Here is a 69,863-nt window from a genome sequence, read left to right on the forward strand (position 1 = left end):
AATGATCCTTGCTTTGAGGCTCCTGGAAAGCAAAATAGGAGATATTTGCCAAAAAGAAACAATGACAAAATTTCTCACTACACAGCGCCTCACCCCGCCCCCGCCCCCCTGCACACACCCTTCTCTCTTCTTACAGTTGAAAGTCAAATTTTCCATCACGCAGAAATTTATTTTCTCTCCTCCTTTTCCTCTCTCCTCCTCCCTCCCATCCTCTCTTGGTCTTTCTCTTACAGGAAGAAATTCTTGAACGTCACACCCTCAAGATCACCCAATACAGATCATCAACTTTGAAGTCAGACAAACCTGGGTTTGAATGCTGATTACAGCACCTCATGCAAGTTGCTTAAACCCTCTGTGCTTCAGTTATCTCATCTGTAAAGAGGGCTTTAAAATAATACATACTGGCTGGGGTCGGTATCGGCATAGGATGAGCTAATGTTCCCAAGGTCCTTAGCTCAGAGCCTGGCACTTAGTCTGTGTCCTCAAATTGTTCCTTGTCATCCACCCTCTTCATGGTAGAGACAAGGAAAGTAGATTCAGAGAAAAGTGATTTATCCAAAGTCATATGGCCAGTTAGTGGCAGAGCCAAGACTAGACCCAGGCATCCCAGCCCATCCCTCTTTCTACTGTACCACGCAAAGCATTGTTGAGTTTCCTTCATTCATCAGCTTCGAGCAGAAATGAGGTTGGGACATTTTCTAGTTGGTCACATTCGTGATGAGCGGGCCATGTTGCCAGAGCCAGGGCCCCGAGCATCGCGGATTCCTGGCTGCCCTGCCATCAGGAGCCAGCCGAGCACGACGGAGAAGCAGCTGCTTGTGTCTTACATGGACACACTCTGTCTCCGGAGCCCTGATAAAGCTGATTTCCACAGAGCGCTGAGTAACCGTCCTCTTACTACTAATTTATCTTCTGAAGCTGAAGCTCCAGAAATGAGAAGTTGATTGGACGGTGTCATACCAAGAGCTTTCAAATGTTCTGGAAACAGACAAAAGCCCTGCATCTGACCAGCCTCCAACCCACATGCCTCAGGATCTCTCTTTCCAAAGACCTTCTCCCAGGGCTGAAGGACAGGATCATTGCCCATACTATGGCCTGTTTTTGCCCACATGGTACCATTTCACCCCAAAGGCTTTTCCCTCTCTCTTCTTAAAGGACATACACACAGACACCACAACAGGCACATATCCAAGGGCTTTTTTTTTTTTTTAAAGTATGCTCCACACCCAGCATGAGCCCAACACACAGCTTGAACCCATGACCCTGACTGAGATCAAGCCCTGAGCCAAGATCAAGAGTCGGATGCTTAACCGACTGAGTCACCCATGCGCCCCCAAGGGCTTTTGTTCCCAAATCATCCGCAGTGATATTTGGTTCCAGCCTGAGAGGCTCCCCTAATCTGCCACCAGGGGAGGCGAGCTTTCTGTCATTTCCAGAGAGAACAGAATCCATTCGTTCTGACAAACGTCTCCATCCTCCTGCCTCGAACCTGCGTCAAATTTTCTGAAACCCAGCCAGACCCTGCGGTCCCACCCGTAGTGGAAAGATCCCCGGACTGGGAAGGAGGAGGCCTGGGTCTCAACCCTAGCCCTGCCACTAAAGAAACCACGAGCTCCTGGGGCTGTCACTCTGCCTCTCTGTGCCTCAGTGTCCTCATCTGTTATGTAAGTGGCCTTGCCCTAAAGGCAAGAAGAAGTCTCCCAGTGCAAGGATTTTATAATGAAGATCTTCAGTCGGGTGACACAGTTCAGTTTTTCAAGTGCTTCCATGTACCATATTTCGTATTTTTAATCCTCCTTAAAACTCAACAATGTATGTAGGCTATTTGGCAGGTAAGAGATCTAAGGGACATAGCGGTTGGGCAATCATGGGCAAACCATGACAGAGTAAAATGTCACAGTGGCTTATCTCAACGTCTAGCCTCTTCTGGCTCAGGCTGCCCTCCTGGAGGTAGGCGTCCGTCCCCAGTGAAGGTCAAAGACAACTGTCAAGTGGGCAAATGTTGCAGAGGCTTTGTGCCTTTGGGGTCAGCACTTCAAGGGTCCAGGCTGTTCCCTAAGTCCCTTTGATATCCTCCTAAACATTTTTGGAGCCCAAGGCAGCACTCTGCTTAGCTGCAAACTCCAAGTCTGTCTGCGCCTGGGGCTGGGGCTGGAAAGCAGAGCCGTGGTGGCAGCTAAAACACTGTGGAGATCGCTGGCTCGTTGGAGCAAAGCTGACCCAGACCCTGGTTCTCTGCCTTTGCTCCGGAGCCTCGACGGCCCGGGTTCAGAGTGTTCCATAAACCTGGATCTGGGTCCTGGTCAGGCGAGGGTGCTCCTCCCTACCATTCTCCATCCTCACTCAAGGCGATAAAGCCCACCCTCTGTTTAGGAAGTGAGATGGCCATAGAGATGGGTTCATAGCAGTAGCTAATCAGGCGGGGATAGCAACAGCTAATCATGCTGAGCCCCCACTGCCCCCTACTCCAGGAACAGACTGAGGCTCCTGCTGTCTCTGGACACTGTTACGCCCTGAATTGTAGCCCCCAAAACTCTTGTATTGCGGTCTTAACCTCCAGTACCTCGGAATGTGAGTGTATGGAGATATCAGGCCTCCAAAGAGTAATTAGGTTGGAATGGGGTCTTTACGGTGGGCCCCAGTCCAACACGACATATAAGGACAGGAGATCAAGACACGGACACACTCAGAGGAAGAGGGAAGGCAGCCATCCCTACAAGTCAAGGAAAGAGGCCTCGGGAGAAACCAAATCCTGTCCGCACCTTCATCTTGGACTTCTAGCTTCCAGAATCCCGAGAAAATAATTTTCTGTTAAGCCACCCAATCTGTGGTAAGCTGTTATGGCAGCCCTAGCAAACTAATACAGGCACCAGCTCCAGAATCATTCCCCCTACCCCCTGTCCCCCGCCCCACCATGTGCTGTACCTCCCCACCCCCACCCCCAGCCCAGGGCTGCCTCTGTGTTCTCCAAACCTCCCTCCACAACGCAGCCCCACATTCATCAAGTCTTCGAGAGGCAAAAAACTAGCTTCACAGCCCAGTCTCCCACGTCAGGGGCTTTGAGGAGCCCTAGTCTCTGCCTCAGAGTGGACGGAGGGAGGGTCAGCCGCCCTTGAGTCTCCCGAGGGAATGTGGAGAGACAAGGGAAAACAACTTGACGGATGGATATTCTGAGTTAGAACCTGTCCCACAGGTGACGACCGGGCTTCCAACCCCACGGGAGTCCTCAGCCAGACCACTCGTGGTGACACGTGAGCGGAGGGGTCCCGGTGTCCGGCGCACAGGGCTCTCTCAAGTCATAATCACAGGGTTTCTGTGGGCCAGGGGAGGACACCCAAACTTCTGGAGAAGTTGAACCTGCACCGCCGTCCTTCTCTTAGAGGGTGCACAGACCCCCAAGCCCCACCCCAGACCCACGAAGCCCGCGCCCCTGCCCCTGCAGGAGGGAAAGGGGGGCTGAGGGGAGGAAGGGAAACGCCCCGTCATGCTCGCTCTGTTTGTTCTGGGCCTGGCCATTGACGCAAGAGGCCTTATCATTGGGTCCTCAGGCTGGGCTGGGCAGGGCAGATCTGAGAGTTCGGGCAATTCGTCCCCGCTGGCTTGCGGGAGAGAGGAAAGGAGAGGGGCTGGGGAAGGCCGCGGCAGAGCAAGGAAGAAGCTGCCGGCAGGGCCCATGATGAAGACACTCGTTCTTTTGCTGCTGGTGCTCTTGGACTTGGGGCTGGCTCAACAGCGGCTCCACAGGTGAGGCCACGTCCCCAGCACCCGGTCCCCAGACCCCATCCAGCGGGCGCCGCTACCTGCCCTCGAGCTTAGGGCTGCCCTGGGAGAGGAAAGCTGACGGGGAAATAAAGAGGAGAGAGAAGGGAAAGTGGCCGTCTGGTGTTGGCCTTGACCTCCAGCCCATGACAAACCATCCCTCTGCCCTGACCTCTGATGGAACTCCCTGGCCAAGCCCCAGGGAGCTTCTCACACTAGTCGAGAACGGGAGCCCGCAGCTGTGGTTGGGGGCTCGGAGGACCGAGCATGTCCCCGAGGGACTGACCGTGGCTGCCCCCAGGAGTCTTTCTCTCCCTTTAAATCAATCCTTTATGAGGTTCACGCACAACTGCGGACCATTTTCCTAGACGACTTCAAAGAGCTCATCTCTGAGAGGGAGGCCCACTTCAAGTCTAAGTTCTAAGACTCTTCAGGAGCAGAGACAAGACTGATAGGCCTGGGGCAGAGAGGGCACGAATTCTGGCCAACCGTGGCCAATTCTGGCAACTCCGCTGCCTTGCAGATCTCCTCCTGTGTAATTTCGCAGTTTACCTCTGGAAGAATGGGGTGGGAAGTGGGGAGGGTCTGAGGCAGAACTGCACCCGTGTCTCACACGGGCTTTGTCCTCAGGGTGCCCCTCAGGAGACGACAGTCCCTCCGGAAGAAGCTGCGCGCACGGGGCCAGCTCTCTGAGTTCTGGAAATCCCAGAATTTGGATATGATCCAGTTCACTGAGTCCTGCACGATGAACCAGGAGGCCAACGAGCCCCTCATCAACTACTTGGATGTGAGGCACTCCTGGGGCAGGGGCTGGGGAGGGGGGAGAGGGGAGGATGGCTTGGCCTCTGGGCATGGCCAGTGTCAGGTCAGCGACACTGAAGGCCAGGGTGGATTTCTCTTCTAGGATAACCCATAGGGACCGATCCCCTGGGTCCCCGTGGATTTGACCGAGCGAGCCCCAATGCGTCCAAATGGGCAGAGCTCTCTGCAGGAGAAAAGGCCTCCCTAACAGAAGGGCCCTGCTCTGTGTCCTCCGCCAAATGATTTAACTTTCAGGAGCTTCCCCTCCCTGATGGTAGAACAAAGGCATTACAAGTCGTCTGTCTTGCTCACAAAGCAATTAAGAGAAATAATGCAAATGAGAGCTAAAGAAGTAGTAGGGGGCGGGAGACTTGATGTCCCCTCTGTCTGCTCCTTCTACTTTCTGTTGCCACTCCCCAGGCTCTGGTCTGTGTTAACCCAGGCTCTGGTCCCAGAGAGCTCTCCCAAGGCCCCCTGGTGAGCACCTCCCCCTTTCCCACCCCCCACCCTCTGCTCCCTTCCCTCCCTCCCCTATAGATGGAATACTTCGGCACCATCTCCGTGGGCTCTCCGCCGCAAAACTTCACAGTCATCTTCGACACTGGCTCCTCCAACCTTTGGGTCCCCTCTGTGTACTGCACCAGCCCAGCCTGCAGTAAGTAGGGCCGGGAGCCCCAGCAGGGAGTGGCAGCTGGGGTCTGGCACTCTGGGGGAGGGGGCCTTGACTTCCAGAAACTGGCATGCATGCCACACCACCTTCCCCTCTCCACCTTGAGTCTGCTCTGGGAGTGCCTATGGTAGAAACAGTGCTGGGCCAGGGAGAGAGCTAAAATTTGACTGCTAGCCAAGCTAGCAACTCTCATACAGATCAGAATTAATAGGAGAAAAAACAGCCACGGAAAATACAAACTCAGTACAAATCTTTGAATACACAATGACTCACTCTCTTTGGAACACCCAAAACAATGTTAGGGGTAGGGAGAGTTCCATTCAAATGGCTGTTTCTGGGCGGGTGGGTGGGCTAGGTTCCAAGGCTGCCTATTCACCTGCTTCAAGAGGGTTTGGTGGCCCATCCCAGGATATCAGAGGTGCGACTGGTGGGGCACAACGTAGGGGTGGGTCCATTGGCCCAGAGGTAACTCAGGCGTCTTTGTTAGCATTGGAAAGGGTAGAGCTAAAGACAGATGCCCGAGTCTGTTCTGGATAAGTTCTAGAGACTTGATGCCTCAGAAAACCTCAGGTTAGGTGTCTACAGGCTAAGCAAGAAATTGAGAATCGTTGCCTGGAATGGGGTTTGTTTACCCCTGGTTTCTTTTGAATGCCAGGCTTTGACCCACACTAGTCGACAGAGACTTCTGCTGGCATCTGATACAGGACGCTTATCTCGGTGTGCCTCATGAGGTCACTGTGGGTGGTCATGTTTGCCCAGAGATGACTAGTGGGTCCCTGATTAGGCCACAACACGTGGCCTACAAGTAACCTACAAGTAACTCACTAAGGTGGGCCATGGCCAACCTTTCTAGAGGCCTCCACTCCATCTTGGGAGTTGAGGGAAGAGAGCTTGCATCTGTGGGGTATCAGGGCAGGAAGAAGGGAGTGAGCTGGCAGCCCAGGCAACAGCAGCATCCTTGCTTTTCCAGAGACACACACCAGGTTCTACCCTTCCCAGTCCAGCACATACAGCACACTGGGGAGTCATTTCTCCATTCAGTATGGGACCGGGAGCTTGTCTGGAATCCTCGGAGCGGACCAAGTCTCTGTGAGTACAATTCCTTCATGTCTTCTCTTTTGGACAGAAGCTTGGGAAACAGAATATTCTTCAGAGCCATTAGGGGAACACATTCAGATCTGCCTCAGGAAGAGGTGGAAACAAGGAACTGGCTTCCAGGGAAAGGGAGAAGCCCGGCCAGGCGGGAGTAGCCCTTCCTGCTTGAGATCATGGCAGCGGGCCAGTCTGCTCAGGGTGCTGGGCTCTAGAGTGGCAGCAAGGACGAATTCCACAGAGAAACGGTGCACAGGGAATGCGTTAAGGCAAGAAGAAGAAAGGAGAAGGAGACGGAGGAAGGAGAGGGAAGAAGGAGAAGAAAAAGAAGAAGAATGAGTCAAAGATGCTCTCAGTGCAATAAGGCAAGAAAAAAGAAAATACAGGCATTAAGATTGTAAAAGAAGAAACTATACTGTCATTATTCAGATATGACAAAATTCTATATGTAAAAAGTCCAAAAATATCTACAAACCATTTGGGTTTAATAATTATTTAGCAAAGTTGCTAAATACTAGATTAACAAAGCACTTCTATTTCTGAATATCAGGAAAAACAAATAGAAAATAGATTTCAGAGACATTTGTGATTACATCAGAAACATCAAATACCTACAAGTAAACTTAACAGCAACCAAAAAAATGTGCAAGATCTCCACTCTAAAAACTGCAAAACATTAGTGAGTGAAATTAAGGAAGACCTACATAAATTGAAAATGACTCAGTATTTCATGACCCAGTATTATAGACAAGTCAAATTTTTTTCAAATCCACCTATATATTTAATGTCACCTCAGTCCAAACAATAGCGATTCTTATTAGAAATTGATGAGCTAATTCTAAAATGTATATGGATACGTAATACACCAAGACAATCTAGATGAAGGGAAACACTACGAATATTAAGGCCTACTTTAAAGCTGTACCAGTGTGGTATTGGCACAAGATAAGCCAATGGACAAATGGAACAAAATGGGAAATTCAGAAACTATTCTGAATTCTGTTGACCATGAAAACTGCAGGGGAGGAAATGAGCGTGTATTTATTAAATACAGTGCGAGGTCCTTTGGATCGCCACATAGTTAAATTAAACTAAAATTAAAGTTAAAAGAAAAAATCTTGACTCTGACCTCACACGTTATCAAACTTCCAATACATTGTAGATGTTTTACCTCTAGGCGTGGATATGTCCAACAGAGGTCTGCATGCGTGTCCACCAGAGGACATGTCCAGGCAGCACTGTTAGCCAGAGTCTAGACAGGACACAACCCAAATTCCCAGCAATGGCAGAATGGATAATGACAGTGTATTCATACCATGGGATACTAATGACAATGAACGAGATTACAACATAGTGCCTGGAAGCCAGCAGACGGGTGTTCTTGAGGAAAGGTACAACCAGTTCGCAGGGTGCCTGAAGCTGCTTCCAGTCTGGGAGCTCGCTGACCAGGGTAGGTTTGTGAAAACTCACCCAATGGCACACTTAGGATTTCTGCATTAAATCTCCATTTTTTTAAAAGATTTTATTTATTTGAGAGAGAGAGAGATCACAAGTAGGCAGAGAGAGGCAGGCGGGGCGGTGGGGGGTGGGGCATCAGACTCCCCGCTGAGCAGAGAGGCCCCATGCGGGGTTCTATCCCAGGACCCTGAGATCATGACCCAAGCTGAAGGCAGAGGCTGAACCCACTGAGGCATCCAGGTGCCCCTAAACTTCAATTTAAAAAAAAAAAGTTTACACAAAGAACATTGAGGGTGTGGGAACGTGGTGAAACCACTGGGCTCCTGTAATCAAGGAAAGCTGGGTGGGGGAAGAATTCGCTTCAGACCAGAGGGAATATCCGGGAATCTGAGACTCTGTGCCAGAGACCTCCCGTGCAGTTTTCTTTCGGGCTCTCTCCCGTCAGGTGGAAGGACTGGTTGTGGTCGGCCAGCAATTTGGAGAGAGCGTCACGGAGCCCGGCCAGACCTTTGTGAACGCAGAGTTTGATGGCATTCTGGGCCTGGGCTACCCCTCCTTGGCTGTGGGAGGGGTGACCCCGGTGTTCGACAACATGATGGCGCAGAACCTGGTGGATATACCCATGTTTTCTGTGTACATGAGCAGGTAGGCCCGTCAAGCCCACCAAGGTGAAGGTCAGTGACAACCACAGGGAGATAACATGGTGCAGCCAAGGGAGCATCAGCCCTCGCAGTCGGACGCCTGGTGTGGGTCCCTTGCTTCACCTATTACCAGCTGCGTGTGACCTTGGGCTTACCCTCTCTGGGCATTGAAGAAAGGGGGCTTGCCTTACTTTGTAAACTGTAGTGCACTGAGCCAATGGGAGGAATCTCTGGGGTTGGCTCTTCGTTGGTGCAGTAAATAAATATTTATCAAGTTCCTATTACGTGCCGACCACGGTGTCAGGCACCGGGAGCACCGGGAGACCAGGAAGCCAGTCCCTGCCCTCGGAAAGCTGGTTTCCCATGGGAGGAGGTGGAAAAAATTCAAAAGGAAGCTGATGATAAAATAATGGGTTTTTAAGGGCATAATAAGATGCAGAATTTATTTAATATAGACTGAAAAAGGAAGGAAATTCTAACTCAGGCTACCAGAGGATGAACTGTGAGGACCTTAAGTGAAACGAGCCAGTCATAAGAGGACAAATACCGCCTGATTTCATTTACGGGAGGCTACCTGGAGTCTCACATTCACAGAGACAATAGAATGGTGGTTGCCAGTGTGGGGGGAGGGGAAACAGGAAGTTGCTGTTTAATGAGAAGTTCGGGACTCCCGAACACGGGACAGGGGCTTACGAGAAGATGGGGTAAGCTGAGTGGCCTGTGGCCACTCTTGCCTGGGATCCTGAAAGGGTCATCTCACCTTCATCCCTACGTAGGACAGAGATTTCTGACCTTTCTGTGTGACCTCCCCTGTGTGATCTGGCCTCAGCTTACCCTGTTTTCTCATAAGCCCCTGTCCCTTGTTCTCCACTTCCACGCGGAGAGTCTTGAATTTCCTTTATTAAGCTGCATGGCTGAGGTTGGGCCCACCCCGGGCAGAGCTGGGAGCAAGAGGGCAGCTTGCCCAGACCCTTCTGCCGCCCCCCTGTAGAGCTTCCTGCTCCCTTCCAGCCCAGAAAGACAGGGGGGAGGATGGGAAAGGGCGAAGCCTTTGCCGTCTGGCTGACCTGGACTGAAGCCCCGAGTCTCAGTTTCCTCAGATGGACGCGAGGTTGATGTATGAAATAAATAGGATGAAGCAGGTAAAATTCTCCACCCAGGGCCCTGCACAAAGGCCGCCAACAAGCGGGAGTCCTTGCCCCCACCTCCCTAAATCCGCTTTCCTAAGATGCCCACAATACCTGGTTCCTTTCCCCTTTACCCCTGTGCCTCGCGGCGCCCTGAGTTTTGTATTTTTCTGATTCTTTTCCTCCTAAAAATGAATCCGTTTCATGTCCTATTTCCCCAGAATCCTGTTAGGTGCCAGATGATAGTCTGAAAAAGCAGCACCAAGGAAAGTAAATAAATTTTCCAGCTCTAGTAAGTCATGTTGCATTCCCGTTAAGGCTTCCTTACCTTGGGACGCCGGGATGAGTCATACGGAAACTCCAGGCACCGTCAAAACAAAAGTGGGAAAGATACTTAGGGGAAAAGGCTTTTGGGGGTGGGACACATAAGTCACATGTGTGTGCACACCCCAGTGGTCCTAGCCTCGGTTCTGCATGAGTTCTGCATGACCGAGCAGCTGTCCCCATCTACTTCCTTCCTTGCCCTTTTATCAAAGAAGCAAGAAGACGTTCACAAACGATCAGGCAGAGCTATTTCTATACTTCCATCCTTTTGCTCAAAAAGGCCCAGATTAATCAACTTGCAGTAATCAGGAGCCCTGATCTCAAAGCCCAGGCTGATATTTCTGCCTGTCTAGATGCTTGAGGTAGGCGACCAGCTTGTTCCTATGGTATCCCAGAGGCCCTTCCCCGATGATCTGCCTTTCTTTCCGTGTAGTGACCCAGAAGGCGGTGCGGGGAGCGAACTCATTTTCGGAGGCTATGACCCCTCCCATTTTTCTGGGAATCTGAACTGGGTCCCTGTCACCAAGCAAGGCTACTGGCAGATTGCCCTGGATGCGTGAGTATTCTCCCCAACGTAGTTATGGTACGAGGCAAGAACTCAAGACGGGCACAAGGCAAATCGGGTTCAGTGAGTTGACCTGAATCAGCGTGCTTGTCGCCCGGAGAGGAGCCAGGGGGCCTCGCCGCGTGAGGCTGGAAATGTGGAGGTGCAGGGGGGGCCGCGGTTGCCAGGGCAGTAGGCACGCGGTACCCCGTCTCAGCTTCCCTCCTGGTCCACATGCTGCCCCCTCAAGTCAACAGACGATAAATACAAACCCTCCGCCAATTACCTGGGGCTCGTTTCACATTAATTCACACACAGGGCCAGGGGTGGGTGACACGGGGTACAGGAGTGAACTGGACTCAGATTTCGCCTCCATGAAACATGTCCAGAGGATCATACACACACACACACACACACACACACACACACACATGTCCCACTACCATCGTGAAATGGACGGTGGTCAGTGGTCTGAAAGATGTGCCACCAAAGTGGCCCAACAGACGGGGCGGGACGGCTCCTATTCTCCTCAAGCAGGGGTTTCCCAGAGGAGGTGACCCGGACTGGGCCTTGACTTACATACATGCAGACATGGGGTGGGGGGCGCATGGGGCAATCAGGGACATGGGACCAGATGCCTGTCACATACCGAGCACTGTGTCAGATAATGCAGGAATTTAAAGAAATGCAATTCACGCTTCAATTCTGCCAAGGACACGTTTCTGTGAGGTGAGAGCCTGTGCTAGCCACGAGGGACAGAACAGCGGAAAGCCTCAGGGCTCACTGTCTGCTGAGAGTTTTTCAAGCCAGCGGGGCTAACCTACTTATGGGTCATGGTATCATTTTAGGGGATCATCACGTACATTTTTAATGAAATGGAATAAAATAGAAGATATCAGAGTGCACTTCACATACTAAGGTTAAGCCCTATTTTGTGAAATTTTTATATTGTGTGTGTGTGTGTGTGTTTGTGTACGGGGTCCAAAAGTAAATGTATTTCCTGCTATGGATCTTGGTCACAGAAAAACTGACAAATATTGATGGGTGAGACCGTCAGACTGGGTATCATTACGGTATGTTTGAGAGCCCGGCAGAGGGTGACAGCCGCTGGGGAGCCTGGGGAACTCCAGGGCCGAGGGGAAGGGGGACTGATGGGGTGGAGACAGGGGTGAGGGGTTGGCTGATGACATTTCTTTTGTCCTCAGAATCCAGGTGGGAGGCGCGGTGATGTTCTGCTCCGAGGGCTGCCAGGCCATCGTGGACACGGGGACTTCCCTCATCACAGGCCCCTCGGACAAAATCAAGCAGCTGCAGAAGGCCATTGGGGCAGAACCCATGGATGGAGAAGTCCGTGCCTGCTGGGTAGGGAAGAGGCGGGAGCAGGAGAGGGGGAAGGTCTCTAAATGGGTCCTCTGTGTTGTGTTTTAGTACGGGGTGGAGTGTGCCAACCTCAACGTCATGCCGGATGTCACCTTCACCATCAATGGTGTCTCCTACACCCTCCAACCAACCGCCTATACCCTGCTGGTAAGAACGGTTTCCTCATTCTGCAAGTCATAGGGCCTCCCCCACCAGCCCACCACTTCCTCTTTTCAGTCGCCTGCACTCAGGCTGCATTTACCCCAAGCCCCCCTCCCATCTTCTCCTGCACCGAAGGGGCGTTCCCTCCAGAAAGGACAGAGCTGTCTGTGGTAGCAAGATGGCCAGGCTGGTTCCCTCTCAGTTCCCGTCCTGCCACAAGGCAGCAGCAAACCTTGGACAAGCCATTTAGTGACGTTTTCTGACAGGATTATAGACTTTTCAACGAACAAAAGTTTAGCCCCTCAAACACCCGGTAAGATTGGATACTATTATCCCATTCTGTGGATGAGGATATCGAGTCCCGGAAAGTTAGGAGGCTCAAGATATGAGCTACTTGGGGAGGAGGGACGGAATGAGGTTGTAATCACGTTCAGATGAACATTCTCCTCAGACAAGAAAGTGTCTTTCATTGCAGTAGATTCCTAAGTTTGTAGGGTGAGGTAGAATTCCCCAGAAAAGGAATCCCTGGGGGAAACCTGTGATCTCTTCACACCACAGTTGGCCCAGATTTTCAATGTCACATGTGGTCCTTTGGTGACACTCAACATACTGACTTTATCGGAGAGTCACCCACAGGCCCAGGGTGATTGCATCAGAATGGAGGTGCTAAGGTGTAGACACTTTAGGGACTTAACTACCCCCCATACCTTGATCTCCATTAACCCCTTCCCCAAGCCGCCAAGCATAAACAGACAGTGCAAGTGAAAACAAATGTTCTTTTAAAGTTTTTATTTAAATTCCAGTTAGTTAACATACAGGGCAATAATAGTTCCAGGCGTACAATATGGCGGCTCTCCACTTCCATACCACCCAGTAGTCAACACAAGTGCCTGCCTTCATCCTCATCACCTGTCTCACCCATCCCCCCACCCAACTCCCCTCTGGTAACCATCAGTTTGTTCTCCGTAGTTAAGAGTCTGTTTCTTAGTTTACCTCTCTTTCTCTATCCTTTCCTCTTTGCTCATTTGTTTTCTTTCTTAAATTCTACAAATGAATGTGATCATATGATAATTGTCTTTCTCTGACTTACCTCGCTTAGCATTATACCCTCTAGCTCCATCCACAACATCGCAAATGTCAAGACTTCATTCTTTTTATGACTGAGTAATAGTCATCTATTTATATATATATCCCACATTTTCTTTATCCATTCATCAGTCTGTGGACACTTGGGCTGTTTCTGCAACTTGCCTATTGTCTATTGTGGAAAATGCTGCTATAAACATCGGGGGGCATGTATCTCTTTGAATTAGTATTTTTGTATGCTTTGGATAAATACTTAGTCGTGCAGTTGCATAAAAATCCTAGAAGAGAACACAGACAATAACCTCTTTAACACTGGCCACAGCAACTTCTTTCTAGATATGTCTCCTGAGGCAAAGGGGGAAAAAAACAAAAATAAACTATTGGAAACTCATCAAAGTAAAAACTTTCTGCATGGCAAAGGAAACAATCAACAAAACTAAAAGGCAGTCTACAGAATGGGAGAAAATATTTGCAAATGCCAATAAAGGGTTAGTATCCAAAATACATAAAGAACTTATAAAACTCAACACCCCAAAAACAAATAATTCAATTAAAAATGGGCAGAAGGCACAAGTAGACATTTCTCCAAAGAAGACATCCAGTTGGCCAACAGACACATGAAAAGGTGTTCAACATCACGGATCATCATGGAAATGCAACTCAAAACTACAATGAGATGTTATCTCACACATACCAGAATGGCTAAAATCAACAAAGCAAGAAACAACAGGTATTGGAGAGGATGTGGAGAAGAGGGAACCCTCTTGCACTGATGATGGGATTACAAACTGGTGCAGCCACTCTAGAAAACAGTATGGAGGGTCCTCAGATAGGACTACCCTATGATCCAGCAATTGCACTACTAAGAAAACAAATTTTTGCTTTAAAACACAGCTTCATGTCAAGCCCCCTAAGCTTCTCCGACAAAGGGATTCTGGAGATGCCACTATGAACACCACAATGGGGACAAGCTAGACACTAGCTGTGCCAAGCTCATCAGCCTGTATACCCACTGGCCCCCTGGAACCCCTGTGCTCTCCCACCTGCACGCTATGTGAGTCCCTGCCCACCCCACCTCCTTCCCATTGCCCAGCGTGGTGCCCTTGTCCTTTCCTGCCGGCAGATTTCAATCAGAGCCCCCTCAGTCAGTCAAGGATGCTGTAACAGCATTGCGTGGTCATCCCCTTCCTCTCCAGAAGGTGCATTAAGCCCTCCATAAACTTCCCAGACACTCCTCAGCAACCTCAAATCTTAAACGGTTGTTGGAAAGACCACACCTGCCTAGTAGACCCCAAGTCTTTGCCAAACTGAAAAGTAAGTTTGGGGGAAGTAACACTCTTTCCACAGGACACTGGATGCCTACCTGCCCTGTTCTTCCCCCAGAATATCAAGAAAACAGCTGTGTAATTTCTCTCCTCAAAAAACGAAGTTGGGCTTCACTAGAAACTAAAGAAACCGGAATTTAAGCCAAGATCTTTTAAAGCCAACCCTTTTGCTCTTGCGGTCATGCAACAAGGTTTCACTTTTTCCAGTTGTAAAATGGGAGGCAGGGGGCATGTATGAGAGATGAACAGTTCTCAGAATTGTAGAACTTAGAAGCCCAGGTCCACAGATACGAGACTGTGCAGACACTTTGCTGAGCAAACAAGTGGAGGGGTGTAGAGCGGGAGGAAGATCCAACGAGCCAACACTGTGACTGTCCAAGGCCATTCGGTATAGTCACCACCACTACCACACAGTACAGCCCTCCTACTTCCCTTTTCTCCCTCTACGCCACTTACACCTTCTTTCCCACCTCAGGACTTTGTGGATGGAATGGAGTTCTGCAGCAGTGGCTTTCAAGGGCTTGACATCCAGCCTCCCGCTGGGCCCCTCTGGATCCTGGGAGATGTCTTCATTCGGCAGTTTTACTCGGTCTTCGATCGTGGGAATAACCGCGTTGGGCTGGCCCCGGCAGTCCCCTAAGTTACAGCCTTGTGCCTTGTGCCTGCCTGCCCGACACCCCTTGGAAATCCAGCTGCGCCCATTAGGTTGGGGCACCCTTCACGGTGGTCAAAAAGTCATTTTCAGGAAGCTACAGTTCTAGAGTTGCAACTTGAATTAGGTCCAAAGAGAGTAAGAACACACACACGCACACACACTGACACACTTCACACACACACCTCACACACACCCGCGTGCACCCACCTCCACCCCCATCATGATGGAAGCATTAAGTTGTAAGACCATATTTTCTATTGTTGCTAACATTGCCTTTTGGAAATCTCCAGACATGTACACAAGCAGAGATTGTACACAGAGATTATCTGCACGTGGCCAGGCCTGTTTTATCAGTACCTGCCACCCCTCCTTTCCCCAGCCCACCTGCCTGCATTATCCTGAAGCAAATTCCTAGCATCACATCATAAATCATCACATCCAAGATTTATCCATAAATCCTTGTAATACTCTTAAATAGGCAATCAGTGTTCAGATATTCCCCATTGTCTGGGAAATGTTGGGTCATTTTTATCGGTGACTTGTGTGTATCAGGATGCAAATAAAATTCAAAGGTGAACTGTCTCTAGTCGATCGCATTCTGAATTTTGCAGGTTGAAAGCCTGAGATATCCGGCGATGTGGCTCTCTGAGTCTGTCTTTCCCACAAAATGGCGGTGGGCTCTAGAGCCTGGTTTTGCGGCAATAATATTTCATCCACAGTGCCGGGCACATTCCCTAGCAGCCCATCAGGAGGCAGATCATGCCTGGAGCCTCTTTACTCACAAGGTTAGGACTGATGAGTGGGTTCGGAAGCTGTTGGGCTCACGCATCCATCCATGACCAATTTCCTTCGACTGATTTCCTTCAGCATTTCACCCAAAGATTTCAGCAACCACTAATTATCATTGCTGAGATCCACGCTATCATTAGGGCTGCAAAACAGAGCTTTTTTTCTAATTCTACCTTTTTTTTCTCCAGGTTTTTTGTTTTGTTTTGTTTTGTTTGCCACAGTTCTGTTTAAAAAAAAAAATGTGTTCATCAACTATTTGCTTACTATTAGGTATCGTTCATACAGGAAAGGCAAGCTTACTTAGCTTTTCCCCCTTATTTACCAGCTTTCAGAAAAGTGAGTGTGCTTCAACTTACTGTAGTCTTTTCAATATTCAAAGCACCCCACACTTAGCCAGAAGGTGCCCCTTCAAGGTAGTTTCTGTGAACTTTTGACTTGACCCCAATAAGAAAAGATATTCTAGGCCCAGTCCCAAGGAATCCTGGTTCCTGATTGTGTGCTCTTAAGTTTATTGTAAATGAAAATATTTCAGAATGTGCAAGGAGAGGGCATGGGGAGAGAAGGATTCTGAATGAACCCTTTTCTCCTATGGGGCCACAGGGCCCATCCTGAGGGAGCTGACATGGTAAATCCAGGTCCAAGTTGCATCCTGGTGGGATGGTGGGATCTATTCTGGTGGGATCTATTGTCACCAGGAACATGACTTTCTTTTCCTTCCTTTTGCTCTTGCTTTTTGCAAAATGCAAGTAAGGATTTTCTTATTAAAAAGTAAGTGAAAGTCCTCAATGATCTTAACCCCCAAAGACAAGCATTATTATTAATTTGAAGTTTTCTTTTTTTTTAAAGATTTTATCCATTCATTTGACAGAGAGAGAGATCACAAGTAGGCAGAGAGGCAGGCAGAGAGAGAGGAGGAAGCAGGCTTCCCACTGAGCAGAGACCCCGATGCGGGGCTCAATCCCAGGACTCCGGGACCATGACCTGAGCCGAAGACAGAGGCTTTAACCCACTGAGCCACCCAGGCGCCCCTAATTTGAAGTTATTTTATGCAGACTTTGTATACACAGAGATAGCCATAGGTAAGGAATTATTTTTTTCCTGCAAAAAAAGGAATCATAGGGGTGCCAGGATGGCGCAGTCAGTTAAGTCTCTGCCTTCAGCTCAGGTCATGATCCCAGGGTCCTCAGATCGAGTCCCGCATCGGGCTCTCTGCTCATTGAGGAATCTGCTGCTCCCTCTCCCTCTGCTGCTTCCCCTGCTCGTGCTCTCACTTTCATGTGCTCTCTCTCCCTCAAATGAATAAACAAAAAATTGGGGGGAAAAAAAGAGGGGGCGATGCTACACACTCTTGTGTCTAAACTGCTCACGTAACAGATTACACACCAGCACCGTCAGCTCTTGGAACATCTTGGAACATCTGCACGGTGTCTGTTTATTGATCAAATGCTCTCTTAATGAACATTAGATTCATTTGGGTTTAATTCAACCCAATCCCATAAATATTTATTTTGTGCCAGGCACTGAGTAACTCTACAATCCGTAGGACAGATCCCAGCTGTCACTTTTGGCACAGAGGTCATGGAAGACACACCAGGTTTGTGTTTGAACTTGGACCTGGATTCACATTTGTGCCCTGCCTGGATCAATCTGGTGACCTTGGCTAGTGATTTCATGTCTCTGAGATGTCCACCTCCCAGAGCTATGGGTTTTCCTAGATAGAAGGACTTAGCTCATCATGATAACTCCCCTCCCCCTTTAAGTATGAAGTCATGGTGATCCCAGCTTCACACATAGACACACACACTTTTTTGGTTTTGTTCATTCTTTTTTTTTTTTTTTTTTTACTAAATTATTACTTCCAGAGTTAATTCAGAGCAGCCTGATCCAAATAAACTATCAAAGGAATATACTAGAGCAGTCAGCATCGCAGGCTCCGGAGTCGTACAGGCCTGGGCTGGCTTCTCGATACCAGTTGTGGGAGCTCTGCACCTCAGTTCTTTCATCTGTAAAATGGGCATGTTAACAGTAACCACTTCATGGGTTATTGTGAGGATCCAAAAGCTACAGTGCATATGTGTAAACACTCATCACCCAGGGACCAGACCCACACCCAGCATGGACAAACCTCACACAGGGCAGAAGGTCCTAGAGCAAAAAAGCTTTATGACTCCTCTAAAACAAGCACCCAAGAGCCGTGCGGGAGGCCACCGGCACATAGCATCCCAGCAGGCTTTCTCCCTAAAGGTGATCTCCACGCAGCGGGCTCCCCTGATGGATTGTATGTGCCTCCATGTCCCTGCGGACCTGCGGCCTGAGTGCTGGAGGCCTGGGGCTCTGTGCCCACAGGAAGTGAGAGCAGGCCCGAGGCTGCTGAGAGCCAGTTCTGCTCTGCGTGCGCTGTCTCTCCAGGCAGAAGTGGTGCTTTCTGTCTGTGTGGACTAAACTCTGCTGGTTCGGTACCGGCTTAGCCCTGTGGGCTTCCCAAACCTGACCTTTGCTCTTCGAGACCCTCATATCCGTGCTGTTACCCCTGAAACTCAGGTCCTTGTCCCGTGTCCCATGTCTGATCCTAGGTCACAAACCTCTCAGTGGTAGGTCAAGAGTTTGGGCCAAGCTTCTGCACCCTGGGAATCCGATAAAGGATGTGTATTCAGTTCCCCGGAGCTGCCATGAAACAGTGCCACAATGGGGTGGCTTAAAGCTACAGGAACGGACCAGCTCACGGCTCCCAAAGCTAGAAAGCCAAGATCAAGGGCTCAACAGGGCCATTATCTCTCTGAAACCCGTAGGGGAGAATCTTCCTTGCCTCTCCCAAGCTTCGTGCAACGGCTGACAGTCCTTCCCATTCCCTGCCTTACAGCGGCGACACTTCAGTCTCTGCCCGGTGGTCCCCTGTGCGTCTGTCTTTGTGTCTCTTCTCTTCTAAGGACACAGCTGTATTGGCTAAGGGCCTCCCTACTCTAGTACGAGCTCATCTCAACTTAACGAACTGCATCTTCCAAGACCCTCTTTCCAAATGAGGGACTGGGGCTTATGACTCAACACGTATTTGGGGGAAACACAATTCAACCTGTAACAGATGTGTCACTAACCAGCGGCTCTTATGTGTTTATTTTCGGCTGTTCAAAGTCCTTTCAGGAGCTTTTGGTATCTTGTCCTTCTTCCCTTTCTTCTCTTTGTTTCCCCCCTCAAAAAAAAAAAAAAAAATCTGTGAATTAGAGCAGGTTTTATTACCCTGTTCTTTAAATGAGGAAACTGGAGGGATGAAATAAGGAAATGACTTGTCAAAAGTAGTAATGAAATTAGAATCCACGTCTCCAGGCCCCTCACCCCTGTTGCTAATTTTTTTTTTTTTAAAGATTTCACTTATTTATTTGCCAGAGAGAGCATGCGTGCACAAGCAGGGGGAGAGGCAGGCAGAGAGAGAAGCGGGTTCCCAGCTGAGCAAGGAGCCCGATGCAGGACTCGATCCCAGGACCCCGGGATCATGACCTGAGCTGAAGGCAGCCATTTCACCAACTCAGCCAGCCAGGCATCCCCTCTGCTTCTAATTTATACCCCTTCCCCCAAGCCCAGGTATCTGTCAGTTCAGGATGTCTCCAGGGCAAGGATGACAGGTAGATTTTGGTCATTCCCCCCAATAATAGTTACCTTTTAAAATAAAAATGCATGTGCTGCCGACAAGTCCACAGTCGCTGATCCCAAGAAGCTCCAGACAGCTTCCTCCTGTCTGTGGAAGAAAGACCCCGCTATGAGGGTTCCAGGTTCAGGGAACCTGCTGTGTCTGGGCTGGGCATCACCTCTTTTGAGGAGTCGTCCCTCTCCTGTTCCGTGTGAGGCTGGCGGGCCGGCAGTCCTGTCATCAGCACCCACATTCCAGGCACAGGCCTCAGTCACACCCATCAGACTCTCTCTCTCTTTCTCTCTCTCCTGGGAAGCTGGATGTTGAGGGGCCCCACAGGGAGGACGGGTGTTGGGGCCTGGCAGGCACACGGGAGATAGCTCCCAAGTCCGCAGTGCTGAGACCGCCCCGGCTACCCTGCCTCTGTCCTTCCCAACGTCCTGTCGTCGTCTCTTCCTGCTGCTTCCGTGTCCTCGGCTGAGGAGCTCTGGCACGTGCATCTGCCACAGGAGGGTGACCAGATGACTGTCCCGCGGTGAGAGTCAGAGGTCTCAGGACTGTGAAGCCTGATCCCTTCTCTAAGTGAAGCTCGAGGGCAGGGCTCGGCCACCTGGCCGGGCAGCTCTTCCAGAAGAATTCGCACCCGTGCCTCTACCCCTCCGCCTCACCATCCGCCTCTTGCTTTTTCAACACTCGCCAGGTTATGACGTAGCACCAACTACTGTAACAGATAAACCCCGAATCGCAGTGTCTCGACACAGTAAAAGTTTCTCTTTCATATGAACCGTCTGAGGGACGAGTCACACAACTCAAGAGTGGGGATCCCTTCTGTCTCGTGGTTCCCACAGCCCTAGAATCTCAGGGTCATTCTTTGTGTCCCACAGACAAGGAGGGTGGCCGATCCCGCTGACACACCAGATCTGAAGGAGGTGAAGGGACCAGCAGGACATTTCCCTCACATCTATTCAACTCAAGCTCCATGAGGCGGGAACTCTGTCTGGTTGACGGTTCTGTCCCCCAGCTCAACCGTAACCCCTGGCCACACGTTATCTGCAGGGTGGCCTGACATGTGGGGGGCTTGAATGAACACCAGTGGCGTCTGCCTCTGCAGGCCTGCGGCTGGGATCTTTTTCTTTCTCCTGCTTCTTAAATGTGAGAGCCTTTCCAGTTCCTCCTCAGCCTTCCTCTCTCTCCTCTCTCCCCTTCCCTTAGGAGATGAGGTGCCTCTTGCGTGGGTCTGAGCCATGGACACAACCCCCGTGTCGACCTTTCCAAGCAGACGGTTTGCAAATCTCTGACTTTTTCCAGTGAAGTCTTCGGTCTTCAGTCGCCTCCCTGCGCAGTCTAACCGGAGTCCGAGCCCTCTAACGCCCTCATGTACCCAGCCCGTATGTATGGAACCCTATCCTGGCCCAAGTTCCCTAACAGAGAATTTTTTTTTTCATTCTTGAGTCAGAAGCTTCTATTTAACATTCTACTGGGACGTTCAATGTGGAGGAAACAAGAGCGGGCAAAGGGCAATGAGGTAGAGAGAGAAGGGAAAACGTACCAGAAGGTGACTCAAGGGGCGCTAGGTGGCTCAGTGGGTTAAAGCCTCTGCCTTCGGCTCAGGTCATGATCCCGGCATCCTGGGATGGAGCCCCACATCGGTCTCTCTGCTCTGCGGGGAGCCTGCTTCCTCCTCTCTCTGCCTGCCTCTCTGCGTACTTGTGATTTCTGTCTGTCAAATAAATAAATACAATCTTTAAAAAAAAAAAAAAAAAAGAAGGTGACTCAAGCCGACGCCACATTTGCAGCAAGCTCATGTGCCGCTCGCTTCCGCAGACATGGCCGCAAGGCCGTGGGGAGCGGGTGCAGCTCAGAAGGGTCCCATGACCAGGTGGCAGGGTGGCAGGTGAGCGTGAACTCTCTGCAGGCTTCTGCTTTCTCCTGTCCCCGTTGGTCAGAGTCTTGCCCGCAGGCATGAAGTCCCTGCACTTCTGATGTCTCTGGCCTCCCCAGGAGGCTGCTGGGGGACCAGGGGCTCAGCCCATCTTCCAGCCCAGATGCAGCCCCGAGTCTGCTTCTCCTGCCCTGGCGCCCTGCTTGCAGGCTCCGGGACTCACGGTGGCAGCACTGGTGGATTTGAGACGGGGAAAACGGCAGGAGCCATCACCAGAATTGCTCTGGCGGGAAGTGAGATGAGGGGCTGGGGCTGGGTGGGGCAGGGGGGTCAGGACCGAGCACTGAGCACGCGCCGCGCACTATGCGGTGGTCTGGGGACAAAAGCAAGCACAAAACAGGGAGAGCCCACCCCGGCAGACCTTCTGGCACCACACGTCCCTGGTGCCACGGAGACGTCCTGCTGGCATCTCAGCCTCACTTTAGACAAAACAGAAGCTCCCATATCCCCTTCCCATCTCTCTGTTTTCACTCTCAGCGAGGGCATCGGCATCCCCTCGGTTCTGCAGCCTCAGGGAACAGAGCCCGAGCTCATCCCGCCACCTGCCCGCGCTCCTTCCTACTCCGGCAGAACATCTCCCGTGGTAATTAAGGTTTACTGAGAGCTCGGGGCGCCCACGTGGCTCAGACAGTTAAATATCTGACTCGATTTCAGCTCAGGTCATGATTTCCAAGTTGCAGGATTGAGCCCTAGATCAGGCTCTGTACTGGGTATGGAGTCTGCTTGGGATTCTCTCTCCCTCTCCCTCTGTCCCTCCCCTACTCACATGTGTGCCCGCTCTTTCTCTCTCTCTCTCAAAAATAAATAAACAAAGTCTATTAAAAAGAAAAAAAAAGACTTCCCGCTGCCCACTGAACACGTAGCACCCCGCTCGGGGCTAGCTGGGCAGGAGGACCCCTGTGACAGTGGCTGAATGACCCAACAGTCAGGGATTGAATCTTCACAACAGCCATGTTGGTTCTTTTTTTTTTTTTTTTAAGATTTTATTTATTTATTTGACAGAGAGAGAGTACAAGCAGGAGGAATGGCAAGCGGTGGGAGAGGGAGAAGCCGACTCCCCGCTGAACAGGGAGCCTGATATGGGGCTCGATCCCAGGACCCCGGGATCATGACCTGAGCCAAAGGCAGACACTTCACCAACCGAGCCCCCCAGGCACCCTGCCATATTGGTTCTGTCACAAAACTGCCTCTACAACTTGTTTCCTTGTCCCCATATCCCTGATCATTACCTTTCACCAGGTGTATTTCAAGATCGTCATGATGCTCTGAGTCTGGTCTCTCCTCCCTCCACACACACTTCTGAAATCCAGCTGGAATCACACTTTCCCCGTGGTCCCAACTCCCCAGTTGTCCCACTGCACGCTGATGGAATCCAAGCTGATATGAGGGCTCTCCAGGGTTTGACCTCCTGTCCTCCTCTCACAACTGTTCTACTCTGGATCAAATCAAACCATCCCCACTTTCTCACTCACACGCTTTTGCTCCAAGGAACCCTTCTATCCTGTTTACAGAGGAGCAGTTTCCCCCAAATCATCCCTTTTACAACAATTGTTAAAATTCTGGTGAAGAGACGTCAGACACAGTGCCAGGAGAAACCAGATTGAAATCGCTGTCCTGCGTGGTCAGCCCTGACTCGGAGCCTCCTCTCTGCACTCTCTCCTGCCAAGCAGTCGGCACCTCCTTCCCTCCATCCACCGATCACTTCTTATGTTGAACTTGACTCCCTCCTCTGCTTATCACAATCTGTGCACGTTCATATCCTGTCCATCCTTCAAGCTCCAATTCCAATCCCTCCTTTTCACAAAGCCTTTTCCTCCTCCAAATCCTCTAAATCCCCACAGTTCCGTAGCTGCATTTCTTATTTTTTTTTCTTTTTTAAAGATTATATTTATTTTTTCAACAGACGGAGATCACAAGTAGGCAGAGAGAAAGGGAGAAGCAGGCTCCCTGCTGAACAGAGAGCCCGAAGCTGGGCTCGATCCCAGGACCCTGAGATCATGACCTGAGCTGAAGGCGGAGGTTAACCCTCTGAGCCACCAGGCGCTCCCATAGCTGCATTTCTTAAAGCATTATCAGTACCATGTCTTACTTCCACTGATCAAGTGCATGTCTCGTGCCCCAGAGGGCTGGGCATACTCAGATGACTGGATGAATGCAAGCAAGAGGGAAAGAAGGAAGGAAGTTCAGTGAAGGCAGGGTCAGGGCCGCCCCTGCAGGGGAGAGGCGGCTGGTCACCATTTTCCACTGCGGCATGTTTCAGAGGAAGAGAAGGAACGTTGCTGACCCTTGATCCATGCAGACAGAAGAAGTGGGAACTAAAGCCTGATGGTGGCTTTCAAAGGTGTTAAGGACGGTTCTGCAAACATCCCCTGAAAGTCTAAGTTTCACTCCTGTGTTCAGAGACTGTAAGGACTAGGTGAGGGGAGTTCACTTCCCCTCCCCGAACGCACCCACAACGGCAGACCCTGTGGTTGGTGACTTTTACGTGTTCTCTCCAAGAGGCTCACATATGTCTTCTCACTCTGCGGGGGTTCGTCCTCATTCCCATCCTCCCTCTCTCACACACACACATTCATTGGAAACCTGGTCTCAGGAATTCTATTCCAAAAACCAATATGGCACTGCATGTTAACTAACTAAAATTTAACTTAAAAAAAAAAAAGGAAAGGAAAATAGAAAAAAAAATCTAGTCTCAGAAAAGTAGAAGAATGTAGGGTGGGGAGGAGCCGGTGGACTCTAAAGGGCAGCCACGTAAGAACAAATGAGATCTCCTACACCGGGGTCCTCCCGCGGGTGGATGCGCGCACCCTTTCCCAGGCAAACAAAGCAGAATATGATGCGTAAACGTGCTCGGGAGTTTTTCCAGCGTGATGCCACCTGTCCACTCGTGAGCTTTGGGGAGATCCACGTGCCCTCCTTGCAGACACGTATGCTAACGGGAACGAGGGCCTGAGCTTCAGCCGGAGCTTTTGTCCCACTGAAAACTCCTTACCCAGGCTTGTCCCTTGGTGCTGCGTGTGGCAAGGTGTGGGGTTCAAGGTTACTGGCTCTGCCTCTGCGGAACGGGAGCCCAGCGGACCAGACAGACATAGACAGTACCAAAGGGGCGGGACCAGAGGATCAACGGACCCGAGGAAGCATGAGCTGAGTGAGGACCATGAAACTAAGGGACAGCCCACCAGGGAGGAAACAGCCCATCTCGGAAGGAAGGAACGTGGGGCTGGAGGGCGCCATTGAATGTGTTGCAAGCCTTAAGGAGAGCCCCGGGGAGCTGGGAACCCATTTAATGCGGGCTTGTCTAAACTCACTTTATTCCCCTTTTATCTGCCAGCCGTGGTTACCCAGGGCATGGTTCCAACAGCTCCACGGAATACCAAACTTGGCCGCGTGCTAACAGTGCTGAAAATTACCATAGTCTCTTTAAGTACTTCAGGTGGAGACACACGCCTTCATCTGAGAGCCCAGGGAAATGTCAGGACTTGCCTCCCCGTCCTAAGGAGGACAGGGTGCTGTGTGCTGTGTGCGTGCGTGCGTGTGTTTGTGTGTGTGTGTGTGTGTGTGTGTGTGCACACGCGCGCACGTGTGTGCGGTGGCCAGGTGGTGCGATGCGGTGGACAGACGGTACTAGGGTGAGGACAAGGCGTGAGGACCAGAACATCTCCCTGCCAGGCTCGTGGTGGGACTAAATCTGCAGCACATGGGAATCCAATCCTTCCACAAAGAAAAGGTCCCCTTCTTGGGGGGCTCCCAGCTGTCCCGGCAGAGGTTCCTAAACCAGCCGGAAGGTTTGCACGGTGCCCATGAACCCGTGTGTTTCCCGGCAGGCTCCGACCCGCACGCTCCCACACTGGAGCCTCCCATTCCTTGTTCCTCCCCCCGCCCCACCCTCGGGGGCCAGCATCCTGTAAACCCAATTCTCACGGGGCCCACCCCACCGAGGGAGCTCTGAAGCCAGGCTTCCCATTCCACTCCACCCCCTCCACCCACGCAGCTGAGCTCACCCGGGGCGGCCTCTTTTGCAACTTTCCCAAGTCTGTGCATGAGAGGGAGAGGAGGAAAACAGAAGGAAGTCGCTTGGCCTCAACAAGCTGTTCTGATCCAAAGCCTTTTTCCTCTGAACCGGCTGAGATCTTTGCTCTTAAGAGGAGACCCCCGGACTCAGAGAAACGCCGCCTGCCCTCGGAGGCCGGATGCTAAGCAGCCACAGCTGTGAGCGCCCTGGAAGTTCTTTTCGGTTCTTCTGTCTGTCCCAGCAACCCCCAGAGGTACTGGGTTTTGGGGTGGGGTTGGGGGGAGGAGAGGCAAGGCACGAAAGGATGAGGCTTAGAATCTGGCAGCTGCAGGGCTTAGATCCAACCCAAAGACCCCCCTCCCCACGCCAGAGAAACGTCTCCGGCTGGCAGTGAGCCCGGCAGAAAGGACTTCCCCGCCCAGCCCAGGGAGCTGGGGCCCGACTCAGGGCTCTGCATGGGCCATCTGTCTCAGCGGGAGGATACAGCTGCTGGCTCAGCAGGGGAAGGCCAGCTAACGCCCTGGGTCGCCTTGCCACATCGACAGGGCACCTTCTTGGGTAGAGCCTGCTGGCCAGTGGGTCTCATCAGGGATCAAGGAGCTCCTAGAGTAGGAAAGCGTCCTTCTCGTTCTAAATCAAGACTGTGTCTCCCAGCACAGCTCTGCAGTGCTAAGCAAGCAATGAACAGAGTTGGACAGATCTGAATTCTAGTCTCAGCTTGCCACTAATTCGTTGCTCTTGACTCAGGAACCCACTGGACAGTGCTGGCATTTTGTAAACTGCCAAGTGCCCTATAATTGCAAGGCATTATGCATTCATAAAAGTAATTTGAGCTTGTCAGTTGATGCCCCATCACAGAAGTCCCATTGACTTGTTGTAGCCTCATATCTATACAGTGCTGATGCCTGGTAGACACATAGTTCATGTGCTAGATGGATGGACGGATGGATGAATGGATGGATGGATGGATGGATGGATGGATGGATGGAAATGAGTGAATGACTATTTATTGAAGATTCATTATTCCCAGCATGGGTCAGGCTCTATGGAGGGATAGAGACGTGGGAGGCAGTGTCCTGTCCTCTGGGCACGGACAACCTACTTAGCGAGACAGGACCAATACTTCCAGGAACTTAAAGAACACTAGCAAGTGCTGAGCCTCCTGAAACCAGAGCTATGAGTACACTTCCTGGAGGGAGCAGGTCTAGACCTGCTGGGATTCAGGAGGGCAAAGCAGAGTCACGAGCCTTCCCTCAAGGCAATCAAGCTTTTCACTCTATAGATAGCTTCCTTTCAAACACAAACTTTATTCCCTTGATCCTAAATCCCATTATTTTTAAGGCGGATATATTTATCAGTTTCCAAGATGTGGGAGCAGGGAGGGGAGCAGTGAAGGTGCGATAAGGCAGTAGGAACAAGGTGGGGAGACTGCCTGCTTCGGAATTCCCATCTGCCCCTGCTCACTGGTCTCCTAGTCCGCAGAAATGACACCCCACCCAACACCAGCGAGGCGGGAGATTGTAATTGGGTCCTGATTGGGGCCAGTTGGGTAGGGAGAGAAGGGAAGTGTGAGGGTGAGAGGAGAGCAGATCCAGGAGTTCTTGTAAGACTGGCCCCGAGCCCCAGGGCTGTTGGGGCAGGGGGGGGTGGGGTGGGCATCAACCCACTCTTTCTTGCTCCCCAGGGACTGAGCTACACCATAGCTTTGGCTGGTGGGTGACCAGGGCTCCAGGCTCAGAAGGGGTGCCAGGCAAGAAGGGGAGAAGAGTTAGTCACGTGCAGTAGAGAGAGAGTCCCCGCACACTCTGCTCTGGGCAGACTAGGGCTGGCTGGAGGCAGGGCTCTGCCTTCCAAGTCGGCTTTTCCCTGTTACTTAACAGTGCAAGGTGATGACTCAGCCTGAACTCTTAAGAGGATGCCCAGGTTTGAAGCATCCAAGGCAGCTGAGTGAGTGGGAGGAGGCTCAAAAGGACAGCTGTTGCCAAACTCCCACCAAGGGCAGAGCCCAGAGGACATAGGAAGGGACTTTGGCCACCATCTGAAATCTGCACACGCCTCCTTGGTGAGCCCAGCCAGTGTCTTCTGCCAACCTGCAGTGATACGGGTTGCTAGTGATACGGTCCTGGTCACCCTCCTGTTCCTGCTAGTTATCCTGAGTGCAAGGACCAGGCTATTGTAAAAAGCCAGCTCAGAAAATTCTGCCTTCTTAGAGTGGGGTAGGAGATCTGCAGTGGCAGGATACTTTCAGGGCAAATCTATGGAAGGGGACTGGGGTGGGGGGTGGGGGAGGGAGCTCAGAGTCAAGGCCAAGGTGAGTCACAAGGGTCTGGAGAAGAAAAGACTCAAGAAAGACTCAGGGAATAGACTTGAAACCTCAGAAGGCCTGGCATGTGGCAGAGGGAGTGAGCATGTTTTGTGTGGCCCCGGGAGAAACCCACCGCTAGTGGAGGGAAGGAGTTCTGTGGGACAGGTCTAGTTCCGTCTTGCCATGATGCAGTCAAGATGGCTCAGACACTGGGCGGGGGGTTGGACTAGATCATCTCTGAGGTCCCTCCTCCAGTGTGCTGGGGCAGGATCCACACCGGTGGCTTGAAATCAGCCATGGCAGGAATGTCTACACCACAGAAAGTGGCAGATGCTACAATTTCCGGTCTCTGCCACCAACCCCCATCCCATACAGTTGTTAACCATTTATCTGGGTCTTCCCCCGTTGGGGGAGCATGTGCTGCTCTAAGAAATGAGGCATGCCGCCCTGCAGGATAAGCCAAGGCCATGAGCCACGTCCATTTTACGCAGGAGGGAACATACTCACCAAGGTCAAGCAATTCACCAAGGTCACAAGTGTGTGGAGAACTCTGACTCCAAAACTCATGATCAGTCCCTGCTACCAAGGATTCATCTTGTCAGGAAGTCACATTCAGATGACGTTGGGCCATCCACTCATGTGCTCTTTTTAAAGAAATTTTAAGGTTTTGTATTTGATATTGTTTAATTACCATAACAGCAGAACCTTATGTAACAAATTTTAAAACAAGACGCACATAAAATAAAACAATAGCTCCCAGCTTCTCATCTGCCTTTCCCCAGCTCCTGTCAGTCATTTAGATGGAGAGTATCTCTCCACAGCTTTCTGGGTATACAGGACAAGCAGAAATCTAATACTAAGCATATGGTCAACACGCGGGAGGTGGTGGGTTTTGTACAACTGAGATCATAGTATACAAAATGTTCGGGGATGTTCTTTTTAAATTACTCTCGTATTTTTCTTCTTCATTACTTCACTCTTTTTCAAAACGCCTCGTATTCCAAAGTCTGAATGGATCACAATTTATGTAGAGAATCGCGTATCGATGGACACTGGGTCACAGCAGTGTTCTCCAGCAGTCATCTTTGTACAAAGATATGTTTGCACATAGGTGCATTTCTGCAGGATATATTTCTAAAATTAGAATCTGGGGTATGACATTTTGCCATTGTCTAATTTCTCTCCAAAAAAAGCCATGCTATTCGCAGTCTATCAACAATATACAATAGCAAATCCCCTGTACATTTGCCCACACTAAATGTTACCGTCAGTCTTTTTAAATTTGCCATTCTCTGGCAGGCTAAAAAAAAAAAAAAAAAAAAGGTATTTTTCAACTTTGTAGGTCTCTAAAAATCAGTAAGGTTGAGTATCCTTTCAAAGCTTACTACTTACCATTCACAAGCCTCCTGCCTGTTACCCATTCGTATGCCTTGCCCACTTTTATGTTGTGTATTACCTTTGATTACCTGTAGGGTGCTTCCCCAGTAGGACTACTGATTCTCTGTTACACACGCCCACTGTCTAGCTCCCCTGCTCTCACCACCAGCTTCCCAGTCGTAAGCATCCCAGCTCTGCTGTCCCACGTCAAACCCAAACCACCCAGCCCGGAGCCTCGCTAATGGGGCTCCGAGTGGCCGCTGTCCTAGGCTTATGGAAGACAATAGAACGAGCAGGTAGGCCTAGATTCAAGTTCCAGCTCCCAGTCCAGGCCCTACCACTTCCAGGCTGTGTTTTTAGAGAAAAACCACCTCCCATCTCTAAACATCTGTTTCTTTAGTGGTAAAATAGAGACCGGTCGTGTTGGTCCCACAGGCGCCTTCTGTGTGCTAACAAGAGTCATAAAAGAGCTAAAATTTCTTGAACCTTTCATTTGGGCAGTACATGTATTATAATAATGTATTCTCTTATCTAACTTCTCCGTGAGATGCATATTTGTATTTTTATATTCACAAAGTCCTCCACACAGTGCCGGGCGAATAGCGTATGGTGTGAGCACAGGTGACTCCAAGATGGAGGCATGGCCCTGTCACAGCATGTGAACCCATTGCCCCCCACGTCCATGTGCCGAATCTTGACCCTAGTTTTCAGTCCCCACACAACAGCTCTCCTTCCGCAGACTGGTCCCCTCCACTCCCATTTGTATCTCTTGTCAATGTGGCTGCTTTTCTCTCCATCTCCTCCAGCTCTGCTAGGGTTTGGTTGGGGCGCACCACACCCGAGCCCAGCGCCCCAGATCCCATGCACGCAGATTCTACGGGTCCAGACTCAGGAGGTCAGGAGGCAACATGGCAGAGGAGCCTTCTGTGACCTTCAGTTCAAACCCTGGCTTGCGCTCGTACTACCTGGATGGCCTTGGATGGGTTATGAGTGACTTGACTTCTCTGAGTCTCAGGTACTCATCTCACAGGACTCTTGGAGGATTCCCCAGGCTCTGGGAGAACACAGAGCAGCCCGTGCAGGTGGTCTGCAGGCGCTCATTCCTTTCCCAGTTGTCCCTGCCTCCCTGTGGTTCTGGCTCCCTTTCTACACCACTGCATTATATTTCGAAGCTAAGTTAGCATCTTGTACCAAAGCCTTTACGAAAGAGCTCACCATGGCTCCCACTCCCCTTCTGAGACTGAAACTGATGCTTGGAGACATGCCACCTTTCAGTGGCTTCTGAGCCATTTCTCCCTTGGGTGGTTTCCCTGTGGGCAGTGACACCCACGACAAAATGTCACCATGACTAATACCTGGAATGATCTTCCTCTGCCTGTCTGGAGCATAGGGAATGTTTGCTGAATGAACGAAGGAATGAATGGACAGAATCTTGGTCTGATCCCCAGGACCCCTCTTAAAACTTGCTGCTTCTCCCTGCTTTTTCCTGTCTCCATACCCTTCACCTCACCCTTCCCTGAAGCAAACCAACCAACTTGTCCATTCACCTATTCCCAGAGTTCTGATTACTTCACCCTCCCTCTGAAATATCCCCCCCAGCCACAAGTCTCAGGGCCCAGTTGGACTGCCAGCTTGTCTCCCTACCTGCAGATTCCCACAGAACTTTCTCTGTGTACCTGTTAGGATGTTTTACACCGTCTTTCTGGTATAATCACTCAGCCCTGTGCTTTCTCCCACGATGACTCCCTAGTGGGCGGGTCCTATTTGTTCCATGCGCATGCTCCTCCCTGTGTCTAGTGCAGGGCTTTGCAGCAGGGGACAGGTTCTTTTTGGAATGACTGTCACGGATCACCAGGACCTGTTGCCCGCCATGCCAACCCAGCCCTCCTAGGTTATGACAGAAGGTCCAGTGACACCAGCTGTGGCTCTTGGGACAAGCAGCTCTGAGCAGAGCCTCAAATCACTCTTGGGCTGTGACATGGCTCATGAAAGGACACAAACAGCCCTCAGCCTCTGGGGGTCATTGTTTTAGCTTTGCACTCACTAGGCACCCCAGGCAAGGCTCATGTGGCCGGTGAGTTACAGCTCCAGTAGATAAAGCATGTTTCAACCAGAAGGGACCTTGAGTCTTTGGGGCCCAACCTGTCCACTCTCCAGTTGGAGAGCCAAGACTCTGAAAGCGGAAATAACTGGCCCAAAGCCCCTCAGAGGCAGAGTGAGAGAATGAGACCCGAGGTCCAAGGACATCTGCTGGAGAGCTTTTTCCGAGTACCAGGGGAAGCTCAAGCTCTTCTGACACCTCAGTCAGGACGAGTCAGATCAAGGTTTGCTCAGTATACCTACCGAGTACATCCAAGGACGGGAGACTCAGGAGCTGGGAATGCTATATGCGTAAGTGCGCATATAAGTGCGCCTATAAGGGTAGAACCCAGAGAGCCAGTTAAGCAAACCCCTTGTGACAGTTTTGCTGTAGCTCGTTAAATAATAATAATAATGATAATATACGCATGTCTAGAGACAATGCACACACGCACGTGTATATATTTCTCTTACAGGAATAATACCTGTTTGCCATGTTATTTTTAAAAAAGGAACATGCTAAAAAGCACAGAGAACACATGTTAAATTGTGTAATTTCCTACCACCCAGAATTAACCACTTAAATTTGTTGTATATTTCTTTCTAGACCTTTCTCTATGCAAGTGGGAACTCGTGTTCATAATAGTTGGGGTGGTATCATATATACAGTTCAGTGTCTTCTGTCTTTCATTTGGACCTTAGGAGGTTGAGTTTGGGTGGCTCAGTTGGTTGGGCGTCTGCCTTCAGCTCAGGTCATGATCTTGGGGTCCTGGGTTCGATTCCCGTGTCAAGCTCCCTGCTCAGCCGAGTGTCTGCTTCTCCCTCTCACTCTGCCTCTCCCCACTTCTTGTGTGCTGATGCTCTTTCTCTCTCTCTCTCAAATAATAAAATCTTTTTAAAAATCTTTAGATTGGGTTATGAACATTGGGGAGGTTATGTGCTATGGTGAGTGCTGTGAAATGTGTAAGCCTGATGGTTCACAGACCTGTTCCCCTGGGGCTAATAATACATTATATGTTAATAAAATTTTTTTAAAAATCCTTAGACCCATGGAGTCCCTGGGTGGCTCAGTCGGTTAAGCATCTGCCTTCAGCTCAGATCATGATCTCAGAGTCCTGGGATCAAGCTCTGCATCAGGCTCCCTTCTCAGCAGGGGTCTGCTTCTCTGCTTCTCCCTCTGTCTCTCCCCCTGCTCTTGCTCTCTCTAATAAATAAATAAACTCTAAAAAAAAAAAAAACTTTAGACCCTATGGCATAAGCATTTTCCCACATTAATATAATATTCTCCAAAACTCCACATTAATAGTTCATTGCATGCCATGATTTATTTGCCCACTTCCTTTTTTTTTTTTAATTTGTATTTATTTATTTGACAGATACAGCAAGAGAGGAAACACAAGCAGGGGGAGTGGGAGAAGGAGCTCAATCCCAGGACTCCAGGATCATGACCTGAGCAGACACTTAAGGCCTGAGCCACCCAGGCATCCCTTCCCACTTCCTGGTTGTTGAATGTTTATAAATAATACTGTGAAGAGCATTCTTGAACAAGAATCTGTGCCCGCATTTCAGATTATTTCCTTAGGACAAATTCCTAGAAATGGAGGGCAGAAACATTTTTAGGGCTGTCAATACTTGCTGCCAAGTAGCTTTCCAGAAACATGTACCAGTTACACCCCCACCAGCTGCATTGGAGAAGAGCTTTTTGATTCTGTGATTGCAGCGACACCTCGGGCTGGGGGAGGGGCACTCTCCCATCTAAAGCCTCCGGGGCAGTCCTGACAATGGACCCCTTGTCCTGCCCCCATCTCCTCTTCCCACACCACCCTCCATCCCTGGCTCCAGGCTTGACTGTCCTTGAGGCCTCTGTTCAGTCCTGTCCCGTCTTCTTGGTGCTCCAGGCTGCCTCCAAGAGCAGGGTTGGTAAAGCTGAAGGGTAAGCCATGCCTGTCCTGTGGGGCCACCACACTTCCAGCCTCGGGGAGGCCCCAAGAGGAAGCTGGGGGGGGGGGGGCGTAAGGGTTGCTGGTCATCTGTCTCTTTGGGCGAACAACCCCACCTCGCTGGGCCCAGAGCAGTGATCTGCCCATCATGGAAGGGAAAGCAGAGGCCAGCCCCAGCAACAACGGCTGCCAGAGACTCTGACCAGCATGCAACTGACTTCTGTTTCCCTGCAGGCTCTGACGTCCCTCCATGAATCCCCGGAAGAAGGTGGACCTGAAGCTCATCATCATCGGAGCCCTGGGGTAAGCCCAGATCGGCTCGGGGATGGGGGTTGGGAAGCGGCCCCTACCCAAGGGCAGGGAGACCTCCTGAATATTTCCCACCTACCGTGGGTCCCTCTCTGATTTAGAGTGGCATCAAGGAGGACATCCCACCCCCCAGGAAGAGGGAGAGCTCAGATGAGCTAAAGAGCCTGAGAGTTGGGCTGCCTGGTTTCTGGTTTATTTGGATGGGTCCCGGCTTCTCGAGTCCATTCCCTAATCTCCGACTTCTCACTGTGGTCACGGGACTGCAGGTGTTAGAAATTCAGACTCTCGGAGAGATGGCAGCAAGAGGGGCATGGCGAGATCTGAGAATGGTATGGCTGTGTGTGTGTGTGTGTGTGTGTGTGCGTGCGCGCGCGCACGCACGTGCATTGTTCACATGTGTCTGGGGGTTTGTCCTCAGTGTAGGAAAGACTTCCCTCCTCCACCAATATGTGCACAAGACATTTTATGAGGACTACCAGACCACACTGGGGGCCAGCATTCTCTCCAAGATTATCATCCTGGATGACACAACTTTGAAGCTACAGGTGAGCAGCTCAGCCTTTCCCTCTTCAGCATGCGTAACTGAAAATCATCCCATGTTCCCTAGCTAGCCACTCACACAACAGTGTGCACCAGGAGCTACAAAGGTCTGGAGCAGAAATCAGCAGACTTCAACTCAGGGGCTGAACGTGGTCCACCACCTGTTCTTGTAAATTAAGTTTTATTGGAACACGGCCGTGTCCGCTGTTTACTTACAGTCTATGGCTGCTTTCCCCGCTACAGCAGAACTGAGTAGTTGCAACACGCAGTGTGGTCTGCAAAGCCTACAATATTTACAACATGGCCCTTTGAGAAAAAAATTGCTGATCCCTGATCTTGGGGGAGGGGTTGGAAAAAGGACAAATCTAGGAGTTGGGAGGCCTCACTCCTAGTCTCAGGTCCTCTGGAAATCTTGGTAAGTGGCCTTGAGCAAGTCACTCCCAAGGTCCAAATCTGACAGATGAGAATAACTGTGCTTGTCCCGATGAGACAGGGGAAATGTGCGAGCTCAGACGATGGTGCAAAGATGCTGCGGTGTCCATGGGCGAGAGGGCGAAGATGCCCATGTGTGGAAGGACCCCAAGCACCTGTGCCAGGGCTGTCTTGCCTCCTACCCAGAAAAGGAGACTTTGACATCATGTGGCCCTGTTGGGCCTACCTCTAGGCCCTCATCACAGCCTGATGGGGTGGCTGCTCTTTCCTTCCAGATCTGGGATACAGGCGGACAGGAGCGGTTTCGCTCCATGGTGTCCACATTCTACAAAGGCTCCGATGGCTGCATCCTGGCTTTTGATGTCACCGACCTAGAGTCCTTTGAAGCGTTGGATACCTGGCGGGGTGATGTTCTGGCCAAAACTATTCCAATGGAGCCCTCCTACCCCATGGTGGTGCTGGGAAACAAGATTGATCTCGCAGACCGGCAGGTACTGTCCATACTTTCAGTCACCAAACATTGTGTGAACACCTACTATGTGCCAGGCCCCATGATTCTGATTCATACCGAGCTGAATCAGGCACAGTTCTTATCTCTAGAATCTCGCAGTCTAGCAGTGGAAACAGAGACTCTAAAAGATGATTATGATAAATGCAATGATAGAGATAGACCTTGGCTATTTGGGGACCCCAGTGAAAGGATCTACTCAAGCCTAGAATAGAGAAAGGGCTTCTGAGGGGAGGTGGGTTCCAGGCTGAAAAAGTAGCATAAGCAAAGGCAAGAAATAGCATGATGGGAGCTGAGAAGTGGAAGCAATTCTGTCTAGAGGCAGGGAATGGAAGAATTAAGACATCAGAAGAAGGCAGGTGGGATTTGAATTAACTTGTAGAATAGTATTTCCACCCAGGGTCAGGCAGGGGTTTGCAGTTATATATTCTCGACTCTATAAGTTTTCTGGGAAAGTTAGTAATATATATTTTTATTAGCATTTACGTATTCTGGATCATATGGCTAACTATATGACAGCCTGTCTGCTCCATAGCTATAGTGACCCCACTCGTGTAGGTGTTTACCGCTGTAGTGGGATTGATTAAGCTCTTTCCTTCTTGCATACTAATGAGATAACAATAGAGGTAGACTTAATTTGTAAAAGATGCTCTTGTGCCAAATGAAGCTTAAATGACACTGAAAAGAGCCATTTGAACAAGGTTGTCTTGGTGTTTCAAATAGAGAAATGAGGGAATGAGCTGTCATCTTTGAGCTATATTTTCACAATGGTTCAAACAGAGAAAAGGATAGAACTGAGGCATCATTTGGAATGATGGGTGGATAGACAGACAAACAGATGGACAGGTTGGATGGATGGATAGATGGATGGATGGATGGACCAACAGGTGGATGGGTGGATGGATGGATGGACCAATGGGTGGACGGATGGATGGATGGATGGAGGGATGGATGGTTGGATGGACGGATGGATAGTTGGATGGATGGTGGTGCTTCCAACGAAGTTACCACTATCATTAAGAAGAGCCTCGTGTTCAGAAAGAGTTTAAGGAAATTGTAGAACAACGAACTGGAGATGACAGTAGGCTGTAGAATATACAAGAATAAAACTTCAAGGGAGATGTCTGTGCTGGGAATAGAAATCTAGGCAACATCGATTCTGTGGTCACTTCAGGTTGCAAATTTAGTGTCAGTTCTCTAATTGCAAACATCCGGTCTCAGGTAATAATCAAAGTCCTAAGTTCATTGAAAGGCAAGGTGTCTCCCTTTCTTTTTCCACCTTGGGGCAGTTATAGGTGAGAACGCTGTGGTCTAGGTGGGGGAGATGGTCCTTTACATCTCATTGCCAACTGTATGTGTCCATGCTGCCTCCCCCTCCCCAGATAATTCTGGCTTCAGACGCTGTCAGAAATGAAGCAAGAGGGATGGGGTGCCTGGGTGGCTCAGTGGGTTAGAGCCTCTGCCTTCGGCTCAGGTCATGACCACAGGGCCCTGGGATCGAGTCCCGCATCAGGCTCTCCACTCAAAAGGGAGTCTGCTTCCTCTTCTCTCTCTGCCTGCCTCTCTGCCTGCTATTGATCTCTGCCTGTCAAATAAATAAATAAAATCTTAAAAAAAAAAAAAAAAGAAGCAAGAGGGAGAAGTCAGGAGATCAGGAAGATCCTGGTTTGATGGGTACCGTCATGAGATAGTTTCCACTTTCTGGTCCTGACAGGTGTTTCAAGTTCTCTCTTCCACGGGTTACCTTTGGGTCCTTAAGCGGCCTCCACGGGAAGCATTTACTGCCCCTCCCATGACAAGCATCTTGCATTTTCCTCCTCTCTCTCCTCATCTCCTGAGTTTCCATCCTCCACCCAACCGGGGGCACCGGGTCCTGCAGGCAGTGCTCCTGAGGGGAGTGGAGCCCCCGTCTGCTTCACGAGGCTCGCCCTCGAGCTCTGGCTCCCTCATAGGGGGGAAGGGGGATTCATTCTCCTGGCAGTCTGTTCTCTCTCTGCCCTGTTGCCTTTTGCCTTAAATCCCTCAGGGGCATATCAGGCCCCTGTCCACTGTACCCACCAAACTCCAGGGGTCGGATGCTAAGCTTTTCAGGTGGCCTCAGGTAGCCTCCTTTTGGCAGAGGCCAGGCTTTACCCTGTTGTCTCTTGCAGGAGGGGAAGGTGTATACCCACAACACAGCTATTTCCAAAGAAATCCTTTCTACTCCTCTTTTCAATCCTTTTCTATCCATGCTGTGGGTCTTAGAGTCATCTAACAATTGCTTGGTCATGAACTTTTGGAAATGGGCAAGCTCCCGGGGCAGTCTGTCTCCCAACCTACTTTATAACTGACATCCACCAAAGTGTAGCACCTCTGCCGAAACTTCCATTTTAACATCCTGCTTCATGAGCCTGCAGGTCAGGGTGGGAAGTTGAAGGATTCCAGGCCCAAGAGCCTGATCTTTTTCTCAGTGAAATCAGAGGCACCGGCTTCTGTCGAGCAGGAGGAGGAAGGGAGCCGAGTCGAAGTCTCGGGAATCACGGTGACGCTTTGCCAGTTACCCTGGAGAGAAGTCAAGGTCAAGGATAAGAGCGGGTGGGTGACACTAGAGGCTCAGGTGACGGAGACCAGAAGTTCGAGCTGGCATCTGCATGGGGATTTTCTCCAGTAGCCCACGTGCGGGTTGAGAGCCAGAACAAGGGACCTAGGACTAAGGTGTTTCCAGACAAGAGTGGCTGAAGGGTAGCGATGTGGGGGCATGGACAAGCCACCCAGCGAAGAAGAGAGCCGAGGAGAGGTTTGAAGGGGCCGGCAGCTGCGGTGTCCCAGGTGGAAGGGCAGGGCAGAAAGGGGGCGGGTGGGAGAAGGCTGAAGGGAAGGAGACTGTGTCGCAGAATGGGAGGCCAGATTCAATATTTGACAGAGGTCACCTGAGTCACCTGAGGCAAGACCTGGGTAGAGGAGGCTGAACTAGAGAGAAGATGCAGTCTGGGCTCCGCTGGAGGGGCAGGGCCGGTGAGGCTGCTCTGGGAGGCATGGGCGAGGGGGATCAGGATTGCAACAAGCAGGATAGAAAGAACAGATGACTCCGAGGGGTGGAGGGGTGTCTGTCCAAGCCTGGGGGCGGGGGTGTCTTCGCTCTGCAGAGAGAGGAAGGATAGAGACTTGAAAGAAGCAGAGAGGCCCCAGGCAAGCCCATCCCCCTCTCTGGGGTCTCTGGTGAGGTCATTTGGAGATAGCCCCCCACTGGTGAGGGTGACAGGCGGAACAAAGACTCCAGGAAAAGCCGGGGCTCAGCCAAGGTGGGGAAGTAAGAGAAGACCCTGGGGGAGGATGGGGGAGGGGAGTCAGTCTGTTCACAGGCAAGCCCTGGGGAGCTCATCTGCGGAGGGAGGCAGAGGCTGGCGGTGGGGCAGCGCTGGGCAATAATGAAATGCGGGCAGGGAAGTGGAGAGGAGGAACCGTGAGTGAGGAGAGGGAGGAGAGGGAGGCTGGGAAGCTGCTGCCCCTCAGTGTCCTCGTTCTGCTCCAGCTTCGCAGAGGGTTTGGGGACAGAAGAGGCCGGCTGAGACGCGCTCTGCGCTCTCACTTGCACGGGGCTGAGCGGCTAAGAGCCAGGGGCCCCTGAAGAAGCGCCTTCTCTGGGCGCAAATCCGGAAGACAGGGAGCCCAGACACAGACCTCAGGAGCTGGCCTGGGGGCTTGAAGGAAGTGGCACCATAAGGCACGTGAAGATCATAATACACCGAAGCCGTTGTCAGCCTCCCTCTTACTTCCTCCGACAGATGGGCTGAGAAAACACCGGAGTTTTTCCCACTTAATAAAAAGGAAGTAAATGTTTAAAACCGTATTGCTAGATTTAGGATGAGGAAAAAGTTCTGGAGATGGGTGGGGGTGATACCCATCCATTCGTACCCACAATGGGAATGTGCTTAATGCCACCGAACTGTGCCCTAAAATATAGTTAAAATGGTAAATCTTATGTTTATGAAGATGCTGTGTATGTTACCACAATAAAACACAGATGTGTTATGTATGTATGTATTACATATACATATATTTACTACCAGAAGGATTTTAGAGAGATTTGTTGACTTTAAAAAAAAAAAAAACAAAAACAAAACCCTATTCCTGCTGTAAAAGGTCATAGTGAAAAAATACCAGTTTGGTAGAAAGAACAGCTCTGCTAGCACCCATCCTTAAAGGAATTTATTCACTAGAATGTGAATTCTTTGCTCTGTGCCCAGGTAGGCAGTTTCTGACTCATCACCAACATGGGACTTCTATTTTCTGAAAATACTCTGTTATTTTTGCTAGTGGTTTGAGATGTATCTGACATACTGTTAACATTTATACAATTGGTCATTTAAAATGCATACAAGGGGTGCCTGGGTGGCTCAGTCGTTAAGCATCTGCCTTCAGCTCAGGTCATAATCCTGGGGTCCTGGGATCGAGCCCGCATCAGACTCCCTGCTCAGTGGGAAGCCTGCTTCCCCCTCTCCCACTCCCCCTGCTTGTGTTCCCTCTCTATGAAATAAATAAATAAAATAGTTAATAAAATAAAAATAAAATAATGCATACGAGGTGGAAAGGCGTCATACGTAAAATTATGCAGACTGAGCTAGATTTGTCAAACATTTGCTCTCTGACAAACAAGATTGTAGCAGAAGAAAAATGTTAATAGTATATCTTGTTGGGGCGCCTGGGTGGCTCAGCGGGTTAAAGCCTCTGCCTTTGGCTCAGGTCATGATCTCAGGGTCCTGGGACCGAGCCCCGCATCGGGCTCTCTGCTCAGCGGGGAGCCTGCTTCTCCCTCTCTCTCTGCCTGCCTCTCTGCCTACTTGTGATCTCTGTCTGTCAAATAAATAAATAAAATCTTAAAAAAAAATAGTATATCTTGTCAGCCAAAAGCAAAGTTAACCAAAGTAATGCTTTCAAAAATGTCCTATTTCCCATGTTCCCAAGCAGCACACCCTGAATTCATTTCCACAGTCCGAACCTAGAGTATAAAGATCTGTCATTTTATAAATAAAAGACAAGATGATTGAAACAGTCATGATACCCCAGCAAGAGCCGGAAGCCAGTAGTGAAAGGTGCGTCTGGGTGGCTTTGTTCCCAGGCCGGCTTGCTGAGTTTGAGAAGGGGAGGGGAAGGGACGGACGAAAAGAAGGATAATTTGTTTTTTAAGTTTGTTGTGTTTTTTGTTTTGTTTTTGTTTTTTGAGAAAGAGAGCGAGCATGAGTGAGTGAGAGACAGAGGGAGCAGCAGAGTCCGTGCCGAGCACAGAGCCTGATGTGGGGCTCGATCCTGGGACCCTGAGGTCATGACTTGAGCCAAACCCAGGCGCCCCAAGAAGGTTAATTTACAACATAATCTCAGCTGACGTTTTGGAGCGTGCATTTAACCGTTCAGTATCAACCCAACAGAGAAAGATCAGGGGCAAATAAGATAAAACGCCTGTTAGAACCAAGCATGAGACAGGTCCTGTCACTGTCACCGTCCAGCGGGGAGAGAAGGGAGGGGGTCGGGCCGAGTAGGTTCCTGCTGCAGGGTTGCCGTCCCAGCTCTGTCGTGGCTGGGCCCATGGGCACTAATCCCAGCTTCTGTGTCTCATGCCACGAAATACAAGAGATGTCCCTGTATCCTGGAGAAGCGGAGGCCTTGACTTCTTTTCAGTTGACTTCAGTTTTTACCGCATCTGTCTCCTGTGTATCAGTGGTGTGTCCTGTCAAATGCTCATCACCTGCGGGGGCAGAGGGTTGGGCAGGGGGTAGGGGGGCTGGACAGAACGAAGGAAGGCAGGAAGGCACTGTAAGGAGTGTCAGTCCCGTCCTCGAGCCGGAGGGCTTTACAAGGCAGGAAGCCCTTTGCATTACTAAGGAGCTGTCCAGGTACGATGATGAGCTCCTCAGGCCTATTTATTTGTGGTTACAGGTAAGGACACTACAAATCACCAGGCACTCTTGACCCTTCCTCCAAAGAGTTTAGAATGTTCCTGAACTGTGAGCCTTCTTGGTTGCTCACCAGGCCTTGGGCATCCGTGCTCTGTGGAAGGAAGCAGTCCGGGCCAGTTCTGGGGCCTTCCCCATAAAGGCTGGAGGGTCTCTGAGATCAGACACCAAGACCAAGGCCTAGGGTTTCCCTCCAGCACCTGGGCCTGGGGTGTGGAGGTGTCTGCTAGCACCCCAAAGGACGGGCTGCTTGGCTGACCCCAGGCTTTGCACCCTCCGGTCTCAGGTGGTAACCTCCCATCACCGGGCCAATGCTGGTGTCCCCAGAGACACTGGGAGAGACAGTTGTGAGCCCCCGGTGCTGCCATCACGCCCGAGACCCAGGGAAGCAGGAACCAAAGAGACAGGGGACAGGGATCCTTCCTTTAATCCCAGTGAGACAGACATTGCTAGGACCTGCAGGGGTGAGGGAGGCCATCTCTGATTTCCCCCCAGCTGTCTTCTGGGAGAGAGGCAGAATGTCCCCCTTAAGTAAAATGAAATCATGGTTTCAAAGTACCAAGCACAGCAAATGTTCACTATATGGCCATTTCCTCCTCCCGGAAATAATTCGACATTAAACTGAATGGTTCCAATTGTCTTTGGAAGGAACGCGCAGGGCTGTCGGGCGCTTTCCAACACGCTTCAAACCCTGGTGGGCCATTTGCAGTCAGGTAGAGATGTACTCATTCCACCTGCACTGAGTGGCCCATGGTGCCAGGTCAGTAGCTGGAAAGACCCTGAGCCGGAGCTCCAGGAGCCAGTGGTCTAGTGGGGGAGGGAGGAGGGGCACGGTCCTCATGCGGTGCCCTGCAGAGGGCGGCTCTGATGTCACTGGAGCCCTGAGCTGGGCTGCCTTCCTGCTTTGCCTTCTTAGCTGTGTGACCTGAGGCAAGTTGCTAAACCCCTCTGAGCCTCAGCGTGCTTATCTATAAAGTGAAGCTAATAAGACCCATCCCACAAGGTCACAGGGGGACTGAATGAATGAATAGGACAAGACATTCGCCCATAGAAGCGGCTTACCCACTGTTCTTAGGACTCCACCCTGGGGAAGAAGGGTTAGCAAGGACCTGAGTCTCTCCTCAGCAACAGACCTCCTGGGCATAGGCCCTCGTCAGCCAGCTCCAGGGATGGAAGTCCTCCACCCCGGCTAGTGTCTGCAGTGTTCATCTCCTTTTGAAGGGACAGAAGGAGGAGCCAACGGCAGGAAGAAGAGCCTAGTGTGGGCCTTGGAAAGGCAACATAGTACAGTGAGCTCTATTTCTCGCCCAGGTCTGTGCTCAAGTCCTGCTCAACCCTATACACTCTGAGCACGGACCTCAGTTTCCCCATCTGGAAAATGGAGCTAACAGTGACCACCTCATAGATTTATGTTAAAAAAGAATGTATGTAGGGGCACCTGGGTGGCTCAGTCAGTTAAGTGGCTGCCTTTAGCTCGGGTCATGATCCCAGGGTCCTGGGATCAAGCCCCACATCAGGCTCCCGGCTCAGCGGGGAATTTGCTTCTCTCTCTCCCTCTGCAGCATCCCCTGCTTGTGCTTTCTCTCTCTCTCTCTCTCTCTCTCTCTCTCTCTCTCTGTCAAATAAGTTTTGTTTGTTTGTTTGTTTTTAAAGAGTGCATGTCAAGTTTTGGAAACATGGAAGATTCTCCATACATGGGAGGGGCGGTGGGGATATGGTGGTGGATATGGATATGGGGATATGGGGACATGGATATGGGGGCAATGTGACGACGGTGGGAGTGGTGGCGGTGATGATACAGGGTCAGTGATCACGTCTTCCCTCATTCAGGTGCCCCAGGAGGTAGCCCAAGGCTGGTGTAAAGAGAAGGATATCCCCTACTTTGAAGTCAGTGCCAAAAATGACATCAACGTGGTACAAGCCTTCGAGATGCTGGCCAGCCGGGCTCTGTCCAGGGTGAGTGGCTGTGGGGACAGTACCTCCAGGACCGCCCCCCGAGTCTGAGAAACTCGGGAGCTTCCAAAGAATACACTGGGTGCAGGTAGGGCCGTGGGCAGGACAGGCTCGTCGTCCTAATTAGTTACGGAATGGGCTCAGCCGTACCCTGATTCTGAGCCCCAGAAGGCCAGAAGTATGAGGCTCCCTTGGGGGGAGAGCTGGTGCTCCTCCGTCTGGCGGAGTATCATCTATGCAGTTTCTGAAACAGATGGTTCTGCCCCTCACCCCTGGACATGCTCATGCAGTAAAGGTTTGCGAACGATGATCTAGCTCAGCCCGAGCTGGTGGGAGAGAAGCCCCGCAGGCCCAAGCATCTGTCCCGGGGGGAGATCGAGTCTGCGGCAGTTGCTGACATGCTCCAGTCAAACAGCTGGGTAGCTGTGGACCCCGTGTTGAGTGTGTCATCTGTGCGGGGCAGTGTGCAAGGCTCGGGGCCCCTTGCTCTCTCGTGGCAGTCCAGTAGGCCCACGCATGGTCACAGTACAGGTGTGTGCTGGGGAAGGATTTAGTGGGGGGCCCCTGAGAAGCGGCACACACCCCAGCTGTGGGGCGCGGGGAGGGCGGGAAGATCAGGGAAGACAGGAGCAGGGTTTTCATCCCCTTCGGATACGGAGTCTGGAAACTCAGAGGAGGGTTCCTGAGTGATCAGCACAGGGAAGGGATCAGCTTGCCTCATCAGTCTGCCACATGTAATCAGGGGGGGCTTCTCAGAAGAAGGGAGAAGCTCATGGCAGCAATGATTTTGAATTGAGGAAAGGAGCACGAGAAATGAAGGGTTTCTCCTCCATGCAGGTGCCTGCTGATGTTGTGGGTGACCAGCTGCCTGGCCCCAAGGCCCTGCCTGGGGGCGTCGACCAGGGGAGAGAGGCAGCAACCCCCTCCTAGCGGCCGCCCACCCGGGGAGGTGCCCGGAGTGTGCCACCCAGACATCTCCAAGCCTTCATCCCGGGGTTTTCCCCCACAGGCTGTCTTTGTGCTTCCCCTCCCAGCCCCCGCTGCCTTGTGTTAAAGGGAAGCTGGGGGCGTCCGTCCGTCTCTAGCGCATGATCGAGAGGTGTGGTTTTATGACATAGTCCGCAGCGTTGGCTCTTAACCCACAGCTGTGCCTGCTCATGCCGTTCCACTGGAAAGCGGAGGAATGTTGTCTGACCTTGTATGGCGCTCTGATTCTCCACAAACACTATGCAGTGGTTGCCAAATGCTGAGTCACGGGGAGGCGCCATCTGCCCACAGCCCGTGTCTGTGTGTGGCCGGCATCCCCTTTCTGAAGAAGGAGTGTCCTTTATTCTTAAAGTTACGTCTTTCTTGCTGTGTCCACTTTATGAAGTTCTCTACTGATGATGGTGGTGGTGTTGTGTTAATATCCTACCTGGTAAGAGAATGGCTTAGCAAGCCCAGGTCAGTCCCTCATGTCAATGGTGGAAACTTACCAATGAGAAGTCTGGAGGTCACAAGTACGGTGTCCACAGTCAGGCTGACCTACATTCGAATCCCGCCCTGGTGCGTCCAAGTGGACCCCTGGGCAAGACATGGGACTCTTCTGGGCCTCAGTTTCCTCGTCTGTAAAATGGAAATAATGCAATCCCAGAAACATTGATTGAGTTCTCAGGCTAGGGCTGGAGCTAGGGACCTCAGGGGCTCTACGGTCAGGTAGGGGAGTAAGACGTTCACAGACAGGCTGTCATAGAGCTACGTGCCCCGGAGGGAGCAGGGTCAAAGCACAGAGATGACTCAGTGCAGGCTGGTGGCAAGGGGGGCTGAGGATGCTGTCTACAGAAGCGGCATGTGACCTGGGTGTTGAAAGACAATACGCAGTTTGCTGGTGGACACGGGGGCGGGGGAGCTCAGGAGAAGGACGGAGAGAAGGGCATGGCCAGAGGCCCAGGGACCAACCCACAGGGCACATGTGAGGAACCAACTGTGGGTCGGTCTGTAGAAGGAAACATGGCATGAAGGGAAGCAGGGGTGTGGTGCAAGCAAGGAAGATCCCCAAGGTCAACAGCATGGATCATGAGGTCCTGGAGAGCCCCAACAGGGACTTGAAATTCATGCTGTGGGTACAGGCTGTCCAGACCGCGCCGCTGGACCCGAGGCACGGGGAGGCTCACCCAGCACCTTGACACCCCACCAGGCGTGTCCTTTACTCAGAAACTGGAAGGAGAAATATTTTCACATTAAAATGAAACAAACATAATTACTAGAGCATAGAATCTAAAATTCACGTGGATGTTTAAAGCGAAACTGGAGATTACACATTTCTAGTTTAAGGTCAAACACGTTTTCAAAGACATTTTCTACCAAGGGCTTTTCTCTCCTTCCCAGGGAGGTGGTGGAGGGTGTGAGAGGGAGATACGAGGGGTGGTCAGGGGAGGGAAGCCCCAGGCTGGGGCTCCGAAGTCCGGTGCATCTGATGTTAAGTCCTGACTCTACCTCCTAACTGTGTGTCCTAAAGCAAGTCATGCAGCCTCCATCAGCCACCACTTCTGTCTCTTTAAAGTACAAATAATAATATCTTCCTACTGGGGTTGTTGCAAGGGCCGAAGAAAGCAATTCATCGTAGAGAGAAGGCATTGAACAGAAGGTAGCTGTTTTAAAACAGGAGCTCTGCGTAAGGGTTTCCACCAGGGTAGCTCCCTGCTTCGTGGAGGACGGGCCCCAGGGGTGGATGAGAAGGTACTGCAGCAGTCCGAGCATGACAGGATGGAGGTGACAGGACTGGGTGGATTCAGCAGACTTTGGAGGGAGAGCCTCAGTGGTTGATGATGGATGTAGGAGAGAAGGAACCAGTAGCTGTTTAAGTCGATGACCAGGTTCCCAGCTTGGCGATCAGAGGCATGATTGAGCACAATGCTAGGGACCAAGCTAGAGAAGAGAGGAGAGAACACAAGCATCTCGAGGAGGGAGTGTGCGGTCCATTGGGGCACGTGACACACGCGTGGTCCCGCAAAACATCTGAGTTCTGCAGCAAACTCTGGTTGGAAAGTGATTTGTGAGTTCAACACCAGAATAGGTCTGCGGCTAACATTTTGAAAGGAAAGATGGTAGGTACTTCAGTATCCCGATCTGGCCATTTTCAAGGATTTTAGTTATTCCAAAATATGATTAAGAATGCCCTTGTGATCCAAGAAGGGACACCGCCTGCTTCAGGGGATCTGGGATGTTGAGAGTTTGCTCTTACCAGCTTGGCACTCTCTCTGGGCTGGGAGCGGTCAGGCCTGGCCCCCGTGGGCGTGACCTGCAGCCTGGAGGCCCAGTTCCTTCTAAGCTAACAGGAGAAAGACACAATCGCCACATCCAGGAGGGAAGCAGGCTGGCTGTCGAGCAGGTAAGCTTGGTGAAGGGGCAGGACCTTTCTGAGGTCCTCCAGATGCAGGATCTAAAGGCAGGGTCATAGCGGTGACCAGGCTTGCGAGGACAGATGCCACAGTCAGTCACTGTGCTTGGGCCCACAGGTGCGTGCGTGAGGATGGTACTGTGTGACTTTCCGGTTAGACGCACACATTGCCAAGAGCACTGAAATGATGTCAGAAATGGGAAGCACGCCGGTGACACGGACCCGGGGAGGTGTGACTATTACTGGGTGAAGAAGGCTGGTGTGAAGACCTCAGGCTTTGCCAGTGTAAGGAATGAGGAGGTTTCTCGCACCTTCCAGAGGCAGTGATCCATTTGACTCTAGAATAAAATGCAGAGGAGCCAGAAAGCCCAGCCGCAGCCCCTCTGGGCGCGTCCAGTCTCCTTCCCCGGAGGCTGGCGTTGTTGGCACAGGCTTCTGGTCACGAGGGGCTCTGGGGTCCCACCAGGGCCTTGCATGGGTGTGAGGGTGGGGCACATTCGCGGGAGAAGAACCGGCAGGCCCTGCCACCTGGGTCCGAAGATCCTATTAGGAAAGTTCCAGATCCCAGCCAAGGTCTCGGGCTTTCGTGATGAGGGAGAGACCTGGAAAACACCAGACAATAGGAGAATCCTTCCGAGACCTTCCTCTCAGGGAGAGATGGCTCACTCGGTGTAACGGGGGCCTTAGCCAGGGACACTCTGCTCTTCCTCGGCCCTCGCAGGGACGTTTGGAAATGTCACGATGGTCACGTTCGCTCCGTGGCATGAGAGGGCCCCGCACCCAGCAGAAAGGGCCAGCGGGAGGACTGGACACACGCGGGGCTGCCCAAGCCGGAGCCCGCACGCCAGGCTGCACGGTGTTGGCGAGAAGGAGCCACTCGGCCCCATTTCCTCTTCTCAGACACCTCGGGGGGGATTCTGCTCTCTCAGGGAGCCGGGGAAGCCCTGGGATGGCCCTGGGTCAAGCGTGTAAGCTGTGGGTGGCATCCTCCCCGGCCGAGGGGAGACCGATCTGGGGTATGGAGACATCTCCAGAGAGGTGGACCCCTTGCAGAGCAAACACAGCCCCTCACCCTGGCAGTAATCCTTCCTGTTAAAATTATTATCATTTTTATTATTATATACATTCTAATAACTCTAAATAATCTGTCCAGGGATACTCAAGGCCCATCACCCAGGCTGACAAAGGCCCCGCGAGACCCTCCGTGGGAGGGCTGAGGGACGAGGGCTCTCAAGAAACAAACTATGTGGAAAAGGGCCAGATCCCAGCTCTGCACATCAGGCTAAATGACCACACCGTTTGGGGGTGGCAGTGAGTCATGGGGCATCAGGGAACCATCCTCTGTGTCTCAGGGCGCAGCAGGTGAGCCCTGACACCACCTCCTGGGACCCAGGGCCACAGCGTTAAGGGCTGCGACACTCAACAGTAGTGGTGGGGGCTGCTCGGGTCCATGCCCAGGCAGCAAGAGGCACTCACGCGGAGTGAGGGCCACCCACCGACTCACACGCTCACACACGCAGTACCGGTGGTGCAGGCATGGACGCCTAAGCCTGGTGACTGGTGAGAGCCTGGCAGAGTAAAGAGGTGGGGTCCCTGGAAGTAGAGACCCTTTCGCCCTTGAATTCATCTCCTGGAGGAAGGGTGCCCTTGCCCCACGCCACCCTCACCCCAAGCCAAGCAGGGTGGGTCCTGGGAGAAAAGTGGCCCGCTGGGTGGGGAAAGGCTTTCTCTGGACACTGTTGGGACCCAAGGGTTTGGGAAGGTGGGCGGAGAAGCAAACAGGCCCCGCGGAAATGCTGAGTCTGTTTTAGGGAGGACAGAGGCCATGGGAAGGGCCGAGGATTGACTGGGCTTCTCCAGGTGCCCTGGCGGCGGTGGGGGAGGCTGGGAGGCAGACGCGGTGGGTGTTTGCAAGGAGAGGTCTCCAGCAGAAAGAAGGAGTGGGTTGTCATGTCTGCCTGAGGTGCGACGTCACCTCGGTTTCCCCCTCTGGAGAATGGAGAGTTGTGGGACCTCGTTGGAGGTCAGGAGACTCGTGCAGTCCACCTGCTCTGGGCTCCAGGGAAGAAGCTGGAGGAGGAGGAGAGGAAAGAAGAGGGTGGGGAAGACCAATGCCCCCCCCCACCCCATCTCCACCAGGACCTCCGCTTCCTCACAACACATTGGGGAAGGAATAAAAAGCCCAACCCCCAGCAGGCAGTACGAGACCAAAGGCAGGTGAGGCGCTTTACCTCTCAGGATGTGAGCTCTGGCTTCTCTTTTCCCTCCCCAGTATCGCAGCATCTTAGAGAACTACCTCACAGACTCCATCAAGCTCTCACCGGAAGACCAGTCCAGGAGTAGATGTTGCTGATCATTGGGACTCCCGCCCTGGTGCTCAGACGAAGCCTGCCTGGGACCTGGGCGTCCCGGCCCCCGCCAGCCCCCTGCCTGCCCGAGACCAGCCCCAGCAACCCAGGCTCTACGACTGGAGCCGCCGATCCCCTCGCATCTGTGCCGGGCCCAGATCAGAGTGCAGCCCCTGCCTCGGGCAGAGTGCACTGAGGACACGGCTGGGCCCTCAGGGGCCCCGATGGAGCCCAGAATGTCACAGCCAAATCTGGACCCCGGAGGAGTCACCGCTCCCTCACTGGCTCCAGCCTTCCTGCTTCCCGCCCTCCCCAACACAGTCCTGCTCCAGAAGACGCATCTCTGCGGGCAGATAGGCCATGGTCTCCGGAGTCCTGTTCTACTCTCCCGTGAGCTGGCCTTCCTCGCCCAGGCCACCACACACCCGCAAAACCACCAGACCGCTTGGGATCAGGCCGTAGCTCAGGGTCCCTTGGTCACCAGGCCAGAAGGGAGAGCCTGCCTCAACCCTTGGCGGCCATGGTTCAGGCCTGAAACATCGCTCTGTCCCCCCCCAGGGTATGGAGCCCAGGAAAATGCACCAAGGACTGGCTCATTCCTCTCTTCCGGAAGCTCAGGCGACTACTATAAATCTCTCTGAGCCTTGGCTTGCTGGTTGGCTCAGTGGGAGCGGTGTGTTTCCCGCCCACCTCAGGGTGTGATTTCGAGGACCTGAAGGTTGGCTTAAATCTCAGTTGCTCTCGCTGGTACGCATTTATTTATTCCTTCAATGAGTATCGTTGGGTATCTCTGAGGTACAGTGCACGAAGGTCCAGTGACAGATGAAACCAACGGGACCCTGCTCTCCGGAAGCCCACGTTCTGATAAGGGAGAGAAGTCACAGGCACAGAATTGAAAACTATTCTCAAATAGTAGATATGCGCTTGAACAAAGCATACAAGGAAATGGGGTAGAAAGAAACAGGAATGACGGTTGGTGCTGTTTCAGACAAAATGGTCCAGGAAGGCCTCCCTGAGGAGGTGTCATTTGGCATAAGGACTAGAGAGTGCACAGGGGACTGCCACTGGAGATCTAGACAAAGAACATTTCAGGGAGAGGAGGCAGCAAGAGCCAAGGCCCTGAGGTGAGGACAGGCTTGCTGTGGTCTAGCAACAGTGCAAGGACATTCATTTACCTGAAGACTCAAAGCTGCAGCTGTCCCAGAGACAAGCAAAGGGGACCCCGCCCCGCCGAGCGGCTCCTTGAGCCGCCGCTGATTGGCCACCAGAGGGCAGCCGTGCTCCTTGCAGGCTGAGTGGCCAGCAGCCCTGACACTTGAAGCAAGGGCTTTTCTCTCCATGCCGATCCTCAAAGCTGGTCTTCGGGCTGTGGGCATGTTTAACCCATGAGATCTGAGGGGTAGGAGAATCCCAATTTCCTCCACCTGGCAAGAAATGAGCAAAAACTGAAACAAGAGTGTTTCAGGCCAGAAATCCACATCAGTGACCCATATTAGGATGAGAGGCCTGGAAAACTCATAGACTCCCCGTCCCTGCAGACTCTCTGGCAAAAGAGAGCACAGACAGGGCCCAGCTGACAGGAGTGGAAGAGATGACCATTCAGAGGCTCCCAGGCCACATGAGTGCCCGCCACGGAGGTCTCCTGTCTCCACAGACGTACCCTGCCCTCAGCTCCGAGCAGAGCTGGCGTGTGAGCACGGGACTTCTGATGTCCTCCGACTCTGACAATACTCCTGGAGGTAGGGAGTCCTGGGGGGAAAGGGGTCAGCAGGAGAGTCTGGGGAGCCTTGTCTCCCCACCCAGCTGTGGGATCAGGACTGGCTCATCCTGGGCAGTGGCATGTGTCTGGGAGTAAGGCACTGTGTCCTTCATGGGAGTGGTCTGCGGGTCACACGGGCTCCCTGGGAGTCCCCTGGACTGTGGCTCGGACATAACGGTGTACGGGTGTGTGTCTACAGCAGCTCCTGCAATGGGCGTAGGAACTATTGCAAACTCTGCGCCACAATAATAAATGTGTCCTTTATTGTTCTCCTTTTTGGCATTTTATTAAGTTTCAGAAACAAATAGGGACACCTGGGTGACTCAGTCGGTCAAGCGTCTGCCTTCAGCTCAGGTCATGATCCTGGGGTCCTGGGATCGAGCCCCACATCGGGCTCCCTGCTCAGCAGGGAGCCTGCTTCTCCCTCTCCCTCTGCTGTTACTCCTGCTTATGCTCTCTCTCTCTCTCTCAAATAAAGTCTTTTAAAAAAAAAAAGTGAAATAAAATGCAAACAAACATGTTGCCACCGTTCAAAATTCAAAAGATACTAAAGAGAAGACAACAAAAAAGTTAGGACTGGCTTAAGTAACTGGGGGGCCCAGGGCAAAAGGAAAGCGCCCCCGTCCCTTGTTCCAAAATGAAGAATTTCAAGACAGTGACAGCGGATCTCTAAACCAAGTGCATGGTCTTTGGAGAGAGGGTTACACACACCCGGAGCTGTCCTGAGGAAGCAAGTCTGTGTTCAGTGCTCTCCAGAACCCCAGAGCCTCCGGCCAGGTCCGCCCAGCGGCAGACACACAGCGGCTTGAAGGTGAGGATCTGTCTTTGCCAGAACCACGCGGAGAGTCGACCCCAGGCCTAAACTGGCTATTCCGCGTCCTCTCCAGCGTCAGGAGCGGGACAGAACTTTCCAGTGACTCGGTACAGACCCAGTGAGGGCAGGTCCCCGCAGACGGAGGCCACCTGTGGGGGCTGCAACTCTGGGCTAAGTGAGACCACCAGGGCCCAGGAGGGGTGGGCGGGCAGCACTTCTGGGGGCCCCTTCATCACCATCCCTTCAGAGAAGAGGACCCCAATAAATAAGATGGCTCAGACCCAGGCCACCCCTGTCCCACCGCAGCCCTGCTCCGAGGGGCGCTCCAAGCTGTTCATGAATAACAGGGAGGGTCCAGGCCTGGACTCTGTGCAACACACACCCCCAGGCCTTGGGAAAAAAACAAAACCAAATCTTATTATCAAGTAAACCTGGGCTGGGCCTGGGGTGGGGGGCAGTGGTGCACGGCCCCTGGGGATTTGGTGGAACGCTGACTTTCTCTGCTGCTTGCTCCCATTCGGCAGAGGCTCCCCCGCTGCCCTGTCCCCAGCCACAGGCGACTCCCAGCAGTCAGATGGGTGGCCGGCACCCACCAGGCAGTCTTGGTTCCCAGGAACATGCAGGCCGGTGGCTGCCCTGCTATCACCTTGTGCCCTGAGGACACGAGGACCTGCTCTCTGTGTGTGTCCCTGATGGCTCCCTCTAGGATGTGTGCTGGTGGGGGGACATGTGAACCTTTAGATCTGCATGGTGTGTGTGTTGCAGGGGGGAGGGTTTGTGTGGTAGGTGGGGAGGGGAGTAGGGACTGAGAGGGTGAGACAGTGGGTTTCCCTCATCGAAGTGCAGAAAAATTCTAAAGAAGCTCTAAGATTGGACGACAGCAGTACTAGGTGTAGGGGTGAGGGGTGAGGGGTGGAACAGTAACCGTGGAGGGCTTTCCCCGTGTCAGCGAGGCCCCAGAAGAGCCCATGGAGGAGGGGTCAGCCTCAGGCTCAGAGGAGATGGCTGGGGTTGCCTCGTCCTCGCCCACACAGCCCACCGAGTCCTGGCGACCCCCTCCGCCCCCCCCCGACTCCCTGGGAAGCCATTCCCTTCCCCCTTCCCCTCTGCTCCACCTCCGGCTGGCCTGTCATGCCTGGACCACCCTCGGCCCTCCCCGTGGGGCTCCTGCCAGGCCTCTTGTTCTTCTCCCAGCCACTCCACACTCCGGCCCTCCCCGTGGCACCTACGGGGACAGAATCCCTCTGTGGTCACCAGGCCCTCACTGGGGTGCTGCCTGCCCCGGCCTCCGCTCTGGCCGCCGCCCCCCTCAGCTCCGCACTCAGGAACTTCTCTGGGTTCCCCGAAGACGCCTCCCTCCAGCGCTTCCCCTGGCCAGTCCTCCTCAGCTGTTATTCGTCTGCGAACACACCGCCTCCTCTAGCCAGGCTTCTCAGACCCCCAGACCAGGTCGGGGCTTTCCACGGGCCCCCCACAGCCCCCCCACTCTGTGTGCCAGATCACCAGCTCTGCCACGGTGGGGTAGGGAGGGTTCATCAGCTCTGCTCCCCATCGTCCGCCCTGCGCCCAGAGCGCTGCCTGACAAGTCCGTGATACCCAGTAAATATTCTGGGATGATCAGGAATACTTCATCCTAACCGTTCGTCTGTGTGCCCTTGGACTGTGGGCTCCCTGAAGCCGGCCTTGATTCACCATTAGCCCCCCCACTTAGCAGAGACATGGGCGCGTGGTCGATGACCCATAAGTATTGTGGAACGCAACAGTGCACCACACAGCTATCAAAGAGGACGCTGGGACGTTCTGTGTGATGACACGGAGTACAGCAGCCAGGAAGCATCGCTGCCGGAAAAGGCAATGGTGGAGTCTTACGTGTAAGATGCTATCTTTTCGGTAAAAAGAGGACTAAGTAAGACTTTATATTCATTTTTTAAAAGATTTTATTTATTTATTTGACAGAGCGGGAGCACAAGCAGGGGGAGCAGCAGGCAGAGGGAGAGGGAGAAGCAGGCTCCCTACTGAGCAGGGAGCCCGATGCGGGGCTCGATTCCAGGACCCTGAGATCATGACCTGAGCCGAAGGCAGATGCTTAACTGACTGAGCCACCCAGGTGCCTCTTTATATTCATTTTTGCTTATACATAAAGAAAACTCTAGAAAGATGTATATGAAATTGATAAAAGTGACTACCTTTCAGAAGGGGGGCTGGGCAGGTGGGAGTCAGATACAGGAATCAGTGTCTGCTTATGTAATCTTACACTTTGAATTTTCAACTCTTTGAATTTATTATGTGATCAAACATTTTTGAAAAGGAAAATGAACAGGGGCGCCTGGGTGGCTCAGTCGGTTGGGTACCTGCCTTCGGCTCAGGTCTTGATCCCAAGGTCCTGGGATGGAGCCCCAGGTCAGGCTCCCTGCTCAGCGGGGAGTCTGCTTGTCTCTCTCCCTCTACCCCTCTGCCTGCTTGTGCATTGTCTTTCTGTCTCTGAAATGAATAGATAAAATCTTAAAAAAAAAAAGATGAAAATGAATATTGGTGGAAGGAAGAAGGGGCCAAAGAACAAGCAGGGAGACAGGTCAAACTCTAACCAAGACCCCGCTGCCTTCGGTCAGTTATAGCACAGAGCCCTGAATCCAGGGCTGACAAATTTGGACTCTGTTGTAGGACACACATAAGAAATCCCCCTAGCCCACATGCTCTGGCCAAGGAAACAAGGGTCCCAGGTGGGACAAGATCATCTGGGTTTTTGGTTCCCCTGGGATGTTGGTCAATAACTGAACAGGTGTTTCCAACCCCAGAAGCTCAGCACTGGAGAGAAACTATCAAGTTTGCACACTGCTCTGTGAATTACCACGTGAGTGACTCTACACAGGGGTAGGTATTCCCCAACCCTAATATCAAGACTGATCAGTTAGTCAACACTCTGGAGCCCACTTTCCTAAGCCCAACCCTGACCCCAGAAAAGATCCTCCTCCAAGGGTGAGCTCCAAGATCAACTGGAACAGCTGCATCAGGGCTGTAGCGAATAAAAACACGGCATACGGGCTCCGTGAGCCTGCAACTCCATCCCGCATACATGGTGGTGGGCACTTAGGACATGACCGAGAATTTTCTTTGTGGCACTGTTTGTAACAGGAAAAAGAAAAGGAAAGAAACAAAACAAAACTGGAAATGACCCAGATGGTCTACAGAAAATTGGATAAATAAAACGTGATACAGTCAAACAATGGAATTTCACGGCAGTGGAAATGAATAAACAAAAGCCACGTACATCGCCTGGGCGCATCTCAAAAGCGTATGGAAGATAACAAGCATGGAAGGAGACAGACGGTTACCGTTTAAGGAAAGTTCAAAGGCAAGCAAAACTAGACGGTTTACCTTCACACATATTTATCACGAACACATCTGGTAAGACAACATAGAACAATAAAAAACATCCAAACGGGGACGATGAGCCCAAAACTCAGACAGCTGTTACATTGGATGGGGGTCAGGTTTGGGGAGAAGCGGGGGAACACAATAGGCATCAGACACACAAGGCAACTGGACAATGTGGGGACCGTCCGGTCCTCTAGCGGGGCTGGGGGAGCCACAGGCAGTCACCTTATTACTACACTTTGCATCTTGATGTGTGGTACACAGATGCTTTTTACTACTCAAATATTCAAATTCTTTTTGTTTTGCTTTTTTAAAGATTTATTTATTTACTTACTTGACAGACAGAGATCTCAAGCAGGCAGAGAGGCAGGCAGAGAGAGAGAGACAGGGAAGCAGGCTCCCTGCTGAGCAGAGAGCCCAATGTGGGGCTCGATCCCAGGACCCTGAGATCATGACCTGAGCCAAAGGCAGAGGCTTAACCCACTGAGCCACCCAGGCGCCCCTCAAATATCCAGATTTTAAAACTTCAACAACAGCCTGGGCTTTGGAATCAAGTTCACTTGAGTTTGAACCCTGACTCTCTTTTCCATCGCTGTGTGACCTTGGGCATATCACCTGACCTCTCAGAGCTTCCATTGTCTCACCGGGAAAGTGGGAATTGTGATGCTAACCTTGCAGGGTTCTAGTTAGGTACAGTCGGTCCCCTCCCTTTCCCATACGGGATACATTCCTAGACCCTCCCTCCAGGGGATGCCCGAAACCACAGATAACACTGAACCCTATGTATTACACTGTTTTCCTATACATATCTACGTGTGGATATATATTTATAAGTGAGGCACAGCAAGGGATTAGCAGCAATAATGAATAACAAAATAGAACAATTACAACAATGCACTATAATAAATCTCTAATTGTACTGTACTCACCCTTCTTGTGATGATGGGACATGATAACGTGTCTACCTGATGAGATGAAGTGCGGGGAGTGACCGAGGCACTATGGCAAACCGGGAGGCTGCCCCTGACCTTCTGAGATTAGTCAGGAAGTTCACCTGCTTCCGGGGAGACTGTATGTATGGTGTCTAATTCGTGCTCAATATTCAATAGACGGTGGTTTGCACTGGGTCAGGAACAGTTGCAGGAGTGTTTGTTTTAAATCTATTTGCAAATAAAGGCGTAAGACTCTGGCATCCCTGTCGCAGGCTAAGGGTGAAGTAAATGGGAATTAAGTGAATGAATGAGCAAATAAACAAATGAAATCCTTCATCCGTATCTCTACACGTCCTCCCCTGAGTGAGCTCTGAGATCCAATTGGTCTGCTTAGCATTATGGTCGCTTCAAACAAAATTACAATACCATTCTCACACCCACCCGGAGTTGCTAGAAACAGGCAGCCAGCTAGCTTAGCTCGGGGCAGATCCTGCTTCGGCTCCCCAAACTGAACCGAAGATCCCTGGGGGAGGAACTCGCTGTGTCCTCCCTGCTCCCACAGTAGCTGGCAGAGCTCTGGGCCCACGAAGTGCCCACCAAGACAGCTGCTTTGGGAGACGAGAGGCCTTTGGTCTGTAGGGAGCTTCCCGGACCTTCTTGCAGCCTTGGGCCATCACCCCTGAATCGGAGGAGTTTCCCTTGACCTTCAAGTCTCAGCAGCATTTGTCTTACATACAATGACAGCCCACGAATAGGGGAAATATAAGTGTTTTTCCAAACCCTGAAAATAGGAGAGACTGATATTTGTAGGCCTTCTGGAATCCCTACCCGTCTCTGATTAGATTTTTTTACCCCGTTTCAGACGATACGTCTGGGGGAGGGAATTAGGTGTGAGATCATGGCTAGAGTTGTGTATTTGAAGTCAGACCGTCTTAAGCCTTTGGGTGACCTTGAGCCAGTATCCTTTCTAGTATCATGTGGTTTTCTCCTCTAGAAAATGGGGCAATAATTATTTCTTGCCTCCTTCACAAAGATGATATGAAGGTAAAAGAAATTGTGACTATGTGGGTGATTTGGAAATTCTCCAGCACTATATAATATGATGTAGAGAAAGAATATTGCGTTTAGAGTCAAGAAATGCAACCAGCTTGGTTGGTTGATTGTAAGCTGTCAGTTATGTACTGAGGCTTATTATACACCATCCACGTTCCAAGCATTTTATGAGTATTAACTCATGTAGTCCTCGCCAACAATCCTACGAACTAAGGGGTGAGTGATCACCCCCATCAGACAGCTGGGGGGATGGGGCACAGAGTTGTTAAGTAACTTGCCAAAGTTGCACAGTAGTTAGCATGTTGCAGAGCTGAGATCCAGACCCAGACGGTCAGGCTCTGGAATCTGGCCCGTCGCCAGCTCTTCTGCTGCCTGCTCGAGAGTTTTGAAGCCTACCTCTGCCATTTACTAACTAAAATACATACGCCATGTATATTTACTGAGAGCTGCCCCAGGAAATGAGACAGACTGACGCAGGGCCTGCATTCCAGTGTGGGAGATCCACTCCCCGAAATCCCGCAAGGTGTCCAGAGCCGCAAGGGCAGTGGAAGAAAAACAAAGCAGTTGTCATAGTCTGTTTGAGCTGCTATAACAAAATACCACCGACTGGGTATGAATAAAAAGAATAAACAGCAGACTTTTATTCCTCACAGCTTTGGAGGCTGGAGATCAGGGGCCAGCATGGTCAGGTTCTGGTAAGAACCCTCTTCCGGGGCACAGATGGCTGACTTCCTGCTGTGTCTCCGAACGGTGAAAGAAGTATGCTAGCTCCCCTGGGGTCTCTTTTCTAAGGGCTCCAACGCCATTCAGGAGGGTTCCACTCTCGTGATTTACCTCCTACCATCATCGGCTTGGGGATTAGGACTCAACACATGGGGGCGCCAGGTGGCTTGTCAGAAGAGCTTGCCACTTTGGATCTTCGGGTCGTGAGTTTGAGTCCCTCGATGGGCATAGGGATTATTTTTAAAAAATAAATAAATAAACTTTACAATCCAACATATGCATTCAGAGGGACACACACACAACAGGGCAGGGGAATAGAGGGTCCAGGGGCCAATGTTGTCATCTCTTTGGGCCACTGTTTTCTTGTCGAGTGGGCATACTGAGACGGGCTTTGTCTCGGGAGGTCTACGTAGTGTATAAACCATAAAAGGGTGTCCCAAAACAGGCATTGTAGCGTTTGTGGTTGTCTCTTCGTTCCTGTACTGCTTGGTTCATCTCTACTCAGTATGTACCCCCGTTGTTTCATAGTTGGCTACGTAGTTTTCTGTGTCTCTCAATAAACTGTGAATTTTTTTAAAGATATTTTTATTGATTTATTTGAGAGAGAGAGAGCACGAGAGGGAGGAGGGGCAGTGGGAGAGGAAGAAGCAGGCTTCCCACTGAACAGGGCCCCCAACACACGGCTCGATGCCAGGACTGGGAGATCATGACTTGAGCCAAAGGCAGACTCTTAAGTGACTGAGCCACCCAGGTGCCCCTAAACTGTGCATTTTTAAGGGCAGGACCAGATCCTGATACACAATAAGTAGGAAACAGAGGTACAATTATTCATGCCAATAATCGCTCTTTAATCGCCCCCTGCTAGTGGCAGACACTCATACATAATGCTGAATTTAATCTTCCGTGTAGACGTTACTATTATCCCTGTTCCCAGAGGAGGGACAGAGGCTAGGAGGGCTGAGTAACTTGCCCATGGCCATTCACCAGTGAGTGACAGAGCCATGATAGGAACCTGCATCTCCCTGACTCCAAAGTCCACGCTCTGTCACCAACCCCAAGTTGTCCTTGGATATTGTTATCCACACTCACTCATTCGTGCAGCAAATATTTCATGAGCACATTCCAGGAGCTTTACATGGAGATGGAGGAGGCCAGTGAGGCCAACGTTCATACGGAAGGCACAATGAATGATTTAACAAATGAGTAAGATTGGCGCTGCTGTGACACTCTGAGACTCTTGTCCGGGGGGAGGCTAAGGAGGATCTGCCTGAGAAAGCACCTGCAGACTGAGCCTGCGCCGTGAGAAGAAGCTGGTCTCCAGCAGACCTTGCAGGAAGAACCAACAAAGACAAGGAAGCCGAGGTGGGAGTGAGGTGGGCTTCTCCAAGTCATAGGGTGACCATTGAGCCTAAAGAGCCTGGAGAGGGATGCCTGGGTGGCTCAGCGGGTTAAGCCTCCGACCCTTGATTTCAGCTCAGATCATGATCTCAGGGTCGTGAGATTGAACCCGGAGTCGGGCTCTACGCTCAGCACAGAATTCACTGGGGATTCTTTCCCCTCCCTCTCCCTCCCCCGCTGTTCCTCCCCCTCCCCCAACACCACTCTGTCTCTCTCAAATAAAATCTTTTAAAAAATAAAAAGTTAATGAAGAGTCCTGAGAAAGGCAGACAGCTGTAAGGGTGAGGTGAGAAAGGAAGCCGGACCCACACCGTGCGGGTCCTTATGTGGAGGCCAGGAAAAACAAGGCTGTACCCACCTCGAGTCTAGCCCTGACCTAAGTACAGCCATCTTGACAAAGCAAAAGCTGGCACCTTGCACCCCCTCTCCACCCGCTCCCCTCCCCTTGGTAATATGTGTGAACAAATAGTGAACTTGCAGAAATCACAATCCTGCAAGACAGGAGTCTCCCTCGGTTTACAAATGTCCCAGTGCAAAATCTCACTAACAAGGACGCTTGATAGGAGGAATGTGACATTCCACCAGGAAACTCCCAACTGTCTTCATGTTAGTGTCTCATTAGAGGGAAAAACGGCCTTGGCTTGATAGTAACCAGGCCTCCAATAGCCTGACAGTCTTCTTTACCCCGATAGCCCTTCTGAACACCCCCTTTGTCCTCACCCACCGCCGAGTCCACCCCTATTCTGCCTTTAAAAACTCTGACTGTAATCTGGTTCAGGGTCCAAGTCCCTACTCCACTGCGTCGGGTATACTTGGGCCCAAGCTTAACCTTGTCAAATAAACCCTCGTGTGATTACATCGTCGTTGGCTCCTTGGTGGTCTCCCGGACGCGAAAACTCCAGCATAACACTTAGACACAGCAAAAAGGAGCACCGGGGAAGCTTCCAGAGTTTCCAGGCAGAAGGGGGATGTGATCTGATTTGTGTTTTAGAAGAGGGATTATTACTGTTTAAGTAGCATTGGAGCGGGTCCTGGCCGCCTCCGTGGGAAGGGCGTGCTGCTCTTGATCTTGGAGTCCTGAGTTTGAGCCCCATGCTGAGTGTAAATAAAAACTTTTAAAAATATATAAATAAATAAATAAATAGCATTGAGGGTTGCTAATAGTAAATATAACAATATAGTTAATGTGTTTAGAAGAGAGTGAACAAAAGAGGGCAGACGAGGTGGAGCGGGTGGGAGTGGAGAAAGTCGTTCGGCGAACAAAGGACTTCGCAGGTGTTTTCCTTCGGCTCAGCTTCAACTGAATTCAGCCTCATTCATCTTATATATAATAATAATGGGCTGCAGATGGAAATAACTAAATCAATGTCTGGGGTTCCATTACAAGAGGGATCAGATTTCTTCTCTCTTGTCTTTCCACCCCAAGGAAAGAAGTGGCTCATAACCCGGGGGAGAGGGGACCCATATCCTGTTGAGCCCTTTGGGGGATCCTTCTCCCCAGGAGCAAGGCTCTGGATTTCCCCATCAGTTCAGTCTCCTTTGGAGCATGGCCTGGGAGTCGGGCTTTCTCTGGGTTCTTATCCTATAGCCTTGGCTGTCCTGTGGGAAGTGATGGGAAGTGGACAGACAGACCCAGCCTCATCTCAGCGCCACGTCCATGAATGTACAAGTGGAGACAAGATCCCACAGAGCAATGGCCAAGGGAGGGCTTTAAGAGGGCATCCCACACACCTCAGGATCCCTGGGTGTCCTGGGTCCTGGCAGAGCCCTGCCTCTCTTCTCCAAGTCAGGTATCCAACAGCCAGGCTTCTCCCCATCCCCTTCTCCGTGCTCCTATCCCGTCCTCTTCTCCCTCCTAGAAAGAAGATCCGCATCTTAGGAAGCTGATAAGAAGCAAAGGAAAGAAAACTCCAAGAAAGCAACTTTTAAGAAGCAAAAAGATTGTATTTCAAAATTTCTAGAAAACAGAATCATCCCCGTCTCCCCCCCCCCCACCCCCGTCCCTGCCTGGCAAATCACAAAGAATTATGCAAATTGTAATGCCAATCAGTACACAGTCACATTTCCTCCTCATTATTTCCAACCTCAGCCTTTGTACCCCTGAAGTTGTTTGGGGGTGAGGGGATTCTGGCAGAACCCCCTGTCCTAATAATGAAAAGCTTGCAGAGTTGGATTTTTCAACCTCTCACTTCTAGGACTGCATATTTCTTACTTGGGCTATTTCCCTCCACACCCACCACAGGGCAAAGCCCATTTCCCACCACCCCACCCCGCCCTGCCAAGATTTCCCTTTGTCCTAGAGACTGGTTAGGACATTGTTGCACCGGACTTAGAGACGATGGGGCAGGTTTGGAGGAGGGAGGAGCTGAAAACAGACTCATGCTAATAGAGTCTCTTTATGCTAATGATATGCAAATACAGCTGAGTTTTCTTTCCTCGGCCCCCTGGAGCCAAGAAATGACTTGTCTATGTGCAGTGGACCAAAAAGAGGCCCAGAGAGTGAGCTAGAGAGAGGGAAAGGGAAGAAAGAGAGGCCGAGAGCCCTGGCAGACACCCCACCCCCAGACTCAACTGACCCCCAGGCAAAGCACAGCTGACAAGGCGGTCCAGGCCGCCTGGAGGGAGCTGCTGCGGAGCAAATTCCGGGCACAGAGCCGGAACAGGAGCCCAGCGGTGATGGGTGGGGGTGGGAGAGTGTCGCCTGTGCCCTGAGCTTTCAAGACAGGTGCTATCCCCTCCCCCACCCCACCCCCCAGTGCCTCTGTGCCTCTCACCACCTCCCTCCACCTGTGTAGAGCTCTTCCCCCTCCCTGCTATTATCTCCTACAGTTGCTCATAAATGACAACACCCCCGCCCAGCTCTTGAACCCCTTCTGGCTGAGGTGGCTTGCCTGAGGATTAGCTCCTCTTTGGAGAGCCCACAATAGCCCTCCACATCTTTTGTGCCTCTGTTTGCTGCAAATATTAAAGCTCTCTCCTGAAACCCATTACAGGCAGTGGGGACAAAGGCTTTCCACGGGTCTCCAGGACGGAGCCAGCGCCAGGATGTTCCTGGCTCTGTACCTGCCGCCTCACCTGCCGCTTCTTCTCCAGTTACCCCCGGAGGGAAATAATCCACATTCGCACGGGACATCTCCACACCAGGGCAGTGGGCACAGGAAGTGGGGGCTGGGCACGGGGGCAAGGGCACCAAGTGCTCCTTTGACATCAGGCCTTCCCAAATGCTATTACCCCCGCCTGGAACATTCCTCCCTTCCATTCATCAGCCTCATTTTCCAAGGCTAGTTTTCTTCATCCCTCTGGTCTCTGATTAGATTTTGCCTCATCACCTCCTCCAGGAAGCCATCTTTGCTTCTCAAATTGAAGTGTCCCTCCTCAGTACTCGAACCTGGGAATATAACCATCGGTTTGGAGTCTGCTTCCCCGCCCCTCTAACACCCCAGCTTCTGAGCAACCCAGGGGCAGCTCCCCACAGACCCCCACACGGCACAACTCCCAGAGCGTGTCAGGTGAATATGGTTGAATAAATGAATGGCTGAATGAACTCAGCAGGGCCATGCCTGGGCCTTGAGTCCCCAGAATTCTGACCCAAGTGATATGGAGTCACAAAGGGACCTGGGGAGGGGAAGGACCACAAATCTCTCAGTCTTTCTGGAGGCATCTGTCTGGTATTACTGAGCTGAGAGTCTACTACCCATAGGATGTTTGGCAAGTCTCTGATCCCCACCCCCCAACCACACACACTCCAGCCTCAGTCCACTCTTCTGGCAAATGGGAAGAAAAACAGGGAAGATGGAGAGAGTGTTCTGGAAATGGCTAAGAAGTTAATGCATGAGCTGTTACGTGGGGAGATGTGAAGGACCCAGGCTTGGGGCAAGGAGGCCACCTCAGGAGTGGCAATGGGGTTCTTCAGGCAGGACATGGAAGGTTCCAGCAGGCACCCAGCTGCCACCTGTCACAGGAGCTGGGTGGAGACATGGAGGTCCTGCTTCCGGGTCTGAAGGCCGAGTCTGCAAGTCTGCGTCTCTAGGACCGGGAACCACAGGAAGCAACCAGGCCTGAAAGCAGCTGGCCCGTTCCTTCCTGCCCTTTCACTCTCCTGGTTACTGGATGCCAAAAATGCTGGGCAGATGGGGGCTGAGTCCAACCACTCAGGGCCCAAGTTACCCATCACTCTCTGCCTCAACGTCTTCTCCTGTAAAACAGAAGTCATAGCAGCGCTACCTCCCAGGGCCTCCAAGAAGCTTAGACGAGATGATTAAAAGATTTAGCAGAGCTGCCTGCACTTCCGACGGGCTCGAGGAGGACAAGCCACTGTTCAGCCTGTCCCCGAACTCAGCCTCACCTCGGTTTGGGGAAGCACACAGATCATCCTCCCATTTAACAGGAGAACCCAGAGAGGTTCCGGAACTTACCGCGGGTTACTGATGACTCAGGAAGGGGAGTTGGACAGACCTAGGGTGCCCCAGTTTCTACTGCCATTTCCTTGTGGTTTGGGACTTGAATCATTCTCTCATTACTTCATGCGTACAAGCCCAGGCCACCCCAGGAGGCAGCGACGGAGGTTTCTCCCGTGTGCCTCTTAACCCCTCGGCAGTGCTGGGCTGTAGAAACCCTCAGAAACTGAATAGCGGGGAGGCTGACAGAGGGCGAGGCAGAAGGAGTTCCCTGATCACCCACGTTCCCCAGGGAAACCTGAACCGAACTGAGGACGCCAGCACCCAACAGGGGTGCCCGGTGGCCCAGGCATCCAGCAGTGGGGAGGAGCACCCCAGTGACTCTGGCAGCCCCCAGGGGGGTGGGGAGGACATTCCGGGAAGATCCCTGGCAGGCCTGGCCAGGGCACTGGTTCTGAGGCAGGAGTTTCCCCAAGGGGACAGTCAGAGGCTTGCCCACAGCCCTCATAGTCCCATGGAAGGAGGCTCCTGTGGAAATGCGATCCCATGCTTGAAAGCTGGCCACCAGTCCAGCTCTCTCGATGTTTCCCCGCAGGATCATGAAGGCAGTGGTGGGGGGACAGGTGTCTCCCCAGGGAGGAGAATGACACCACAGAAAGGCATTTCAGCACACACACACCCCCCCCCCGCCGCCGGCCAGCACCACCTCCCACGCCCACCAGGATCCCCACACATCCTCCACTCCTCCCCCACCTCCCTCTTTGGGGATCCAAACCATGCCAGTCTCTCTGGGCAAAAACCACACCTCTGTGAGCCACAGCCTCCCAGGTCTGCCCTGGGCGGACACAAGGACAAAGGCTTTCCAGGCAGAAGGGACTCTCCACGTGAACTTCCGCTCAGGAGGGCAGGAATCAGGCCCTGGTTGATCCTTCTCTTCCCTGTACTGAGCAAGTGGCGGGCACCGGGTAGACATTAAACAGTATCTGAGGAAAACAAGTGGACGAACTGTCCTCAGAAAACACCAGGATAGAAGCTCCCACAGCCTTCGTCCTGGACCTGTGTCAGCACCTCACAGGTCCCTTCCTGCCGTCTCAGCTCGGTCCTTTCTTGTTTAATCTCTGATTGTTAGGTCAAGAGTCTAATAAGCCTCTCCAAGTTCTTGGATGGCGATAAGACGCCCCCTCAGACTTTGCTGGAATAAATAATCCTAAAAATATCTTTCATCACTTCCTTGGCTCTCCTCTTGGCCCATCTCCAACCCCTTCCTCACATTTCCTCCTTGGACCCGAACCTGAGCATTCCTGGCTGGCTCGGGCCAAGAGAGCTCTCCTGTGAAGAAGCCCGAGGTGGGGGTGGGGTGGGGGTGGGGACTGGGAGGTGAGAGCGACTTTCCACTTCAAGGGCCTCCAGCCAGGGGACTGCCTTCCTGCCTGGGTTTCTGAAACTCTGCTCATTCAACCGGTCTTATCTCACTGCTACCGACCCAGACTCCTTCCTGGCATCCTGGGAGATTAGTCCCTCCAGCAGGGTACGGTATGATGACCTCATGCCGGGGCTCTTGGCTCCTGACCTTCAGTTCCTCAGAACTCTTCAAGAGAGCCTGTCAGAATGCAGCTTTCCGAGCCCCATCTTCAATCATTCCGATCCCAAGGTTCTGGGTTAAGGCCCAACCAGCTTGACTTTAACCAGCCTCCCAGGAGCTGCTGGTCTAGACCACTGCCCCCAGACCACCTCTCCTAGGAGACCAGAGGGCGGGATGGGAGGTGGACAGCTCCTGCAAGGAAGCAAGAGTTGATCTTGCTTCCAACACTACGAGGGAGGCAAATGGAGAGGTGGGGCAGGACACAAGCCGGGATCTGGGATCTAGCCACCATGGGAAAGTGACACCCTCTGCCACCATCCCTCAGCTCAGGGCCCAGGGTAGCAAGAAGCCAGAGAGGGAAAGGCAGACAAGCCCCAGAGAAGAGAAGAAATGATACATCCTGGCCAGGCAACTTCTGTAGTGACAAAGGTTTCCCTGGGTCCCAGGGCAACAAACGAGCCCAGCCTGGCTGCCTGGTTAACGGGGACATCTGATTGCTGGATGAGGGGGCAAGGGCTGGGCAATGGTCGACCTCCACCCGGGGGAGTGGTCCCTCTGTGACCTGTAAGGCTGTCCAGTTGTCCCTCCAGTCTCTGCCTCTGTCTTTCGGGAGTCATTCCAACAGCGCAGCTCAAGGCTCTTGAGGTTCCCCCAGCCTAAAGACGAGCAGAAAACATCCCAAATTGCCGCTTCTCTCCACCTGGTCCGGGGACCCTTCCACAGTCCTGCACTCCAACCCCCAGGTTCGGCTAGGCTCTGTGCGAACCTGCTGCCCCCCAGCCACATATCAGGGAGCCCCAGGGGGCCCCGGGCAGCATGGTGCTCAGGACTTGGAGTGGGAGGCCTTTCTGCCCCGGAAACCTGGCTCTGCCGCTAACCAGCGTTGTGACCTGGGGTAGGGTCCTGGCATTTCTGAGCACCGGTTTCTTCGTCTGTTAATGCGGTTCAGAGTGCCCTTAAGAATCAGACCACGAGATAAACTGTCGGGAGGAGTCTAGTGTGAACCACTCCCTTTGAATGTTCTCCATGCTCCTACCGTAGGCCCGCCCGGGGAACCAACGAAAGCGGTCGTCTAGTCAGCTTCTGTGGTGCTCAAGGAGGTGACTTCCAAATAAACATGTCCTCCCAGTGCTCCTTCTGGGGGGTATCTGGCAATCTCTGGAAAAGGAGTGCTTGATCAATCAAATACATGTGCGCTCTGTTGCCCAGACACTCGCCGCTCAGCCTCAGCTGGCCTGGCCTTGTCCGCGGCCTTCAGACACCCTCCCTCTGTAAACCCAAATCCTAAGCAACTCCCAAGCCTGCAGACTCCAGCCCACGTTCTGAGTTCTTCCGTCACTCCCCAGACCAGGTCACCCGTCAGCCTTCTCTCCCCACAGACACTCCACCCTCCCCAAGAGCAGACTCCGGGATTTATCTCTTTAATCCCAACCTCAAATGATCAGGTTCCAAAGAATTCAAATGTCATGAAAGACACATCACTCAAGCCGTCCCTGAGCCGGTCCCTCTCTGGGGACTCAGAAGCTAGCAGAGGATTCTGTAGCATCAGGTGAGGTCACAGTGACCCAGCACAGAAAACAAGACCAGAGGCGGGGTGGAGGGGCATTCTAGTTGGGGACCTGCCAGTGGCAGTGTTCACTGTTCCTATTCGGTGGCTTTGGTGGAAGAGAGACCCCACCCCCACCCCGGGGAGAGCTGGCCACTAGCAGAGACCTTTCTGCCCACGGCCAGATGATATAGTACGGGGAACTGGGACGTTTTGCAATACTTTTTACTTTCCAGAGCATGTTGAATGTTAGAGCTGGAAGGAAACTTAGAGACCACATCCCCCTCCCACCTCCACTTTACAGGTGAGGAAACAGGAAGTGACCTGCCCAAGGTCACCTTGGAAGAGAGGGGCAGATCTGGAGTGCACTCGGCTCTTACTCTGAACCCCACTGGGACGGATAAGGATAAGGGCTGGGGAATTTACAAAGTGCTTAGCAATCATCTTTCATTGAGTCTTCTCTAACCTGGGAGGCAGTTGTCCTTAGTAGCATTTTCATTTTATTCTCGTGGAAGGGGGCTCCGTATCGTGGGTCCCCCTGCCTGAAGCCACACAGCTAGCAGATCCGGAGCTCTGCCCCTGGGAAGCCAGTTAGGACAAGCTCCATCAGAGACCTGATCTCTTTGTGTTTATCTGGGCTTGAGGGAAAAGGACCCCTTGCCTCCTGGGTGCGAGCAGGAGAGCTGTCAATGTAGGGGATGGGAGGTAAGCTCACTTCATAAACTCTTACCTTCACAACACCCTGAAGGGACTGTTCCCAAGATTACACAACTCCTGTAAGTAAACTAGAGGCAGCTGTTGAGACCAGGCAACATACAGAACTTCTGTTCTTGGGTTGTTGCCTCCCTCAGTAGCCCTCCACCTTCATCATATAAAAGTTCCATGGGGGGAGAGCGGCCATGACCCAGAACTTCCTCATTCACTCACTCATTCAACAAACACGTATGGAATGCCGATCACAGGTCAGTCAGGCAGCGTGTGAGACCCTTAGGATGCCAAAGTGAACAGGACAGCCCAGCAGAGCCAGAGGGGCTGCGGTCCACCATGACCCTCATCTCTTGACCAATAACCTAGATTCGAATTAGAGAAACAAACTTGTCAACAAGGAATTGATTGTTCATCATGCTAGTTGCTGTGATAAGCCTGTGCAGAGGCTCAAGGAGCCCAGGGGGAGGCACCTGGTCCGGGTGGACAGGTGACAAAAGGAAAATGTGGTCTGAGTTCAGAAGAATGTACAGATGTGAACCCAGCAAAAGCGAAGCAAGGGCATTCCAAGAAGCAAGTACAGATAGCATGAGCGGAGGTGTGGAGAAACATGTAGCAGGACATGAATAAACTGCACCTGCTTAGAGAAAGATCTGGAAGGGTGTACACTCAGCTGCTAAGGCTGGTTATCTCAGGAAAATTAGATTATAGAGGCTTTCGCTTTCTTATTTGTACATTACTATTTTGTGTGAAACTTCTGCAATGAGCAAGAATTACTTTCGTAGGCAGAAAAAAAAATACACAAGGAAAGACTGTTCTGCATATGGTGGAACTTTAAGAAGCATGGTGTTTGTGGAGCGTGAAATTGGAGGGGGAAATACAGGGAGCTATCAAAAGTCCCCAGGGCCTGGAGAAGCCGTGGGTCTGACTCCAGCCCCCAGGCAGTGGCTGGAGTGCTTATTAATTGGGGGAGTCCTTTCCCTCACTGCCACAGGGCAGCCCAGGGGGAATGTCCATCAACTTAAGCTGATGTGTTCCAGGGAGTAAGCAGATTGGGGGGCTCTGGTGCCCCCCTGCTCAAGCTCCCACTTTCCGTTAGGCTGGGACCAGCTGGGGTGAAGCTGAGAGGTCGTTTCATTGGCAGCATGAAAGGGTTCCAGGCTCCTAATCAGGGTGTTTCTCTTGGCCCTGGCTCTGCTCCACCACCTCACTCCCCAGCCTGAACCTGGGCTAGACCAGTGAAGGACAAAATGCCTGAAGCTCTTTGAAGGTCATTTATTAAAAAAAAAAAAAAATATATATATATAGTATGTATATATAATATATAAAATATATATAATATAAAAATAAAATATTAAATATTAAATATTTAAAAATATATGAAATATATAATGTATATTTTATATATATATATATATATATTCCTCAAAGGAGAAAACTCCTTTGAAAGGTCAAAAGGAGTTTTCTACAGATATCACTTATTTTTTATACCCTCAGTATTAGTAGGAGCGTCCTCTATTTGTCCTTTGACAGACAAGGAAGAAGCAACTTGCAAGCCATAATTTGGATGAACCAATCAAACACACACACATTTACAGTGGGGACTGTAGAAAGTAGTTGCAATTTGAGGGGCACCAACAATGTCCCCAATCCAGAAAGACATCTCCACCTGCTGCTTGAAATTTTATTTTAAGGGCTAGGCCCTTCTCACCCTCTTCCTACAGATTTTTTTCTTTTTTTTTTTTTTCTTTTTTTTCCCCTGCTACCAATGCCCTGAAAAAGAAAGGCTAGGAGGAGTCCGATCCCCATAACTTAACTCAAGTTTCCTCTCTGGGGATCATAGACCAAGATGGTATCATCGATTCCACTGCTTAAAGAGCCCAGAGAGGGGCTGGGGGTGCCTGGGTACAGGGGGCTGTAGGGAAGCGTCCACCCTGCTGGGTACCCCCTCCAACAACCAACTCCTGATAAAAGGACCAATTCGGATTTCCCTTCAGGTCCAACAAGGTCGACTTAGAGAGATTGTCTGGGTCCCGTGGACTCTACATACCCATTTCCCATCCCCCATCAATGCCTACAATGCCTTTGCTGAAGTTTGTGCCTTCAACCCAGGATGTGTGTGGGACCGGGTGCCCAGGAGAACTCTGAGCCACCGGAATTCTAGACACAATCCTAAAGCCCGCTTTGACTCAGAGATCTGGTGGGTTTGGGGGGTGGGGTGTCTCATATTATGAATAAACCTGAACGTAGTCTATCGTGGGATGGCTCACTCACAGGCACTTTTGAGGAAATACACAATTCTTCAATGACACTTTTGAAACTGTTCATCTGGTCTACCCACTTCCCGAATTTTTGTCATTTGGGGTTTTCTGGCAGCTGCCTTTGGGTCTTTCAGAAACATACCCTACCACCCCTCCTCCCTGTTTCTGCCAGCACAGCATTACTTTTCTGTCATCCAAGTTTTAAGCCTTTGGTGCTAGATCTCTGGGTGGATCCTAATAATGACTAAAAACCTAGGATAGCTTTTTTCGGAGAAACGCGGCGCCCCCCTGAGCACTGCTGAGTTAGCTGGGGATGCGGTCCGGGCTCCCTGTCCTTGGGGAGCCTCCGTGGAAGTCAGAGAGGCAGAGGGCTGGGAAGCCTGTCTGGGCCCCACTGGGAGATAAAAGCGGGAACAAGTCTATACCCAGGGGAGGCAGGGACTGTGGAAGGCGGTCTAGTTACAGTGTAACCGGCTATCAGTTATGGCGTGTAAATGACTGGTTATCAGATCCTGCTGGGTTGGGGGAGTGAGTGGCGAAGGCAGAGCCCTCAGGGCACCGGTCAGTGCATCCGCCACCAAGTGGAAAGAAGATACAAAACGGGGGCCGGGGGAGGGCAGTTCGCAGCAGAGAGGAGGGGGTGCTGAGAAACCTTGCACACCCCACAGATCTCCGGGGGCTCAGCCCTGTTTGGCTGGTCAAGGACAAACAGAATGGGCGTGCTGAGCTGTTTGTTGACCGTGCCCTTGTAAACACAGCTTCCCTGCACTCAGTGAAGATTAGATTTGGGGACACGGTTTTAGGTAGTTTGAAAGAAAAAACAAAAAAAAAAGGCCTGGCTTTATATAAA

General features: G+C 51.7%; 2 protein-coding genes across 9 annotated transcripts; both read left to right on the forward strand.

Moving 5' to 3' along the window:
• The first annotated feature begins 3,566 nt into the window (after positions 1 to 3,566).
• On the forward strand, positions 3,567 to 21,160 carry CTSE (cathepsin E). 2 transcript variants are annotated; one of them, XM_080824643.1, is made up of 9 exons: positions 3,567 to 3,744; positions 4,390 to 4,546; positions 5,098 to 5,215; positions 6,201 to 6,319; positions 8,226 to 8,425; positions 10,306 to 10,428; positions 11,622 to 11,763; positions 11,845 to 11,943; positions 20,627 to 21,160. In XM_080824643.1, the coding sequence occupies exons 1-9, from the start codon at positions 3,674 to 3,676 to the stop codon at positions 20,723 to 20,725; spliced, it is 1,128 nt and encodes a 375-aa protein (XP_080680769.1). In that variant the 5' UTR covers positions 3,567 to 3,673; the 3' UTR covers positions 20,726 to 21,160. The 2 variants fall into 2 exon arrangements, with proteins under 2 accessions (XP_080680769.1, XP_080680768.1); XM_080824642.1 differs by lacking the exon at positions 20,627 to 21,160 and adding an exon at positions 14,824 to 15,586 and having other exon boundaries at positions 3,611 to 3,744.
• A 4,230-nt stretch (positions 21,161 to 25,390) lies between these two features.
• On the forward strand, positions 25,391 to 50,711 carry RAB7B (RAB7B, member RAS oncogene family). 7 transcript variants are annotated; one of them, XM_080824648.1, is made up of 7 exons: positions 25,391 to 25,621; positions 32,972 to 33,045; positions 33,304 to 33,372; positions 33,797 to 33,923; positions 34,626 to 34,841; positions 42,619 to 42,744; positions 43,579 to 44,128. In XM_080824648.1, exons 3-7 carry the CDS (start codon positions 33,320 to 33,322, stop codon positions 43,669 to 43,671), a joined length of 615 nt encoding a protein of 204 aa, XP_080680774.1. In that variant the 5' UTR covers positions 25,391 to 25,621; positions 32,972 to 33,045; positions 33,304 to 33,319; the 3' UTR covers positions 43,672 to 44,128. The 7 variants fall into 7 exon arrangements, with proteins under 7 accessions (XP_080680774.1, XP_080680773.1, XP_080680772.1 ...); XM_080824647.1 differs by having other exon boundaries at positions 25,392 to 25,621; positions 32,972 to 33,062; positions 43,579 to 44,125; XM_080824645.1 differs by having other exon boundaries at positions 25,398 to 25,621; positions 32,972 to 33,062; positions 43,887 to 44,125.
• Positions 50,712 to 69,863: the final 19,152 nt, after the last annotated feature.

This window comes from Martes martes, assembly GCF_963455335.1.
Source record: "Martes martes genome assembly, chromosome: 15".
Taxonomy (NCBI): Eukaryota; Metazoa; Chordata; class Mammalia; order Carnivora; family Mustelidae; genus Martes; species Martes martes.

Coding starts and splice junctions, on each gene's coding strand:
- CTSE (XM_080824642.1), top strand. CDS start 3,674: ATGATGAAGACACTCGTTCTTTTGCTGCTGGTGCTCTTGGACTTGGGG. Junction 6,320..8,225: donor TCGGAGCGGACCAAGTCTCT/GTGAGTACAATT, acceptor CTCTCCCGTCAG/GTGGAAGGACTGGTTGTGGT. Junction 8,426..10,305: donor TTTTCTGTGTACATGAGCAG/GTAGGCCCGTCA, acceptor CTTTCCGTGTAG/TGACCCAGAAGGCGGTGCGG.
- RAB7B (XM_080824645.1), top strand. CDS start 33,320: ATGAATCCCCGGAAGAAGGTGGACCTGAAGCTCATCATCATCGGAGCC. Junction 33,373..33,796: donor ATCATCATCGGAGCCCTGGG/GTAAGCCCAGAT, acceptor GTTTGTCCTCAG/TGTAGGAAAGACTTCCCTCC. Junction 34,842..42,618: donor TTGATCTCGCAGACCGGCAG/GTACTGTCCATA, acceptor TCCCTCATTCAG/GTGCCCCAGGAGGTAGCCCA.